This window comes from Aethalodelphis obliquidens, unplaced genomic scaffold (genome assembly GCF_003676395.1).
Source record: "Aethalodelphis obliquidens isolate GAN/ISIS:26980383/991018 unplaced genomic scaffold, ASM367639v1 scaffold83, whole genome shotgun sequence".
Lineage (NCBI taxonomy): Eukaryota > Metazoa > Chordata > Mammalia > Artiodactyla > Delphinidae > Aethalodelphis > Aethalodelphis obliquidens.
In genome coordinates, this window is record NW_020838027.1 from 3,736,383 (window position 1) to 3,808,471 (window position 72,089).

A 72,089-nucleotide genomic window follows, 5' to 3' on the forward strand; every position below is an offset into this window, starting at 1 on the left:
CATGATGCCAGTCCACAACATTGTGAGGATTCACTGGAATAATGTATATTATTCTGCAGCTATTAATTGTTAGGAAATTCACATTTAGGTGTGACTTGTGAGATCTGTGTTTGCCAAGAAAGGTGAAAGCGTGTCGTGACAACCCAAGCAAACCCGGACTAGTACAATTTCTGAGCTGGAAGAGACTTGGGAGCTCACCTGAGCTGGGGACTGGGCTGAAAGGAGGAAGAGGTGAGGAACTAGGGAATTCCGAAGACACTTTTCATCTGCACTGATTCATTCCCTCCAAAACCTTTCCTGAGTCTCTCCTATGTACAAGGGGCCACGTCAGATAGTCTCCTTGCCCCAAACATTGTTAGAGGCTGGGGCAGCGGGGGAGATGAGGCGCGAGCCCACCTCGTGATCAGCCATGAGAGCAGCTCTAAGGACAAGCGCGTGTCTGCCTGGAGGGTCGTTCATGAAGGGGCGACCTCGCTACGTCACCTTCCCTAGGAGGTTGCCCAGTCCAGCTGCCTGTCTCTCCTGTCCTTAAACATCCTCAAGGCAAGGAATTCCACTGCTGCCCTTGTCACCAATTCTGCGTTTTAAAACCATGACAGGAATAAGGACCTACCGTATAGCACAGGGAACTCTACTGAACACTCTGTAATGACCTATATGGGAACAGAATCTAAAAAAGAGTGGACAGATGTACAGCAGAAACGAATACAACATTGTAAATCAACTATACACCAATAAAAGTTAATTTAAAAATAAAATAAAATAAAACCAAACCACGATAGACAATTCTTTTTGATGTCTCCGGAAACATCTTGTTCTGTAGTTTCAATCTGGCCCCTCTGGTCTGTCCTCAGAGAGGATGGAGGGCATCTGGGCACCATCTTCTGCATCACAACCCTTTAGGGGGTTGGAGACAGTTAAGAAGTTCCTCCAGAGCTCCAGACACAATTGCCATCGTGGACTGACAGAGGTAACAGGACACAGACACGTTCCTTCATTTTCACGCAAACAAGTTTCTGCCAAATTTAGTGACATGGAAGACAGTGCAATTGCCTTTGGCCAAGGACAAGCTGTTGGATGTAGGCAGGGGCAAGGTGGCTAGTGATTTTCTCCCAAAGACAATAAATAGACTAGGATGCACCCTGGGACCACGTCATCGCTATTAAAACCCACAGAAGTTCATTCTACAACTGCAGTTTTAGGGGGCAAGGGAAGTCTGCTCCCCACCCAGATGGCCACCTCCTTAGGGAGAGGCAAGTGGCAAAATGAGGAATAAAGAGAGAAATCAATGTTATGTTTTAATTTGATCCTAAATAATTTGAGGTGGTACTAGCAGTTTTTTTTTTAAATCCATTTACTACCTCCTAAATCCTTCCTTCAGAAAGACCATTTCACAGACACACTATATTCCATCTTATGTATGTACTGAAATATATTTTTCATTCTCCTGTTTTGACCAGGCATGTTGTTTCTAATTACAGGCAGACCTCAGAGAAACTGTGGGCCTGGTTCCAGACCATAGCAATAAAGCGAACATCTCGATAAAGTGAGTCACGTGAACTTTTTGTCTTCTCAGTGCATGTAATAGTTGTATTTATCCAACACAGTAGTCTATTAACTGTGCGATAGCATTATGTCGGGAAAAACCCATATATATACTTTAATTAAAAAATACTATACTGCTAAAAAAGGCTAACCATTATGTAAGCCTTCAGTGAGTTGTAGCCTTTTTGCAACAGTAACATCAAAGATCACCATAACAGATATAGTAACAATGAAAAAGTCTAAAATATTGTGAGAATTACCAAAATGCGACACAGAGACACGAAGTGAGCCAAATGCGGTTGGAAAAACGCGCTGACAAGACTTGCTCGACACAGGGTGGTCACAGACCTTCAATTTGTAAAAACACATCTGCGAAGTGCGGTAAAATGAGGTGTGCTTGTATTTGGTCTTAAAAGATAATGTTACGATGATCATCTTTTTATATGAAAAATAATGTCACAGAGAAGAAAGTAAAGGCCTTTATTTAGGCTCGAACACGATCACCACTATGGATTCTATTCGGCTGGCTTCCCAGCAATTTCTAGAAGAAAAGAAAGCCTTGGGACCTTTTGGTTGCTCACAAGGGCAGTATTTCCCAACCGTTCAACCAGCATGGTGCTCAGGTCAGGGAGACATTAGATCCACCGTGCTCCGTGCTGGGCACATTAAATCGGAAACAGTATCTGCTCCAGATGCCACCCTTCCCGAGCCACATGGACAAGCATCTAGAAGAGTTCAGAGAGCAGCTAAGACCCGGAGCAGAAAGACCCCGAGCTCACCTCCTCTCACGAGCACACCAACAATGCGACTATCTACAGAACCACCAGAACCACCATCCACGAAAAAGACCCGAAGGGTTCAGGAAAATCCAATCACTGTCAGATGAGTATCGGCTGAAAGACGTGAGAGACTTAACCCTGAAGAAGAAGACCGAAGCTATGAGATCACAGATTTCAAATATAAGGAAGAGCGTTTGGGGGAAGAAGAATTAGAATTGCTCTGATGCCTAAAAGCTATAGGAGGCAGATTTCAAAAGATGTGGCCCTAGAACAGTTAAAAGGGAGAGAGCGAGCGCGCTGGCGGCCCCTCGTGGATTTAGAGTTTGCCTTCTCCCCGCGGAGGACCACGAGAACAGAAGAGCTGGGTGAAATCAGAAAAGGCCTGAGAGCGAGGCAGCTGGTCCTCCTGTGCCCTTGCATGCTGGCATTCTTCACGATGCCTCCCCACCGCCTGTCACTTCCTATGCTCGCCTTGGGGGAGCTCATTTGCTTCCGTGGCTCAGACAAGCTACTAATCCAAACGTGGCCTCCAAACCTCTATCCCTGGTCCTGATCTTCCCCTTGAGCTCCATTAGCACCCAGAGAAGAGTCTTTTAAACTGCAATGGATCGAGGTCAGACTTCATTATCTTCCTGTCTGCATCAGTCAGGACTCTCTTTTGCAAGTGTCAGAAACCCAATAGTAACTACCTACGGCAAAGAGGACAATTTATTGGCTCGTGTTAATCAAACTGGAGGACAGGCAGGGATGAAACTAGTTTCAGGGATGCCTGGCACCAGAGGCTGGAAGGCCACCGGAACTTTCTTCCTTCCGTCTCTCACGTCTACTTCTCTCCATATGTTAGTTTTTTTTTTTTTTTCTCCTACTGAAGATGAGCTTTTCCCAAATATTAGAGACATAACCATTAGCATCTCTAGGTTTGGAACTTGACAGATTCAGCATCAGGAAAAAAAAAAAAAAAAAAAAAAAAAAAAAAGGCCCTTACCCTTAGTGACAAGTCAAAATTCAGAATTATCATGGAAGGTGTCAGATTAGGTCACATGCCCATAGGTTGGTCAAACACTCTGGACAGTGGAGAAAATAAGACAATATGACTGAACTAGCTTGTATCTGGTATCCACCCTGAGAACAATCATTATAGCCAAGGAGATGCCTTTTGTATTAAAATATTTTTATTATTTTTAAATTAAAAAGGTAGCTCTTGTTAAGGCTCACTTATTCAACTTGGGTCAGGAGAGAACAGGTGCGCCCAGGTGTGTCTGCTGTTCCCAGGAGACGGGAACAGCACCAGGTAGATAAAACGTGAATGTCCACCACGCTCTCCAGCGATGCTCTGTGTTCCGTATTCTTAATCTCCACTAACGACATCTCTACTTATCCAGTCTTGCCGACTGTGCCTGAACTTCCTAAAACCTTTGGTCAGTTCCCCAGACAAAATCCAAACTTCTTTGTTTAGAACACAAAGCCCCTCCCAACGTGGCCCAAGCCATCCCTCTGGCCGTACCTCCGCTGACTCAGCTGCTCCACTCTCTGCTTCCCAAACAAGCACATGTGGCTGCCACGCCTGCTCACTATTCCTCGGACACACAGCCCCCCTCCAGCCCCGCATGTTCACACACGCTCATTTCTGCCTGGATTGGACTATCTTTTTTCACTCTGTCACCTGTATTTTCCTTCAAGATCGAGGTAGAAAGTGGTCTTACCCTTAGGTTAAACCTACCCTGCTCTCCAGGTGCGTCTGACCCCTTTGTATTTCCCAGGACATGTGAATTCATCTCTCTGATCAACACTTATCACAAGGAATTATCATTTATTTGTTGACCTGTGTGTCTCTTTGTGAGGCCAAGAGCTCCTGGAAGGCAAGGACCATCCATTGTCATCTCTGAAGTCAGTTCCAGCACTGGGCCTGGTACGTGAAAGGCTATCCCCAGGCACACAGTGGATGGTCATCAATGTTTTGTGGTTTCTTTAAGAAATGTTTTTATTGACGTACAGTTGACTTACAATGTTGTGTTAATTACTACTGCACAGCCAAGTGATTCAGTGATATATACATATGCATTCTTTCTTTATATATTCTTTTCCATTATGGTTTATCATAGGATATTGAATATAGTTCTTTGTGCTCTACGGTAGGACGCTGTTGTGATGTTTAACGACTAAAGCAACAATGAACAGTTTCTACTTTCGAGAATTCATTTGGTAGTTTTAATAGCTGAAACTTCACATTACCAAAACTCCTTAGTTCCTTTTTTTTTCTCTAGGAAATGAGAGTGAATTAAAGGCTAATGAGTGGGTGAATTTGGTTTCATTATTTCCATCCAAAATACTTTATTCAAGTTCGCCAAATGCTATTGTAACAACCATTGCCCCATATAGCCATACACTTTTGAAGCTTCTTCACTGTCCTATTGTAACAACCATTGCCCCATATTGCCATACACTTTTGAAGCTTCTTCACTGTCCTATTAGTCCGAACGGTAAACAGACTTTCATCTTCCCTGGGCTCCAAAGTGCACCCTGCGCTACTGACAAGTGAATGGACAATGTACCTGTGGAGCTGGCTACATGCTAAACAAGGCAAATGCCTGTTTTTCAGTCCTGAGTCTTTTCCCTAGATTAGCAGGTTTCAGCCGCAAAGATTCCAGACAGTTGTGCTGTGTAAATTGTCATTACAATTAAGAGCATTTAGTTTTGAGTGATCTAACTTTGCATACGCATTAGAATTTATTCAGAATGACCCCCCATGTCATTCCCCTGCAATTTGCTTTCTCACATAGAAGACGAAGGCATGAAGTCAGCCAGCCAGCTCCTGCGAAGCCATTGCACTCCCTCTGCTCTAGGTGGGGACTTAGCACCCAGAGTTGTGCCAGTTACCTTATGCTTCACAGCCCCAGACATTTGGGGTAATTCCTCGAAATCTAGATTCCCTATGAGGATGCTCCCTGCCTGTGGATGTCATCTAACCTGCATGGCAGCAGGGAACACCCCCAGTTGGTATCATTCCTCTTATTACAATGGACCAGACTCTCAAAGGTCACCTGGCAAGAGCGTCCACTTTCTCTCAAACACCTCTGGCTAGGAACTTCCCTGGTGGTCCAGTGGGTAAGATTTTGCACTCCCAGTGCAGGGGGCCTGGGTTTGATCCCTGGTCAGGGAACTAGATTCTGCATGCCGCAACGAAGATCCCACGTGCCGCGACTAAGACCCGGTTCAGCAAAAATAAATAAAAATAAAATAAAAGAGCTACAAGGACATATTGTACAGCACTGGTAATATAGCCAATATTTAAAAAAAAAAAACAAAAACAAACCTCTGGCTCCACTGAAATACCCTCAATCTCTGCTACTTCATCCTTTAGTATACTTTGCTTATTATTTAGTGTTCTGTCTACCCTCCTTTTTATGGTCCAAGTCTGATGCTAAACTGGGAGAACTGGGAACATAAATTGCTTTGCAGGAGTGACCTTGTTTTTATTTTTGGCGGCTCTGAGAGACTGAGAGCTGTGGATCACAGAAGACAAGAGCTAGAATGGGCCTTAGACCACCCCCTCATGTTACAGAGGTGGAGCTGAGGCCCAGGGGGAGGAAGTGACTTGCCAAGGTTGGGGAAGAGCCAAGATGAGATGCAAGTTAACGCAGGTCACTGTGAAGCCCACGAATATACATGCGCATATTAAGACGATGAGCTAGATTCTGCCAGAGGAGACGAGAAGCAAAATTACAACTGGCCCTGAGGACCTGACAGTCGCTGACGGCAGGTTCTTAACGCAGGCCACGGTAATCTAGGAGGAGCCAAAGCATTAGGTGCTATTGTCACTGTTGATGATGAAAATGTACGAAGACCAACCTGCTCCGCCCCCAGCCCACCAGGCTGTCTGGAAGCCGGGGGATGGAATCTCAGTCACAGATGGATTCTTATTCGTGCCGCTTGGCCTGTCCGTGCCTGGTTTTCCTCTCCTGCATCTTGTGCTCTTAACGCTCCTTGAGAGACGAAGGCCTGTGCTGAGACCTGACACTAGCTCTCCACTGTCACTTTTCCCAGGCCTCTGGGCCTTCACCCTGGCCTGACAGATGCCCTCCTCTGGGAAGAGCTCAGCCAGGGATAAAACTGTATCTAAGTGTGGAGCAGCCAGTGTTCATCAGACACTGTACCAAGCGCTTTCATAGCCCAGTCTCGGCTGATTCTCACAGCAGCCTTAAAAGACAAGGGACAGCAGCTCAGAGAAGCTGGGCGACTTCTCCCAGCCCACGTGGCTAGAAAGTGGCTAAGCTGCGTCTGTAACACGCAGTGGTCTGACTCTGAAACTTATGTTTTTCATTACATCACATTGCTTTGCAAACAGAAAATGCTAAACCCAGGACACACATAGTTTTTAAATGTTGACCTTGTAATACATATAGTTTTTAAATGGAGGATATAAGAGCCCAGAGCAGGCAGCTATAGCCACATTACAACGAAGTTACAGTAAAAGACGGATCGCTGGCCCCATGATCACAAAGCCTGTGGCTGGGACCTCTGCCAGCTCTGAGACTGACACATGACCCGGGAATCAGCTTTTCCTGTCCTCGCAGCAGTGACAAATGACTACCTGACCCCACCTCAGTTTCACAGGAACGGTATGAAATTTTACCTTTAAAAAATCTGCAGTGTACCAAGTTCAATCCCTCGGACTTTGAGAAAGTATTTCAGAAATGTGTGTTGATATGTCATAGATTCCAATTTTAAGCTAAGTTTATGGCCCAACTTTTGGACACACATTTGGTAAAGAGCACAGATATGCAGTGTTCCGAGGTGGTGACTTTACAATTGTAAGAAGGTGAGTCTCTTATCTGTGCCAAGGAGGATGGTGAAACTCTGGGGCTCCATAACTTAATGACGACACAGGGCATCCCCGGAGGCAGCCTCATGGGGAGATAAGGAGGTAGAGAGCAAGCAAGAGAGAAGTTACAGGATTCGAGATTGTGAGTTTACTTTATTTGATGCCTGAAGAGGGAAGGTTTGAAGGGTATCTTTGTATTTACGGACTCAGAAAGTATCCCCAAATTATCTGCTGGATGACATAAAATTTCACATGAGAAAAGGAAAGAAAATAGGATTCAAGGATTCAATGATAGTACGTAAAGAGGTTATCTGAGAAGCGCTTTCCGACAGGCCAGATTCTAAAACATTTGAAGAGGTTACTGTTGGAAAGGGGCCTGCTTTTCCCAGCAGTTATTACAAAAGGGATGAATACAGACCCAGATGGACTTGACCAGGGACGGCGCCACCTCGTGGCAGAGGAGACCAGGTACCTTCTGGAGGGGCCTTCCACCCTGTTCTCTGAGGCTTAGTTCCTGACTTTGCAGCTTGGGCTCTGGGGTGAGATGCTGCCCTCTAGTGCCCTGCTGCTCCACCCTCAACAGCATCTCACTGCCCAGATGCCAGTCTAATTAGGAACCCCCAGCATCGTGGTGTCGGTCCTCCACCCAGACAGAATCACCCTACGTAGCAAAGCCATTCAGAAAACATTAAGTTGTTTGTTGAATTAAAATATCCTTCTGAGAAAACTATGAGAGGAGTCAGTCCAGCGTTGGGATGTGAGGATGTCGAGTTCCCTTACACGTCCTGAGTGTGGACCGCACAGGGGTGCAGCTGGGAACACGCAGGACACCCGGTCTGGGTATCTTTATTGGGCAGACACAGTCCGAGGGGTGCAAGGTACGGGGAGGGGTGGCAGGTCTAAACTTCACGCTGAGTTTCTAGCCCCGCCTCGTGGGTGCAGGGCTTGGACGTTTGGGAGTTCCAGACAGGATGGAGAATCTCTTGGTGGGCAAGTTGAAGAAGGCATTTCAACTAGCAAAATGGAGTGACACAGACAGTCTTTAAATCTCCCTTATGCCTGACTCTGAGTTCCTTGAAGGAAGGCAGGGTTTTCACCACTGTATCCTACCTGACACCGTGCCTGGTACCTAGGCCAGATAGATACTCAGCTAGTGCTTTGTTGAATGAATGAATATATTCACTTACAATTTCCCTGGGAGAAGAAAACTAGTCCAAATAAATAGTTCATTAATAGGTTGAGAGAGAAAAAGAGAACAGCCCCTGACACTTAGAACCTCGCCTGGCAACTGCACTGCCATGTTATTCTCCCATTGCTCATAAACTCACGGAATGCCAACCTTGGGCAAGGTTACAAGGAGACTATGACCAAATGAGACACAGCAAGGCCACCTCATAATTTTGTCTAAGCACAGACAAAAATAAGGTCAGTGTGCCACCCACAGAACACCAAACACCCATCCCTCAGCCACACGAGGGCTGCTGCTGCTTTACAAATTGCAGCCTATCCACAGGCTTGTCTCTCCCTCCTGCAGATAAGACCTAATCGTAGACCTGCCTGTCTGCTTCCTGGCAGCCTCCCATCTAGGGCAAAGCCCCATTTCCTTAGATGTTCCCCCAATCCTCAATAAGCTCTTTCTAAGCCCCTCTTCCTGGGACACTCCACCGCTCCTGGTCTGGACTCTCACTCACTACAACCCTGCTTGTTTAGCTCCAGGGCTGCTTCTGCGAGTGTCTGGCCGAAGGGCATTGACCAGGTAAATGTTAAGGAGAAACAAAAAGAACCCCAGTGCAGCGTGGATCCTGTAAGGATCCCAGGGCTGTGAGAGTTGTGTTCGTTACAGAACACTTCCTGAAAGAGGAAGGGTCTTATATATTAACACCCGATAATATTTCCCTAGGCGTTATCCTAAGCACTTCACAGACGTCATTTCATCATGCAAGGTAGCACTATTATTATCCCTATTGACACATGAGGAGGTGAAGTAACCTCCCCAGGGTCAGACAGCTGGCAAGTGGTGGCGCTAGGGTTCAACTAGGTCCTCTGACTCCAGAGCCCAAGCCTCAGATAAACAGGACTCTGAAGGTAGGAGGTATGTAGCGTGTGTTCTGGGAGGGCGGGAGGGGGCAGACAGGCAGGCATGAGCAAAGGCCCGGGGGCAGGAAGTAACAACTCTGCCTAACGCGCATCTGGACATTTAGTAAGTTGAGTAAAAATCTTCGCAAGCCCCGCTGCTGTCCCCAGGTAACCCCAGCGCTGGCCGGGCTCCCTGAAGGCCGGCTCCCAGGGCCAGGGCCAGTGCAGGCATTAGGGCAACACTTTCTGGTTCTTTAAGTGGCTTTGATCCTGTCACCTTCACTTTAATGATAAAAAGTGCTCCACGGGCCTCCACCCACACCTCGTCCCTCATCTCCCGGAGCCTGGTAGGGTAGCTGGGTGTGGCCAGAATCCAGAATCCACCTAACTAACGCCCACCCCTCTTTTGGGTCTCCACATCCAGATGTCACTCCTTAGGGAAGCCTCCTCTGACGCCCGGGACAGGTTACATCTCTTTGTCACAGGCTCCCGAGTGGCCTCAGCTTCCCTTTTGGTGGCTCTTGTGACAGTTCAGGATGTGTCCTCCTGCTGGACGGTAAGTCCCGCGAGGGCAGGGCTGTGTTGGCTCGGTCACTGCCGGGCACACCCCGGGAACTCAGAGTCGTGAACTCAAGGGGGAACAGACTGAGTGGCGGGAGATTTGGGGAGAACCAGGTCAATCCCTTTCCCTTCCCATCCCAACGCTTGCCTCCTGGGCCTCAGTCAGGTCAGGTGTTGCCTAGAGAAATCCACCCATGGGCTTTTCTTCTAACAAGAGTCCGGTCAGTCCTTCACAGACTTCACCTTCTGAGAAGTGACCTTCCCCCTCTGGTGAGTTATCCAAGGTGACACGGAGCCAAAGAGCAAAGCCAGAAAGAAAACTCAGATCGGCACTCTCAAGATGGGGCTTGATATGTATACGTACAGCTGATTCCCTTTGTTACACAGCAGAAACCAACACACCATTGTAAAGCCATTGTACTCCAGTAAAGATGTTAAAAAATAAAAGGCGGGGCTTGATTTTTTTTTTGGCTGCATGGCTTGCAGGAGTTTAGTTCCCAGACCAGGGATCAAACCCGTGCCCCTTGCAGTAGAAGCGTGGAGTCTTAACCACTGGACCGCCAGGGAAGTTCCTTGATCTTTTTCTTAAAGGAATAAAGAGGAGGAACTGGGCCGGAATACTGATTCTCTCAGAATGCCATCGAGTGTGGACTTAGAATGCCTGCAGCTTCCACGTGTGCCCCGAGGAGATACTAAAGTGTAAGGAGCCTCTCAGGACAAGGTATTTCTTAAACAGGAACAGGAAAACACAAGAAGCACCATCTGGATTTATGGCTAAGATTGCAGAGATGATCTGGATTCAATTCTGGACTGTGACTCCCCTGAGCTGGCTTAAATAGTGAGATGAGAGCCGGAATCAGCCTGCTGTGCAGCGTCTCCATAGAAGGTACAGCAAAGCTAAAAGGCTGCAGGGAACACAAATGTCTTTGGCAAGGCCCTATGCTCCGTTCTCACAAGAAACCAGTGCTAATTTCTTAGATCCACAGCCACACAGGGAGAAAGTTCAAATAAAAGCCAAGTTCATAGCCTGCAGGGCTGAGGAACAAAAGCCAGGAAATTAGAGTTGAGAAAACGCATTACATAATCTTACAGCAGGAGGCTGAGCTGAGTCACAGCAAGGAAGGAGCCGGCAGGTGTCAGGAATAAGCAAGACACCTTCTAACCTGGGATGGATGGAGCCCAGGGCAGCAGAGGAGCGGGGGCGGGGGAAGAGAGGGACCAAACCAGCTCCCCAGCTAGCTCCCAGCCTGGAGTCTGGGAAAACATGAGAAGAAAACTACTCCTGCGGAATAGTGAGGGTTAATGATGAGCTATGAACACCTTTCCGAGACGTTTGGGCTCACCTCTCCCTTATACATCACTCTCACTGACCAGGCAGCCCCCGAGAACCAGGTACCTCATATTTCTTTAAAACGTTCCTTTCTTCCGTCAGCGGTGCCCAAGCATCATGATCCAATTATTCACAGGGAGTGAGGCAGGGCGGCTTGTTTCACCAAACCTCTTCCTGCATTTAGTGCAAAGGGGTAAAATGAAGCAAAATCACTTTGCTAAAGCTTCTGATCAAAAATTATGTTTGACAAGGTTTTTGTTTTTCTTTTCCTTGCTATCTTTTCATTACCTTTCCTTTTTCTCTTTACAAGTACAGAATGTATACTTTCATCTAGAAGTGGACTGTTTTACGCAAAATAAAATGTTTGTTGAACAATAAATAAAACCTCCTTCCCTGGGGCCAGAGGGCAGTCTGGGACAGAAGCACGAGCAGGACCGCTCACTATTAAGACTGTTTTTAGCACTGCTCCTGGTGACCCGGGAGGTGACCTCAAATACCTGGATGGCTTAGGCACAATTCTGTAAAGGTGTCACTTTTCTACATCATCAAAGCTCAGGTGAATTTTCATCATAATGAATCTCAATAATAGTCCGGCATTTAGACAGACTGGGACACGGTTTTAGCGAACGGAAATCTTGACTGTTTCCATGGGTAGATAAGCCTTAGTCATTCTGCTTTGCATTTCTCGCAGCTCTACAATTAAGGTATCTTTGATACCTTCCTTTTTGGCCAACAGAAGCTTAAATGATTAAGTGAAGTGTCTAACGTACTTCAAAAGGACATACCGGGAGTGGCTGGAGGTTGGTGGACTCAGGTAGCTTGCTCTTCGGGTGACGGCCGACACCCTCCAGAATGCTCCTCTGTGCCAGAAGCCACTGAGAGCAAAGGCGCCAGGCCTTGGTCTATTTCAGAATTTTCAGTTGCACGGAGTAAATGCTGTTCCCCACGGGTTATATGCTTAGCTAGTGCTCGTGATGATTCAAATTGAGAGCAAGGGTCTTCCCCCACCTGCAAGTTGGTTACATAAGAGTTACAGGAAACCACCACCTCTGGAGTCCACTAAGTTTGAGTTGAAAACTTAAATAACGCAAGATGGAGATGAGACACAGGAATCATGGCACACACAGACCTCCAGGACCTGCTACGGAAAGCTTTAATCACTCCACGTAGAAACAATACATTCATACATCCAACATGGCTCCCAAGTCTTGACCACCCTCACTGGAACAGTCTATTGTATTTTGTATTTGGCATTAATACAAAACCTTCCTGTTCGTTACCGCCAAGATTTAGGAGACTGTTTCTTATAAACACAGTTTTTTTTCACCCTGAGGCTGATATTACCAAAGTGGAAAAGAAGAGTTACTATCAGCTGGAGTGTATTTAATGCAGAATTTTAAAAATCATTTATTCATGACTCTGGAATGTTTCTCTCCCCACTCCCACCCCCAACACTATGTGAGGACAAGAGAAAAGATGGCAAACGGCGGTGTCTGGTCTGATTACACTGATGATACGATTCTCAACTCGATCTACTGATGAAAACAAAGAGAACACTAACATTGACGAACTCAACACTATCACGTTTAAAAAGGTCATCACGATCAGCCCTTTCTTATAAAAGGGGAGTTGGAGTAGGGTCTCAGACATGAATAACAGCACAGTTGTTACTCACAGTGTCTATCGCAGGGCACTCTGCCTACTAGAGACGAGCCAGCTAGCGAAGTGCAGAGTTCACACCGGTTGCCTTGCAAGTTTCAACCTTGGGCTCTTAGTCTCCTGTAGATCAGATCGGCACGTGTCCAAAGGAGTAACAACCCCCAAAGCTACAACAGTTATCCCATTCAAGTGATACAAGAGGCAATCATGTTAAGTTGGAAAAAAAGAAAAGGTAGCCGTGTTGAAGTGCAGACCATTTTGACATCATTTTGTATGCAAATAACAAGTAAGCAGAAGAAAGAGCTTTTCAGAATCTGACTCCCTGATGTCTCTAAGGTCCTCTTTTGGGAGCGAGTCCGGAGCAGCGGTGTGCCACCTCCCACAAGGCAGCCTGGTGACTTTCCCGCCTTTATTTCCCTGATGACCTCGGCGTGTTTCTAAGATGTGTCCTTTCCAAACACTAACAGCGCTTCATCGAAACCGGCTGTTAGTCTGCACATCAGAATTGGGAAGCGTTTGTTGTCACTTGACTGCAAAGCATTGGACATGCAACTTCCTGAGCACTAGGTACTCCCTGTGCACGACTTACTTTCGGCTGCACAATCACGTGTACTCTGGGCTACGACGAGGATCTGGGGGTATGTGGCAGCTGAAGAATTACACACCTAATCATGCTCCCTACTCCTCATTTGTATTATTCCTAGATGCCTTCCCAGTTCAAGTGAGGGAACGAGCGTCCCAGGCATAGACATTTACTGGATTTTTCTTGAGAAGTTAAATTACGTTCACTACCTTTCAGCCCAAACGGAGTGAAGATGATGGAGAGGGAATTTAGTATTAAACTGAGTTAGAAAAAGGTTTCTCAGAAAAGATACCAGTGTTCTTTTTTTTTTCAGGTAGAATCATAGAAAATCAAGGTTGGAAAAACACTTAACAGTCGTATGGCCAATTCCCCCACCTGACACCCAAACTCCTGTGTGACATCTCTGCCTTGTTGCTGTCCAGCCTCTGCTAGAATAGCTTGAGGGGCTGTTCCAACATCACTCAGCCCTCCTTAAAACAGAAGAGCCAAACAGATGCAGCAGGTAAGCAAACTTCCACTGGGCGCGATTATGCATTATACCTAACTTTTCAAGAGAGTTAGCAGATTGTCAACTGCTGCTCAAAAGAGTAACCCAGCTTTGTTCCAAGCATCCCAGGCTTTCTGCAGACGATTCAAAATGGGGAGATACGATTTAGAAGTGTGGATTTTATAAATCCTTGCTGAATAGCTGTGGGGGGGGCGGCAGATAAAAAAAATCTCTTAGAAGTAATCATTGTAGGGACCCCAAAACAAAGGGAAAGTATGTGTTTTAAATAATAAATAAAAGTTTCATTCTGAAGATGCAATAAAAGCCTTGTGCAGTAAGTCTTGGTACAAGAATTCAGGAGCGCTGGGGGATGACGCGCGGGCTGATTACAGTCAGTTCAGCAGAAGAGGAGGAGAAGGGCTAGGCCGAGTGTGCAGCCTGCCGCCCGAAGGCACCGGGAGCAGGGCGCCCTGTCCTGATCCTCCCCTTCTGGCTTGTCTGGCAGCACTGCCAACGATTCTCTTGTTTCTATTTCCCTCAAGGTACTCAGGCTGCTTCAAGGTTTTGAATTCCACCCCTCTTCGGAAGACTAACAAGGCAACACGTAGATCGGTGCACCATCATCTCAGAATTCGTTTACAAAGGCTCAGTTCCTCTGAAGGGACACCTTTATGCCTATATTTTTATTTTTTGAACATACATATGAATCAGTCTATTTGAGCTGAAAACATTTACCCTGAAGACACGGATGTAAACGTTAAAGATGGAGGGACTCAGCTGATTGCGTTCTGAGCGCTGTCTTTCACCCCAGGTGTTAAAACAGCAATGGTATCGATCTGTAACAAAGATGAGTAATGGACAAAAACAAACAACAAACCAACCCTAAAGTCAGTATGTCTTTTTATAGGGCGGCCCCTTTCTTTCATATCTGTTTCAAAACGATCAAATAATTAACATTGAGCAGCTAGGTGACCGGCAAGCAGATCTCCCTGCGAAAAATAAAACTTCTTCGACCATGGAAGCTTGGAAATGAAATCAATGAAAGTCTATCAAGTACTCGGGGTAGATCTGGTTGGCGTCGAACACCACGAAGACCCTGGGATTCCAGGTGTCATCCACACAGCTGTCATACAAATTCACGTAGCTCCCGTCTTTGGAAGGAGGGCGCACGTATTTGGAGTCTCCGTTTATGTAATCTCCAATCAGCACTCGGGCAAGAAACATAGATTTGTACGTTCTAAACAGATGCTGCTGTTGCAGGGTTACGCCGTGAATCTGGAATGTGTTTCCGTGCTTTACGTCATCTTTGCAGAAGCGGCTGGCATAAGCAGCATCTCGAGCAAAATAGGTTCCTTAAACAAAAAGGAGCCCGAAGAGCCAAGATTACTCCAAGGAGTGTATGAAACACAAGCAAAAAAAACACTGTGATTGTTAGGGCGGGGAGACACACAGAATTGTGTAACAGGAATAGACATGGAATTTCCTCGCCGGTAGGTTTTAAAGAAAAGAACAGAAATCCGTCTGTTATGGACAGCTGTGATGCAGGCTGCCACTGGCATAGATCTGTCAGTACAGACCAGAGTCCCCACCACCACCACCAGCCCCGTCCCCACCAAAACGTAGCAACCAGACTTGTGTTTTCAAAAAGAGCCTCATAAAGAAATCCAGTACGTAGATGGATACAAATGGTTTCTGTGATCACAAGTGACAGGACCTGCCTTGTCACTGCTCGGACCTCCCTCCCACTTCTGTTTCCTTCCACCCTTTCCCCATCCACCACCCACCCATCCAAGCAGCCACTGGAGAGCACAGTGAAGCCAAGGGTCTGCAGAGATGATTTCAAACCCCAAGACATCACATTTCTGTGCTACCGGGTAACTGTTCAATAATACTTCTGGAGCTGAGAGAACCCCATATCCAGGAAAAGATTTCTGGAGAGTGTGATCCTATTCACACCTGAACGTTCCAGAAGGACAAGCTCACTTGTCCGCTGCCTAAAGAGGAAACCTCCACGAAGAATCCGACTCTTCCAAAGGGGTAGGCCTAGGAGGCTGACATCATGAAGGGAATACTTACCCTAAAACATTTCGGAAATGAACTGCAAAGTCTCCTATTACCCAAATCCGACGGGACTTAATGTAACACCTTTCTGATCCTCTTACAGTTAAATAAATGGGATGGCCTTTAAAGTCGTTATTTTAAAAATTAATTTACTCTTAAAAATGTAGCACCTCATGGGCTTCCCTGGTGGCGCAGTGGTTGAGAGTCCGCCTGCCGATGCAGGGGACACGGGTTCGTGCCCCGGTCCGGGAAGATCCCACATGCCGCGGAGTGGCTGGGCCCGTGAGCCATGGCCGCTGAGCCTGCGCGTCCGGAGCCTGTGCTCCGCAATGGGAGAGGCCGCAGCAGTGAGAGGCCCGCGTACCACAAAAAAAAAAAAAAAAAGAAAAAAATGTAGCACCTCCTGATCCTGAGTGGTAGCCAGTTCTCTTGCTGGAGGAAAGGTACAAAATAAGGACCAAGCAGAGAAATGCCCAGCCCTTCCCTTCTCCCCTCCCCTCTCCTTAGTTTGCTTGAGTAGTGAGCACAAACTGGAGAACTTAGACTTTCACAACATTAGAAAAAAGGCGAGGATTTCCCCCATGCTCATTAATATTCCTACCTATCATTTTTTTAAAAACAAAACAAAAAAAATAGACCTACGTACAATGTACACATTAATTGATTTATTTTATAGTGCTCTGTGTACTTGACATAAAACAGTTCACTGTATGGGTTTATCCATGGAAAGGACTTATGCATGGAAAGTAAACGTCATCATGCAAAAATCAGCTAATCTGGACATGATGCCCCATCTGAATGACTGGGACTTGGAGGGTTATCTAATCTGGTAGAGGTGTAAAAAGTCTTCCTTCCATCTTGCACACGCAGGAAGTGGTTTTTCGGTGTCTCAGAAACTCTGAGGGTGTGCCAGGAACCCAGTACAGTAACTTTTAACTTAGTGACTCTCAAGCCCCTGAGATACAAACAGTCAATCCTCTCTCAGGAGAGGAGATTCTCTTCTAGCGCTCCAACTGGATTCTGATAGTTACCTTTTCCAAAGAGAGCACCGTGTATACCATTGATTCTCCAATCAAAGTTATGAATGCAAATTGCTTCCACAAATTCACTGCTGGTGCCATGAAACAGCATCTGTTCATTAATCTGGGGCACGCCTCTTTTTTTCTTGAGCTGAGCCTTTTTCCTAAAAACACAATACACAGACACAAAACACACAGATATCTACCATAAGTGGCATTATTAATTTTTCAAGGAGCAAACCTCAACAGAAAGGGTAAAACAGAACACAGTTCTTTAACATACATCATAAGTGGACAAATAGCTCTGGAAAAAAAAAATAATCTCAAATGATCTTGGACACATAAATCATCTCATCAAAAATTATTAGTTAATATTGACACTGAATGTTGAAAATTATACCAAAAACTATAGATATCCCAGACAATGCCCCATCATAGTAAAGTGACTGATCGCCTAAACCAGCCAAGCTTTACAGATGCCTAAAAATGACACTACAAACAGTAAATAATACATAGTTCACAGAGTCTTTAAACAGTGAATTCCTTGAGCACGGACCATGCCTTAATCTTTTTATCCCCACGGTAGGACATGTTGGTTAAACTGAACGGAACTTTGCATCTTAGGGCTGGAAGGGACATGAAGCCATCCAGTTCAAACCTCTTGCCAATGGACAATCCTCTTCCAACACATAAAATGCTATTCAATGTAGGACTTATTGTAATAGTAAAAAAACAAACAAACTGAAAACAGCCTAAAATTCTTTCACAGCAAAATGAATAATTATATATTTATACATGAAAGTTAAAATAATGAACTAGATCTATAAGTATTAACATAGATACCTCTTGAAAAATAATGTTTAATGTAAAAAGAATGATGCAAAAAGAGACTTCTATCTCAAAATAATAATGCATATTGTAGAGGTATACAAACATAGGTATAACAAATATAAAAACATGGATAAGAAGGTATCACAGCAACTTGAGGGCGAAAGAAGGAGGAGAGGATGGGGATGGGGGAAACACTCCACCTTGATCTCTAATGCTGTGTATCTTAAAAAAAAAAAAAAAAAAACCCAGACACAAAGATGAAGAAAATGTCACAAATATTAAAATGTCAAATCTGATTGGTAGGTACATGGGTGTCTGTAAACTGTTGGCTGCATTTTCATTTAAACATATTTCATTTAAAAGATGTCTTAAAGATGAAAAAGAACCCTCCCCCGTTAGCTCTGCAATGAGAGCTGCCCCGCCCCCGGCGCTCCCCGCCCTGCACAGCGGCCAATCTACTGGCCATCAGCTGTAATCGTGAGAAAGTCACCCCCGACGGTGAACCAGAACCTGCCTCCCTGGTCCTTCTACTGTCGTCTCAGTTATTCCCTTCTGAACACAGAACAACCAAACACTTAACACAAAACAACTCCAAGTATCCAGGAATAACTCTGGACACTGATAGGTTTCCTTCCCCAGGCGAACAGACGCCACTGTCTCAACTATTCCTCCCATGGCATAGCTTCTAGGCCTTTCTCCACCCTGGACAGCCTTTAGTGGGCAGGAATCTGCTGGACACCTTCTAGTCCGAAAACGCTGGGAAGAAACAGAAACAGGGCCTAGATGTCGTGGGACGGCGCCCAGCTGAGCTCGCTCTGCACCAGGCATCATGCTACTGATGGAAGCTTGCAGTCAGTTAAAACTGCTGGCGCTTTCCCAAAGCAGGCTTCTCTCCACTCGCCACATTTGTGCAACTGATTTCTAAATCTCACGCAATAGGTTTATTTCAATTAAGCTTTATCTTGATATAGTAATTTTAAAAGTACAGAATTTATAAAGAGCAGGCAGCTTAGGGACTGTTCGGGGTTGGGGGGAAGGACGCTTGCCCTTAAATGATGAGAGAATGGAAATGCACACGGTCCTTCTCAGAGCCCTCTGGCAGCATGTATCAAAATTCAAATGCATACGCTTTCATCTACTGGAGACAGTCTTCTCAGACCATTAAGCATGACGTTGGGAGGATGTGCATTAAACAAACATTTATTTCAGAAAAAGCCAGCATGTTTTCACAAAGAACAAATTATGCCAACTTTCTTTTTAGACCTTTATGTACTGTCTGCCTTGTTTTTTTTACAATGCACATTTGTTGCTTTTCTAACTAAGAATAAAATCTTTTTAAGAGAAGATAATCACATTTGTTTAGACTCACTGTTTCAATCTTCCAAGGTCTTTCTGACTCCTGATTAATTCACCCTACAAGTAAGCTTCCCCTTCTAGTTTTGAACCTTCCACAAGCGTGATAAGCAAGTCTCCTACATTTTCATCCACATTCCTGACAGAGATGTGGAAGGGCTCAAGAGGAAAGCATGCATGCCATTCAAGTTACTCTTTGATAAGACTTTTAACCAGATGTTACTTTTTCCCTTTGTATGGTCACCCGGCACCCAGCTCTCCATCTTGCCTCCATCGTAAGGACCTTTCTCAACCACTCGTAGAAATCAAGTTACACTGTCTAAGGGCCTTATCCACCTACCACTATGGCAGTCCTCTTGGTTAGTGGAGCATCAGTGAATTCATTCGGGTTTTTTCTAAGTAAACATGTCTTTAACATACGTCCTTCAAATATTAAGCTTCACGGTCTGTAATGACTAGAATCCACGCTATAATCAGGATATTCACTCAGCACTACTTTTCAGGTGCAGATTAGAATGAACTTTGGTTTGAAAATTCACTCGAGTCTCTCTTAGATAAGATAAATGAAGTGGTGGTTAGTGAAAGAGCCGGAAGTGTGGGCACTGAAACTCTGCTCAGTCACTGGATGGGTACAGCGTCTATGGGATGGGGTGATCACAGCTCTGCACCCCCCATGGTGTGCACGGTTTACTTTAGTGCCCATCGCCAAGGCACCCAGGACATGCGGAGACTCACACTATGACCTTGATCTAGAAAGGCTAACGTTGGGTTCCAGGGCCTCTTGGGCTCCAGTTAAACCTTCAGGGAAAGTCACAGATTGAAACCGAACTAGGTTCTCCACCACCCTGCCCACCTTTGCCCAACCCCACACTCATCTCTGAACTTACTGAAAATGCTGTTGCACCCACTTCTCAAAGATGTCTTAAAAGTACCCTCCCCCCCAGGGACTAGGGTGCCAACCGGGCCAGGCTGGGTGTGCCCCACATTCCAAATGCAGCAGGAAGAGCTTCGCGCTCTGGACTGAAATAGGTTCGTCCAGTTTAGACAGCGGTTCTCCCTCCTGGCTGAACACCAGAATCACTTGTAGACCTTTTTAAAGATAAAACTGTCAGAACGCAGAGGCTCTGATTCAGTGGCTCTGGGATGGGTGACAGATGCCCATACAGGTTAAAGAGCTTCCCCAGGTGATTTTGACAGGCAGCCAGGATGGAGAACCTCGCACCTAAATCAGCATTCTTAACAAAGCAGCAGCCTTCCCTGCTCTTATTTCCTGCTGCCTTATCCTTCCCAACCCTGGACCAATCCAACCGTCTCCCATCACTGCTTTAGAATTGGGAGGCTGGAATCAATCAAACAACATCGCCATGGTTCCCACCCCATATCCGCACATTCCCACGTCAGCTCAGCCCTCGACACTGATGGAGACCCCATGGTTCCCAGGTTAGCTCTTTCTCCCCTCCGTGTTCCACAGTGGCTGTTTCCTCTCTCTGCTTTTCCTCTCTCTCCCTCACATCCCCCTCCCTAGCACCTCATTCTCTGCAGGAGACCTCACTTCTTCCTTCCCCAAGGAAACAAAGTATCAGGGAGAACTCCCTGACCTACCTCATCTCTGATCCCCTCCCCATCCTCATCTGTATATCTAACTGGACCACTCTGTCTCTCTCCTTCTGACCCGCGTTCTCTGAATCCCACCCCATTACCCCTCCCTCTCTCTGCTGTCTGGGCCTCTCACTGCTGCGGCCTCTCCCATTGCGGAGCACAGGCTCCGGATGCGCAGGCTCAGCGGCCGTGGCTCACGGGCCCAGCTGCTCCGCGGCATGTGGGATCTTCCCGGACCGGGGCATGAACCCACGTCCCCTGCATCGGCAGGTGGACTCTCAACCACTGCGCCACCAGGGAAGCCCTCTGCTGTCTTTTAAACTCTCCCTCTGCATAGGTCCTTTCCTATAATAATGTAAATATCCTCAGGTCTCTCCCATCTTTAAATTCGAAAAACAAAACCAAGCACGCGTCCCACGCCCACATCACCATCTTCTCACGTCTCTCACTCTTCACTGCCGAGCGCCTTGAAACAGTTGTCAACGTTTGCTGTACACACAGTATAGCATCTACCAACGGTGCTCTCGCCTAGGGTACCAAGGACATTTTATTGCAAAATCCAAAGGACATTTTCAACATTCATCTTTCTTGGCATCTCTGCCGTATGTGACCCTGAGGATGACACATACTTGTGTCACCCACGTTCTTCCTTTGGCTCCTGTGACTCCACATTCTATGGGTTTTCTTCCACTTTATGTGGTTACTTCTCAGTCTCCTCCCTGAGCTTTCTCGTCCTCTGTTCATCCCTTTCAGAGTTTGGTCCTTACCCCCTTCTTTTCCTAATCGACATAAAATACCTGGTCATCTTATCAATTCCTTTGGCTTCTATGACCCCACACTTTCCAGTAACTCCAAAACCTTTATCTCTGTCTACACTGCTCTCTTGAGCTCCCAACCCATGTATCAACTGCTAACCCTGCCCCGTCCTCCCCAGACCAAAACCCGTTCCTACCCATTTCCCTCAGTCAATGAGAACAAATAAGTCTGAATCCCTGGAGCTATCTTTCCCATCTCCCCCACCTCCCCTAATGTGCGTGTCCCCATCACGCACATTAAATCGAGTACCAGGCAACATCATTCTACATCTTTAATATCTCAGAACAGTCCTCTTCACTGCAGTGGTACCGAGAGCACCTTGGCTCAGGCCATCCAGTGTGTCACATTTGTAACAACTGAAACAATTTCCTAAGTTGGTTGGTCACCCTTCTGTGATCCTTTTAAACCAGTCTCTCAGCCTCAGCGCTGCTGACTGTTTTGGGCTGCGGAGCTCTTTGTTGTGTGGCCTGTCTTGTGCCTCGCAGGATGTGTAGCATCCCTGCCCTCCACCCCGCAGATGCAGTGGTAGCCCCCGCCTCCTACCCCACGACAATCAAAAACAGCTCCAGGCACTGCCAAACGCCCCTGGTAGGCAAAATCACCCCTGAGAACCACTGCTTTAAACGCCTTCTCCACTGTGCAGCCTGATAAATCATTTTTCTAAAATGCACACCAGCTCCATCACTCTCTTGCTTGAAGTCCTGCAATGGCTTTCCACCATCCCAGGGAAAAGACCCAAACCCCTTAGTTTGTTTACAAGGCCCCGCGTGGCCTGGCCTGTGCCAACCCTCTGACCCAGACGCCAGGTCAGTCCAACTCATAAGGCTGATGGAGAAAATCACACGACCACCCAGTGGGTCTCCCACAAACCCCTGCATGCTCTACCTCCTGAGTCCTTTTCTAGCATCTTCTCTCGCCATCCATCCTATCTTCTGTCCTATTTGAAATCCTCTCAATGTTCTACATTCCCCCTCGTCATCGATCTCTGGCCCGTGCTGCTCCCGATGCCTGGGGTGCCCTCCCCTCTCCTCCCGCATCCAGCCTAGATGACACTGGCTTAGGAAGTGCTCCGTGACACCCCACACACAACCTACTTCTGTCCAAGCTCTGGTCCTGTGCACTCTTACATCCCGAGTGCCTAGAACGGTGCCTGGCACAAAACTGGTTCTGGAACATGTTTCTGGAAGAAGGGAGGAAGGAAGGAAGGCCTGGACAACATGCAAACTGACATCTATCTGCTGGACTCATGTGGGCTTCCCACCTGTACAGTGAGTCACAGGTTACGTGACAATGGGGTGGATGAGTTTATTTTCGTCCTTCAGGCAGAGATCAGAATGACAGGCTGTCCTTAAAATGTGACTCAGTATTTTCTGCTGTCATGGCAGGTGGCAGGTTCATTTCCCATCACAGATTTCTATAGGCCGACCTCACATAACATCATGAATGGCATCTACAGAGTAAAAACATCTCCACTGAGATTCTTAGTATATGATGTGTTGGCGATTCGCTGGAAATTTCTACCACTAGGAATTAATTGAGGTCTCAAATTACGAGGAAGACTGACAGGAATTCCACCTCAGAGGCCCGATTAAGAAGAAGGAATTAAGTCTTCATCAGAACATTTTAGGAAAACTTACTTTACTCACTGAGAGAATAAGATCAAAGAAGACGGAGGCTTCCATCCTCCATTATCCCCTGAATAAAACCTAAACTCAGGGCTTCCCTGGTGGCACAGTGGTTGAGAATCTGCCTGCCAATGCAGGGGACACGGGTTCGAGCCCTGGTCTGGGAAGATCCCACATGCCACGGAGCAACTAAGCCCGTGCACCACAGCTACTGAGCCTGCGCGTCTGGAGCCTGTGCTCTGCAACAAGAGAAGGCCGCGACAGTGAGAGAGGCCCGTGCACCGCGATGAAGAGTGGCCCCCGCTCGCCACAACTAGAGAAAGCCCTCGCACAGAAACGAAGACCCAACACAGCCCAAAATAAATTTAAAAAAACAAAGAAACAAAAAAACCTAAACTCAGTTAAACTCAGTATTGTCAGAAATAAAAGTGGGCTGGGCCCAAAGACTCAAAATTACAAAGAATACAAGCTGAAAACCCTTATTTTATAATATAAACTATTATGAGAATAAAACCTGGAGTTTACTCAGGCTGTAGGAACTGACCTACCAGAAGCATCAAAGAATTCCGCATATTATCACCAAACAAAAGTCAGCCTCATTTTCAAGTATATGAGAATGAAATGAGTTAAGGCCTGGGATTTGCTTTAAAATACTTCAGCAACAACAATAACATAGCAAAAGAGGAGATAGATTATGATGGTAAATCGAGATAAATGTTAAATCAGGATGATGGATACACAGGGTTCATGACATTAGACTCTATACTTGAAATTTCCCTGACTAAAGGTTAAATGCTTGTATTAAAAAATATTAGAAATCAAACCTTGAACACAGATTTAATAAAAGTATTTCAGAAAATCACTTATTTTAAGTAATGCTTATTACTGTTATTACATTATATTATAACGTTATTCAAAAAACTACAGCACGATGTGTTCATGTGGACAATACCTGTTAAGTTTCTTGTAATGGGCTTTATTTTTAGGTTAAGTGCACACCAAGCAATCCAATGGGTCATTTCCAACCTAAATTGAGTAATGAATGGAGATTTCAAATCTAGAACATAAACTCTGGGCTAAGCAGGGAATTTGAAGGTACGTTTTACAATGTCCTTCAAAACTAAAAACAAGCAAATGACTTACAGGCTGGGAAGTCTGAGCCAACAAAGTCATAGTAACAGAACTAAACAGCTCCCCAGACCCCCTGGTAATGCTGATTCAGCCACGATGCCCAGCTCGAAACTCTGAAAGCAGTGCAGAAGAGGCTGTCGGACAGTGTTGCACGGGATGCTGGTGCTGGCTTACAGAGCAGCTCTCCCTGAGGATGAGGAAGAGAGCTGAAAAACCAGGTCAGAACACGCACAGTGCGTCTACACAGCTCACGTGGTGGTGCCACTGACAATGAATATGATTAAACATTTGCGCTTCACTGTCCCTGAGACTGTAAAAGTCTCAGAGGCCAAGGAGGGGGTTCAGAGTAGAAACTGTCTCACCTGCAAAAGAACTCCCACAAGTCTAGGTTTTGAATTCTCTGAATTCTTTTAATTCTGTTGCGATCCACTGTTTTCCCAAAGAGACTAGCAACTTCATTGTATTCGTGTGTTTGATTGTGCAAAGGAATGAGCTGGAAAGAGAAGTTTGCACAGTTTTACTGGGGTCCTTTCCAATCTCTCCCACCTGCAGCTGGTCAGCGCTGCTCTCACCTGGTAGGGCAGGTCGGTATTCACATTCTCCCAGTGGAGTGGCATGGGGATGGCCTCATTTTCACAGATATAACTTTAAACAGAAAAGACAAAACAAAATATTAGAAGCTGATTAGAATCACTGTCAATGACTTAGACGTTTTCTCCCGAGCTGAATTGCCACGCTGCGCTATTGTGACAAATGCAATTAAGTGTAGTCCTTGGTTTCTTTATTTTAAAATATTTATTGAATATTTGCTTGTGTGCAGCTTTTTAGGGGCTGAATTAAGAAATCTGATGGGAAACGTCTAATCCTACATAACATTAAAATTTCAAAAACAGTCGTTTAATTCGGTCTTGTTTTTCTTATTTTTTCAGAATTTCTTTTAAATGGAGGAAGATTTTAGGTGAAGAAAAGGAATTTCCAAGAAGAAAATCAAAAATTCTTGATTAAAAAAACAAACCTCTTTAACAGATGTATACTGCCTATTAAATACCATCCAAAACCCTCGGCCGCGCGCTCAACATCCTTCAAGATCTAACGCAAACCTAAAGCTTTCCCTCTTTATTGTCCCCTATCCCCCGGCACGGTCCGCATGAACTCACTCGGTCCGCATGAACCATGTGTAAGCCACTGGACGTGAACACAGAAAAAGACAATGATCTTGGCGAGCTGGATGGCAAAAGGCTGTGACTGATAATATTGATAGGAATCCTTTCTGGTGACTGCAGGCTACGGAAGACATTCATAAATTTCAAGTCTATCTTTAGCGTATGTTTTAACTCATTTTAACTTTGGGAAGATCCCACAATCGTATGATTTAAAGATGAATAGGTATAAAAAAGTGAACGGTGGATGGTTTCCCTCCCACTCCAGTCCTTGGTCTTCTCACCTCTTGCTCTTCTCACTTCTCACCTCTCGCCTCCATTCCAAGTAATCACTGCTTTTAGTCTCTTGGGTATTCTTCCAGAACTTCTCTAGGTTAACACAAGCCTTTTTTTTTTTTGGCACACACGAATGGTAGCATAATCATGTGTCTTTTGCAGCTGCTCTTTTTTTCCACTGACTATGTTCTTAGAGATCCTTGCGTATCAGTAGGTGAGAGAGCATCCTAGCACAGAGCCTGGCACACGGCAGACACTGTTGCGTGGATGCTCTCTTACCCACTGATATGCAAGGATACCACCCCTACTGATTACAAGTCCCCTACTGATGACATTTAGCCTTTTTCAACTCTTTGCTACTGTTAAGGATGCTGCAAAGAACAAGTCTGTCCCTTTGTCACTGTACATGGCCACGAGTCAATTTTCAGGATAACATCTTTGAAATGGCATTTCTGAGTCAAAGCATATATTTATTCCTGATTTTGACAGAAGCTGTCAAGGTGCCCTCCTCGAAGGCTATACTCATTGGCATTTCCTCCAGAAATGGAGAGAACACCTATTTGCCAACAACCTCTCCAAAGGAGTGTGCTGTCAAACATGAGAATTTTTGTCAATCTGATGGTAAGAAATAATCTGGTATAATTTGTATTTCTCTTAGTACGAGTGAGGTTGCATGAACCGTTCAAATTCTTCAAAGAATTCTTCTGTTCTCATCCTACTAAGGGGTTGCTGGTCTTCTACTTAGAGATTCCAAAAAGTACTTCAAATACTATACAGGTGAACCCTTTGACTGGGATACCGAGTAACAATACGTTTCCCAGGTCTTCTTTGTTTTCTTTGTATTTTTACTTTGCCTGATGTATCTTTTAGCCATGGAAAATATTTTTGTTTGTTTGTTTAATGTTTGTAGCCTTAGTTAATTATAAATTCCTTGTCAATAGGAAATGTACTATTCACCTTGCATGTCAAAAAATGCCCAGTGTATTCCTGTAATAAATAAACATTTGTATATCAATACCTCCTCATCTTCATCACTCTGTATCCTACCTAACTGTTCTTCACTTTTATTATCTTGCTTTTTGTCCTCTGTTGTCGCTAATTCTCTCCCTCTCCTATCTTTGTTCTATGGCTTGTATAGTCTGTGAGAGAACAAAGTGCTTGACCCCATTAAGTGCTTCTCCCCACCAAAGGGTACCAGATATAATAACACACAGTTACAGTAACAATTTTCCATTATTATGTCTCATTTTTCTCCCAGATTCCATACCCTTTGAAGATAAGTAATTCCTTTATTAAAGCCCTTACACTTAAGAATGAGGATGTGATGTAGCTGGTAAGGAAGTAAGATTCTCTCCCTTCCCCAGAAGTACTAGAGCATTCATTATATAAGTACTTGAGTAACTTTTAAATCATGACCCTAAAATGTAAGCCAAAAGTCTCAAGAAGCTAACTGACAGAAACTTTAAAAATTTCTATCTTTAATCCTTTCAAAATATCTCCTTGAAAGGAACAAATGGGCGTCTCCTACAATTCACATGCTAGCATTGTTTCTGTTTCATTTTAAATTCTTTGAACAATGGGAATTTCAATACTTGATTGAGGAATCGTTCCAGAAAACAGGAGACATGCCCTTCAACTCCATTCATATGAGTAACAAATATTTATTCTCTTCTGGCATTTATACTCTCTTTTCAGGCTACAGACGGCAGGAGACAGAAAAAGGAAAACTCGCCACCCAGATCCAGGGGGCAGGAGGCTGTGCCCTTGTCCCATGCACCCCCATCTTCCCAGGTCCCCTTTAATCACTACAGATTTGAAATTACTTCTAGGAGTTGCCCAATGGGGTTCAGTGCAGGTGAAGACACAGTGGGTAATTACCTAGGATTTATGGCCCAAATAACTGGATGGTCCTGTGAGAGTCTTTCCAAGCTAATTAAAACTTACCTCAGTAGGTTATGTTAAGGATTTATAGCAGAGAGCATAAAGCATTTTGTAACTACCATGCAAAGTGCTCTAAAGAATTGAAAAATACAAATATATAAGGGGAAATGAAAAGGACAACAGGAAAGGAAATGCCAGCAGAAAATAACAACACTGCTCTTGCATCAATGAATGTGAAATTCAGTAGAGAAAAGATCGATATTAAGATTATTAAAAATAACCTACCGAAACATTTTCAGTTTATTTGTTCCTCTGTTAAATATTAAGGAAGACAAGAGAGAGAAAAAGCCCACTCTTGCTTTCCACCCCATTCTCTCCACAATACCTGAAAGCACTGATAGAAAAAGGGGCTCTTTTTATTAAGCGCTGTTTTCCGGTGGTGAGATTCATCTGCTTCATTTCTGTGCAAAAAGACAAAGATGTTAGATAAGTCACAGAAACACACTGTGCTACAAATTGTCATGAAAATTTCTAGCCACACTACATGATGGTCAGGGAATCAGGGAGCTTTGGGAGTAGCTACTAAGCACAGTATGTTAGGGATACTTGACCAACATCTGTTTATCATGGCATAAAAAGCAGCTTCATTGCTTGACCTAAGCTCACACAGGAGGAAGCTAACCTCATACATGGCTCGGTATGTAAGGTCTATCCCTTTCTGTACCATACTTGGGTTAAACTGACTTGAAAATCGGAGAGTTCTCAACTTAGGAAAATTAAGAGTACTAGAAAGAGAAAGAAATTACAGTACTGAATCTTCTGGTTGGCTTCTTAAGTGAAAAGTGTTACTTTGATTTCTCCAAAAATTTTGGAAATAATAAAAAAGATACATTACCATGATAAAACATGTACAATTCACAGAGTTTCAAAAATTTGTACATTTCTTGCCTTCTCTTTAAATTGTACACCTAAACCAAAAAAACAGAAAACCTAGCTAGACTCAACACAGACTTATATGAAAGATTCTAGTGATGAAAGACTAATGAACTAACTAAAGTATCATTTTCTTCTTACCTCTGTTCCTCAGCTGTGGCAACATTTACTAGGTCCCCCTCTTCATTCCCACAAAGTTAGGTGCTAAGTCTTAATGTGAGATTCTCGTCAGTCTACCTTGTCTAACTGGCATCATTCCACTCCAAGATAAAGGGGTTCACCCATCCAGGCCAATGCTGTGTGAAGTGCGTTTGTCCTTTCCGTATTCTCCTAGGCTCTGCACACACTGGCGTCTGACCACCGCGCAGGGAAAAAGAAAGGTCATCCCAGCACATGCGGTGAAGCCTGTGCTGCGTTCTTCTCATACTACCTCGTTTTGAGTTTGCTTTTCACCATTGTTACAGAGAAGCCGAGCTGGCTTGTGGCAGAACCATGGGGGCTAACTTTACAAGTGGTACACGGGGAATGCTAATACCTGTGCCTCTGAAACTGTGTCATCACACAGAGGAGCGGGAGCTGGCGCTATCATATGTGACTCCAATTCTTTGATAAAGACTTAAATAAACTGCACCGTCTGAGAGAAAACTTCCAAAAATTACAGCTTACTAGAAAATATTCTTTCAGAAAATGCAGCTTGCTGGGCTACCTACCAAAAGCTCTGAACTCCGTGCTCTACATGAAGCTTGATGTCTGCACATTGCGATGTCTCAGTATGGCTTCAACACTGACAGGTGTACTCAAGACTGAAGTGTCTGCTGACACCTTCCGTCTAAGACAAATGTCGGGCCCCCTTAAAGGCAGCCTATTTGCCTAACGTCGTAAAATATGTTATGCTTAGTCAGGAGTAAGAATCTAATGGCTTTAACTCTTGATTTAAAAAAAAAACTCACTCTGGGGGCACAACAGTCATTAGAGATCTGATTCCATCAGTGTCTTAGTGGACAAATCTCCTGCAGCATGACTGGGCCTTGGATCCTCCAAAGGAATCTCCTAGGGTTTCAACACCCCCCCTCACCACGGTATAGCACTGACTCTGTCATAAGGACTCTACTCACAGAAAATAGGAAAGAACATCTAGAGGCCTGAGCTGTGTGGCAGCCCAAAGGCGCTTTTGTTAAGAAAGTCTCCCCCTCCAGGTTCTGTTTGCCTCTAAGCAGTAAACAGCTGAGGCTGGCAGCTTGAAACTGCAGGGTGAGTCCAACAGGTTTCTCATGGGGTCCCTAAAAACATGCCCATGTATCACGGATGAAATATGAAGCGGGGCTGATTTCCAGATTAGCTGGTTAATCTGTGAAAGAGCCAACAAAATCAGAAAGTGCCAGGAGGCAATGTCCATTGAAGAGTAGTTTTCTAGGAAAGACACCAAGAGATGGGTCATTCAGCTGAACTGTGGTCTTAAAACTCAATCCAGCTACCTATGACTCTGCGTGTAACCTCTCTGATTGATCCTTAAAATCTGACTGATCCTACCTATTTCAAAAAGCTGAGAGGATGATGAATAAAACAATGGCTTAGAGGTGTTTTGTGTTCCTTAGAAGAGAAGCATTACAGGAAAATACATGACAGTCTCCATATATGTTAGTATCTATAAGCATATAAATAACCTTTATAAAAGGCAATGTTGCTCAAAAAGATTTTAAATGTTGAATTTTTTTACAGGTATTTTTATGTGTTACAAAAAGGATTTACTCTGTTGTTTGCAAGTATGTCAACTAATCCTGATTTTCAGAACTGCAGATTTCACCATATCAACATACTAAGAACACACAACTATTAGGGAAAAAGACATACCTGCAAAGTCTATCTTGTAGCTGAATTTGGAAGTAGTAAAAGAAATGGAGCCACAAGGGTTTGTTTTGAAGCTTTTTTCGATATCTTCACTGCTAACTGAACACTGAATGTTGGTATCCGGCTTTAAGACAAACCAGAAAGTTCATTTACCAGCTGTTCACAGGAATGGCTTGGCCACAAAGGCAGTAATGGGGGACGGAGACAGAGTGGAGGGACAGAGGAAACTTACTAATCACCTGTTCTAGTTCCCAACACACGGGGAGAATCACAGCTAAGACAGCATATGGAAAATAGCTTAAGGATTTCCAGCAAAGAAACTTCGGTAACTGGTTATAAGGACTTTTTCCAAAGTATTACAGTGTTTCCAAATTATTGCCAAAATTACACATCTTAAGTGGCTCAAATCAAATCTTCCTTAAGTAGCCTTGTAAGCAAAAAAAAAAAAAAAAAAAAAAAAAAAAATCCACAAGCTCTTGAATATGGGTTCAGGTCTCAGCTTAACCGTTAACGAGCTGTGTGACTCAAGACCAATTACAGTAACTTTTCTGAGTTGCACTGTCTTTGGCTGTAAGGCAGAGTGCTAGCATCTGCTTTCGGGTTGCTGTGAGGCTGGAGGAGAAGACATCTCTACACCCTCTAACCTAACACCAGGAGCACAGAGGCGTTTAAGACCGGCTTGGTCGCTTCCCCTTCCCTTTGTCCACCAAAGCAGGCCTGGCCTTGCTCCCATGTGCCGAGACCACGTACCCCTCAGTCACGCTTGCACTCTGGACACACAGAAAACACACACCGTTTCTTCTAAGTAAACACTGTGAAAACCTGGGGAAAGGAAAAGGACCAGAAGAATTTCTGATTTTTCTTTTCGTTCCACCCTCTGACTTCCCTGAGGTTTTATTTCTTTCGGGTGCCGCCCGGACTCCCTTTTCACACCAGCACAACGGTGCTCGGTGAGTCTAAACCCCGCCTGCTCCGCCCGAGGGGCGCTACCTGAAACATGTGCCACTTCCCGCACTCTGCCAGGTAAAACCAGCCCCACTGCGTGTCCGACGTGTCCATCTCATCTGTCTCGCTGTTTGCAGTCTTGGATAAGAATTCTTCTGTTCTGTGAAACATCTCCTGAAGTGCCGGGAAGAGGGAGAGGAAGAAATCGTTCTTTTAATAACCAGTGTGCTTTTCACATATCATTTTTCTTCTCACAAAGAGCTGTATTCCAACAGTGATGTTGACAAATAGCATTCTATCTCTCATACTGGCTCTGAAGATAAACATTTTAAAATGTTAAATTATCACATCTGCACATCTTTCTTGGACATGGGCCTTAACATTCCAGTTTTTTAGCAGCAACTGCTACAGAAATGATTTGGGTCTTTTGGGTTAATTGCTTATAGGAAAAATTCCATAGTGGACTGTTTAGAAAGAAAAAGGAAAGATTCAGTTTGGGATTATGAAATAAACCACAAATTTAATTTTTTGTTTAAACTGTCCACGATCTGATTAAAAAAATCTGGTCTTTATTTTAAAAAATGTTGAATATCCTCACACTTAACAAATAAGACAAACAATCAGACACTTAGGTGGATATATCAATGTCCACGCAACCACTTAAGTAAGCGGTATCAACACCTATAAGCACTCCAGATTCTCAGTTTAATGCCAAGAAATTTCTGTCTTATCAAATGTGCACGTATTTGGTCAAAAGGATCCACTATCACAACTAGTTAAGACCAAATACAACTGATTTTTGTTTTAAATATTCATATTTCGGGAATTCCCAGGCGGCCCAGGGGTTAGGACTCAGCGCTTTCACTGCCGGGGCCTGGGTTCAATCCCTTGTTGGGGAACTAAGATCCTGCAAGTTGCTCAGCGTGGCCAAATAAATAAAGTATTCATATTTCATTTAGTGGCACAGAAAGAGTTTATAACATATAGTGTTGAGTACAAAGAATGTTACGATAAATAGAAATAGTATGATCCGATTTTAATAAAAAATACATCTATATTTACCCACATGAAATACAGATGTGGGTATACGCATATGTACATACACACAGAAAAAGTCTGGATGGATACATCAACACTTATCATAGTTTTTCCTGAATATTAGGATCATAATAACAGTAACCCTTATAGGGCTCTTACTGTGTGCCAGGTGCTGTCCTCAGTACTGCACAAACAATAAGTCATCTGGGCCTCACAACAACCCTTTAAGATATGTACTATTAATACCTCAAATTTATAAATGAGGAGGTCACACAACGTGGAAGCCAGGATTCAAAGCCAGGCAGTCTGGATCCAGGGTCTGTCCATGTAAGCACCATAGAATACTACCTTATACTTCCTTATCAGTGACTTTATAATCTTGCCTATATTATGTACACATTATCTTTGAAAAGTTTTAAACATTCTTGGGTGGAGACTGTGATGAAGAAAAGGCCATCAGAAAAGGGACGAAGAAGTCAGTCAAAGATTCAACTTTATCTGGAATGCGGCTTTCTGTCCTCATTCTTTAAGGGTTTTTAAATTATTAATTTAAATTTGCACAGCTGATACATGAAAATCTCTCCTTGCAAAACACCAGAACCTTTAAGATAAAGCTAGACTCTTTCTGACTATCACCTCCATTCCTGGCGCCTCTCACCTTCCTTCGCCAGGGTTAATCAGTACTGTTTGCTTACTGTGCGACTGTCAGGCTTTGCTCTCTCTCTGCGTGCGTATGCGTGCGTGCGTGCGTGTGTGTGTGTGTGTGCGCGCGCGTTTCATCATATACACACATATAAACTTATACGGTTTCTGCTGATTTGTTAAAAATGTGATTTCCTATATCTCTGTTTTTTTTTTTAAACAAAGAATATGTACTATACTTGGGTAATTTGGAAAATATTTGCTTTACATTTCATTGTTTAAAGTGTACAGAAGTGGTGTAACGTGGGATAAGCTTCCATGGCCTTGTTAAGGCCACAGCTTCCTCCTCACAGAACCTAGATGAAAGGCTCCTTCCTCCCGGGGCTGCTGGGAGAGGTGATGCTCGGTACCACAGTGAAGTACCAGGCACAGTACCTGAGCTCAGGGAATGGGACTTGTTATTTTCTCATCCATGTTTGGAAACTCTCTCCAAGGGATGCTCTGCGATTATGTTCGGGACTTTTCCTTCATGTTTTAAAGTGGATTGGCCACTAAGAAATGAAAACCAGAACACCCTAGGAGCAAGAGATGCAGATTTGGGGCCCACTATTTACCTTATCTATTTTAACCCAATAAAAAGGGCAGTGATTTAAAATTTAAGATCAGTTGTGTAGGTTAACTGTTCACAACACCTGCTCTTCCTTCTATTACTTATTGTTCACATAATTTGCTCATTTTACTGAGAGACAAAGAAAGCGAGAGTGACTTAAATTTATTTTTCTTCTGAAAATAACCAGAAAAATTTGGAAGGATGAGATTCAAGGAAATAGTTAAGATAAATATGTGGCTTATGAGTTCCATCTAGGAGAAAAGGGAATGGGAAATAGGAGCCCCCTTTACACAGCATACATGCAACATGTGTGCTTTGCTACGTCACACTGTTCCCAAGACCACACCCTGAGCCAGGTTACAAGTGGACGTGTTTCACAAAAGTCCTTTCAGAGCATCCTGTCATAAGCAGCTCTCGCAGGGGGAGGTGGGTAGGACAGACTCATCTCATATTCATCCCTATGCGGAGAGGGCAGCACCACAGACAGCCACCACTGCCCTGAAGTGCTTCAAATTTTATAAAGTTCCTTGTCAGTTTACACTAATTTTTTCCTCTACAACCCAAAGCACAGGAGAAGTCATTCTCTAATTAACTTTAGGGGAAAAAAACGAAGCAGAGAAGATACAATTATGTGTCTAGGATCATGGAGCTGGCAGTTCAAAGAAGATTCTAGAAACACCCGAGGCCTCCGGACTGTCAGCTCTTCCCTAAGTTGTCAGTCCCCTGCCTCGTTTTCCTACATGGACAGTTGTTCCTTCTTTCCTCTAGGGCCAAAGCTGAATGTGACTGCTTTGCTTCACAGATGCTATGGCTTTCTTTCCAAAGACTCAGACTCAGTTCATAAGACTGACTCATGGTTTTCTACAAGTTCATCCTCCAAAGGAATGGCTATTCTGTATAATTAGGCTCAAAGAATTAAGTTAAGCTTCAACGCGTAACTTTAAAATACTGTAACCAGCGTAGTAATGGATCTAGGATAGAATACACTTACAGGCAACAAAAGGAGTGTGCGCCAGGTGTCCACCAGGGAAAAGGCAGTGAATGAATGTTAGTGGAATGAATTAGATCAGCCACGACACCATAATCTGCCATGCTTTTCCGGTTTTTAATTGGCAGACGATGATAATTCCTGCACTTCAGGCTAAGAAGGACAAAAAAGCTAGTATAAATTGGAAAAGCATTTTGTAAATTTTCCAGTGCAATGGGTATGCTGGTGGAACCTGTCTACAATGCTAGCTATTCCAACCGGAATATTTATGGAGCCTGGGAGCAATCAATCTGGATCATCAAATTGAAAGGCCGGGTGGAAGATGGGCTCAAAATCAAAATCCTGCTCTATGGGAGAAAAATAATGCCACCTTCCAGATTGGTTAAAACCTTTCTGATGAGTTTATTAAAATACACAGAATATAATTTATTTTGTTAGGATAAACGTAACACCTTGAGGAAATCATAGTTGTAATGCAAACTTCCTTGTCTCTTATAGGAAAAAGGTCCAAAACTGGATACTGAAAGCTTACAAACAGGGTGGAACTTTTGGAATGACAGAGTAAGGAGTGCAGTGGGCCCCTCCCCAGCAAAACTGCATTTTAACTGGTGGGCATTATTTAAAAGAACAACATTAACGTCTCTGGAAACTGTCTTAAGATCATCTAGCAAATAGAGAAATATTTATTCAAGAAAATCTACTAGATCTCCAGAACAGGCATTTGGGGCAAGATCTGGTCCACCACTCCCCACCCCACCGGCTCAGTGTTGCAGACGAGAAGACAGGGGCTCCCTTTCCTCCAGCTCCCTTTCCCTCCTGACCCTGGAAGGGTCAGGCTGCCCACAAGTGCAGAAGGTCTACTCTGGGCAGGCAACACAGAGGACCCATCTCCTTTCCTCTACCCGGTCCCCACTCATTTGGTGGAAGCTCCAGTCCAAGCCCAGCCAGCTGTGAATACTGGGCCCTGATTGCTCCCACCCAGGTACAGGGTGGTTTCTAGGGTAATGGTTTCATGGCAGGAGGGCTAAGTCAAGTAGACCAGGGGCTGCCACCACCCCTCCCGCCCAGGGTGTCACTCTGGGAAGAGTGGGCTCCTAACTCCAGCTCCAGTGACACAGGGGTTCTACTGCAGGAGGAAAAGCACATCCTAAGGACAAAGAGATCCATGACTCTGCCTGAGGGGACTGATTCTACATGTAACCGAGTATAGAGAACCTCACGTCTATGAGCATTATCGAAAAAAATGGAAATCTTTGATGAAAAACAATTAAGGAGAGGCCCGGAGCTCTGATACAAGCAGAATGGCACAGTAGGCAGAAATTTAATATAGAGAACCAGGGACAGCCAAGAAAGCCCTCCTGGGATTATAGTCAACGGTGGGAGTCGGGAAGGCTGTGCACAAGCTCTAGGCTGTGTCTACCCAGGAGCGGTCAGAACAGGTCACGGGGCAGACATGACAGCATTCCCAAGGCTGCACACAGGTCCCTCAACACAGGGGGCAGCCTCACTGGCACAAGGGGGTTAAACATAACCTCTGACCAAACACTGAGTGAACTATCCTTTCTCCACTGAGTCTTACTTCTATAGAAAATCAGTTGTCTGTTTGTTTGTGGGCCTATTTCTGGACCCTCTATTCTGTTCTAATAAACATTTTCTCTATCTTGATACCAATACTACACTGTAGTGTTAGCACTCCAAATTTATTCTTTTTTCAGAACTGCTTTGGTTAGATCTTTTCAATTTTGATTGGGATTGCATAGTGACCTATCTGGAAGAACTGGCATCTCAACAATATGGAGTATTCCAACCCATGAATGAGGTACATCTCTTGACTTATTTAGGTCTTATTTAAATGTTTCAATGTTTTATAGTTTTCAGTGTACAGTCCTGCATATCACTTATGCAAGATTCACGACTAAGTATTTCATATTTTTGATACTATTGCAAATGGAATTGCATTTTAAATTTCAATTTCTGATTGAATGTTGCTAGTTCATAGTGATACACTGATTTTTGGATATGGTTCCTGTATCCAGCAACCTTACTAAACTCACTTATTAGTTCTAGGAGATTTTTGGACATTCCATCAGATTTTCTATAGGCATTAGATAGCTAGATAGCTAGCTTTACTTCTTTCTTCTAGCATATAGATGCCTGTTATTTTTTTTTCATGCCTTACTGCACTGGTTGTAATCACCAGTACAATGCTGAATAAAGAACAGGCATTATTTCCTTGTTCCTGATCTTAGTGGGGAAGCATTTGGCCTTTGACTACTAAGTTTGATATTAGATACAGGTATTTTGCAGATGCCCCTTGTGTCAGAGGTCCCCAAGACCACTCTCTAGTTCATAAGAGAAGAACTCAGAAATTGTTCTACTCATGGTTACAGTTTATTACAGTAAAAGTATACAAAGTGAAATAAACACAGGGGAAAAAGTAGGTGGGATGAAGTCCAGAGGAAACCATGTACAAGCTTCCAAGTGGCCCCTCCCAGTGGAGTCACACAGGACACACTTAATTCTCCCAGTAACCATGTGTGACAACTGCAAAGTGTTGCCTATCAGGGGTGTTCACCTGAGCCTAGGTGTCCAGGGTTTTTATTGGGAGTTGGTCATGTAAGCCTATAGCGCCTGTGTGAATGTCCTCAGCTGCTGAAGTTCCAGATCTCCAGAGGGAAGGAACTCACCATAAATCACACTGCTAGTATAAACTTTCTGGACAGACTGGTGGAGCATGGCTGAAGTTCTCAGGCATGCAGATACACTCATGAGACAAACCATTCCAGGAGTTCAGTTCTCTGGAGCTAGGCAAAGGACAGTCATGGAAACAGGCCTTTCTTGAGAATGTGCAAGGTTTGAGCAACCCAGGCCTGCTGAGTTAACCTTTTCTGCACACCCCGTATCAGGCTGAACAAGTTCTCTTCTTGTCCAAGGTTGCTGAGGGTCTGTTATCAGGAATAGATACTGGATTTTGTCAAATGTTTTTTCTGCATGTATTGAAATAATCACAGTTTTTCATTTTAGTTTGCTTATATAATGAGTTACACTGATGCTGTTCAAATATTAAACAAACCTTGTATTTGGGGGATTAACATCATTTGATAATGATGCATTAACCTTCTTATATACTGTTAGGTTTGATTTGCAAAAATTTTGCGAAGTTTTGCATCTATATTCATTAGGGATATTGGTCTGTAGTTGTCTTATAATGTCTTTGACTGGTTTTGGAATTAGGGTAATGCCAGTTTCATAGAGTGAGTTGTGAAGTATTACCTTCGTTTCTATATTCTGAAAGTTTGTGCAGAATGGTATTATTTCTTCCTTAAATGTTTGTTAGAATTCACCAGTGAAACCACTGGGCCTAGAGTTTTCTTTGTGGGTAGGCTTTTTCTTTAAATTTAAATTCTTTGGTAGATATTGGGCCATTCATGTGATTTATTTCTTCTTGAGGGAGCTCTGGTAGTTTGTGTCTTAGAAAATATGTCCATTTCATCTCAGCTGTCACACTGATTGCCATTAGGTTGTTCATAACATTCCATCATCATCCTTTAAGGTTTGTGGACTATGCAGTGACATCCTCTCTCGTTCTCCGTATCGGTAACTTGTATCCCCTCTTTCCTTTCGGTTTCATTTTCTCTGTTGTCTTCACTTTAGTGCTTTGCACTCTAAGCTTTATTTCTTTGCTCCTGCTTGAGCTTAACTTGCTCTTCTCTCATTTCTTGAGGAGGAAGCTGTGGTCATTGATTTGCGACATTTTTTTGATATAAGCATCAGTACAGCTATACATTTCCTTCTAAGAACTGTTGTAGCAGCACACCACAAATTTGATATGCTTTCATATGTTCTATTTTCCCTTTTTATTTCTTTCATCAATGGGTTATTTTAGAGCGTGCTATTTATTTACCAATACTCAAGGATTTTACAGATCTTTCTTTTATTGAATTCTAATTTAATTCCATTTTAATCAGATAGTGTACTTTATAAGAGCTGAATTCTTTTAAATGTATTGGGACTCCTTTTATAGCCCAGAATACGGTCTATCTTGTTAAATGTTCTCTGTGTAGTTGAAAAAAATGTGTACTCAGCTGTTGCTGGTGTACTGGTCTATAAATATTAATTAGGTCAAGTTGGTTGATGATGTTCAAGTCTTCTACATCCTTGCTTATTTCTACCTACTAATTCTATCAATTATTCAGAGAGGGGTATTAAAATCTCCAACTATAATGGGATTTGCCTATTTCTCCTTACAGCTCTATTAGTTTTGTTTCATGTATCTTGACACTCTATTATTAGGTGTATAAATGTTTAGGATTGTTACTGATTAACGGACCTCTTTATCATTAGGAAATGACATTCTTTATCACTAATATTATCTCTAAAAACCTACTTTAATATTAACATACCACGCAAGCTTTCTCTCTAGTGTTAGCACTGTATATCTCTTTCTATTTATTCTACTTTTTTAAAAAATAATTTATTTATTTTATTTTTTATTTATTTATTTTTGGCTGTGTTGGGTCTTCATTGTCCCACGCAGGGTTCCTCTAGTTGTGGGGAGCAGAGGCTACTCTTCATTGCGGTGCACGGGCTTCTCATTGCAGTGGCTTCTCTTGTTGTGGAGCACAGGCTCGAGGTACACGGGCTTCAGTAGTTGAGGCACGCGGGCTCAGTAGTTGTGGCTCGTGGGCTGTAGAGTGCAGGCTCAGTAGTTGTGGCGCACGGGCTTAGTTCCTCCATGGCATGTGGCATCTTCCCGGACCAGTGCTCGAACCCGTGTCCCCTGCATTGGCAGGCGGATTCTTAACCACTGCGCCACCAGGGAAGTCCCCCTACTTGTGTCTTTGCTTTCAATGTCTGTTTCTTGTAGACAACTTACAGTTGGGTCCTGCTTTCTAATCCAATCTGACAATCTGCCTTCTAATTGGGGTGTTTAGAGCATTTATTTTGGTATGATTATTGATATGGTTAGGTTTAAGTTTATCATCTTGCTTTGTCCCATCTGTTCTTTGCTCCCCTTATCATATACCTTATTTTCAGGATTCCACTTTATCTCCTTTGGTGGCTTATAACTCTTTGTGTGTCTACACACACTGTTTATTTCTTCACTTTCCATGCATGCCAAAACCCACTCTAATTTAGCTTTTCTAGCTTCTGGGCTAATACCTCCCACCACCGTCTCTCGCTCTCTCTCTCTCTCTCTCTCTCTCACACACACACACACACACACACACACACACACACACACACACAGAAGGAAGCACGTGCTAGGATCTCCAATGAGCTTCAAGTTACCAAATCCCATGCACTTTTATCAGACCTTGTCTTATTTGATCTCTCAGTAACATTTCACAGTTTACCCACTGTCCTGTATTACTTTTTTCTTGGTTTCCATGAAATCACTCTCTCCAGGTCATCTTAGATTTCTGGCCACAAACTCTCAATCCTCTGCAACTTTACTTCGGTTCAGCCTATAACTTGTAGGTTACTGGGGCTCAGTCTTAGCCCTTTTTTGTCTTTCTCAGCATCTTTAAAACATGGTCCTCAAGAATTAGGAAGTAGTTCAAAAGCATTTTTCACACAAAAAAAGTAATGAAAGAAATCTGATCACATACAGTTTGCAAAGCTGAAATACAAGATGAATTACAATTTTCACAAAAATCCTTTTATTTTCATAGCATCTCAATATGTTCAGTCTGTGTTACTGAGTTCATATCAGCTAGTGTTCAGCAAATACAATGGTGTAAAACCAAATAAATTTTCACATAATCTTCTAACAGAGCCCCAAGTCAATTTGCTTTGTTGAAAAGGATAGAGAAAGGACGAAGACTAAAGGGTCATCACCCAGCTAAAACCGGTAAAAATCTGAATATTGCTGAGAAGCTGTCAATCCAAATTTAATGCCCAATTTAATTGTTGTAACAAAAAAAAAATAAACTACTGACAAAATTTCTTTATTAAATGACTCTGTTGGAAGTCACATCTTATCAACGGCACATGACATAGAAAAGCAATTATTACCACTTGAGTGTTTCAACATGTTTAGTTTTAAAACTGAACAAACTACCTGAGCAAAAATACAAATCCGTTCTTGCAGTACAGGTAGTATGTAATGGGGTAGAAATACTCGACAACTTTTTGTTCTGTTTGTGGGTGGAAGCTCACGGTACAAGGGAAGTCAGTTTTCATTCAGGCGATGGTATTTCTGTGAGGTGTGACATGGGCTGAAAAAGGTGCAATCCATTCAAAACTGACAGAGCATGAGCTATACGAATAGCAAGGAAAGGTGCGGCTGAGTTCCTCAAAGATGTTTTAAACATCTGGGCCAGTCAGAAGGCACCAATGTGCCTCCTGATTGTAACCGAGTGTGGAAGGAAACAGTGAAAACTGAATACCAGCAAACCTTGGCAACTCAGAGCATGTGCTCTCAGATGCTGCGGAAAGCAACGGCAGTGTGTGCAAGATTACTCTTCCCACCTAAGTTTACTAGCTGTCAAGGACAGCAGTGCTGACAAGAGTTTCTGAAAGGAGGGATGAGATAAAAACGTTTCTTCACGATGCTAATAATACCAATGGCCATTCTTGATTTCCAAAGGCCTACTGAAGTAGATGCTGAAATACAGTCAGCAACATAAATAACTGGAACCTACTATTTCAAGGCCAAAATACCCCAAATTTTAATGCTGCAAGTAAGATACCAGATTTCTCAAAGTCAGCAAACTGTGCTGCAAATGGCTCGATTGCTAGGCTGTGATTTCTTCCCAGAATCTGATGGTTTTCTTTACTCATCAGAGAGTGAGACTGACTTTACTATTGTGGCTGTATAAAGAACACAGCCAACGTTACAAGAAAACACGAACAGATATTTTCCGGAGACTGAAGTAGTCCCAGAATCCATTCACTCCCTGCTTCCAAACATTCCCGCTGGGTGAAACATCCACCCCTACAGTTATTTAATATTATAAGTGCATCAAGTTGGCAACTGCCACAGCTCTAGGAACAGTCTTCAGGGACTAGGTATAGTCCCAGAATTCCCACAATTCCTCAGTCTGTGTTTTATCTTGGTATTCCAAAACATCTAACAGGGTCAGCAAACACTAGTTGCAAATCTTGACAATCTATAATTACAGCATGGGATTTCCTATTTTAATAGAAATATAGAGTAAAAAATTCAAGTGTCTGGGTCTAACCCACATCTCAAGCTACCTATCAAGTTAGATACTTTGTAAGAGGCTGCAAAAATGTCATCTTTTTAACAATAAAAACATTATTCATTTTTAAAATATACAATATAAAATTAAAATAAACAATAAAATATTGTTTAAAATCGGTGATCTGCATGGGTGCTGAAAATTTGAGAAACACTGTCCTAGGGATCTCACTTGCTCCCAAGATTTTAAGCACCTTCTGTCTATACAGGCTGAGGCCATAAACAGCCATTTCTAGCCCGGCCTTCTCCTCTGAGCTCCACTCACTTATCCAACTGCCCCTTTTGACTTTTTACTTGAATGCCTCACAGGCACGTTAAACCTATCACAGGCCCCAAACCAAACTCCTGGTCCCCTCCACATCTTCCCCTTTCCCAGTCTCCCCATCTCAGTGGAAGTGGTCCTTCTTCCCGGCTGCCTGGGCCAGGAACCCAGCCTCCATCACTCGAAATGCAGCCTGGGTTGATCCACTCCTGTCTCTCTCCCGCTTAGTCCAAGTCCCCTTCACCCTCACCCCAGACTACACTATAGGTTCCTAAGTGTCTTCGAACAGACCTTCTGATGCTCTCTGTGTAAGTTTTGTTATTTTGTTTGTTTGTTTGTTTGTTTTTACATCTTGATTGGAGTATAATTGCTTTACAATGGTGTGTTTCTGCTTTATAACAAAGTGAATCAGTTATACATATACATATGTTCCCATATCTCCTCCCTCCTGCATCTCCCTCCCTCTCTGTGTTTTTAATCACTGCTGGAACAAATTACCACCAACTTAGTGGCTTAAAGGAACACAATTTCTTATCTTACAGTTCTGCTGAAGTCTGATGTGGGACTCACCGGACTAAAATCAACTAGTGATTCCTGTCTGGAGGCTGTCGGTGGGGGGACTGGGCGGGGGCAGGAATCTATTTCCTTGGCTTTTCCTGCTTCTAGAAGCTTATCACATTCCTTGCTTCGTGGTCCCCTTCATCTCCAAAGCCAGCAACCTTGTATATCTTTGTTTTTATAAATTCATTTTTATTGGATTAGAGTTGCTTTACAATGTTGTGTTAGTTTCTACTGTACAGCAAAGTGAATCAGCTGTACGTATACACATATCCCCTCTTTTTCGGATTTCCTTCCCATTTAGGTCACCACAGAGCACCGAGTAGAGTTCCCTGTGCTCTACAGTAGGTTCTCGTTAGTTATCTATTTTATACATGGCATCAATAGTGTGTATGTGTCAACCCAACCTCCCAATCCCCCCCCGGCCCCGCCGCCCTTGGTATTTTTGATTATCCTCACATCCCCACATTGACTCACTTCTGTCTGCATCTTCTATGGATACTGTTAAGGACCCAGCCTGGATAATCCAAGATAATCTCCCTGTCAGTAGTCGGCTGATCAGCAATCTTAACTCCCCTTTGCTCTGGGACCGAACACTTTCCCAGTTCCCGGTGACGCGGACACGGTTATCGGTGGCAGGCCATCATCTGCCTCGTATACTCTCTAATAAATAACTCGTGTTCCACACAGCAGCCAGAATGATCTTTTTCAAAACGCAAGTATGTTCATGTCACTTCCTGCGTAAAACACTTCGATGGCCCCCACTCCTCCAAGGATAAATTTCAAATCCTAAACATGTGCCACAAAGCCACACATGGCTTGTTCCTACCTACCCGCTGGCCCTAACTCCTGGTTCACCGCATTCCAGCCACGGCGGCTTCTCTCACAAGCTCCTTTCTGCCCCGGGGCCTTTGCTCAGGCTGTCTCGGCTGTCTGAACAGCCCTCCTCCCCTCCTACCCAGCCTTTCCGTGGCTAACTCTTGCTCAGTCCTTCAGATCTCTGTAGAAGTAACTTTCACTGGGTGGCCTGACCTGATCTCCAAGTCCAGCACTAGCTCCTCCTATTACACGTCACCGTACTTTTTCTTTCAGAGCTTCTACTACAGCTGGAGCTCAATGGTACTGTGTAATTATCGGCTTAACGTCGCCACCCTGCACAGACTGCAAATCAGTGTGGGCTGGGCCTGTTCTGCTCACTAGAGCTGACTGGTTTATAGCAGGTGCTAAATAAATACATGAGTATTGTATTGCCCTCAGACATTATTTCCAAAGCAGGTCTAACTCTTAGAGGGGGAGCTGCATGAGCCAAAGACCTCGGCAGCCTGCTTGAGCATCAGACCAGGTGGGTCACAATGGGCAAACTGCCTCACCCCATCCCTCAGGCCTCGACCACAAACATGTGCCTCCAGCCTGCTTCCCAAACTCTTTTTCTCCCCTGATACCAAAAACTATTAGACTCATTCCTTAGCCTGTGCAGCATCTGCCGTGCCAACCCTGGGAAGAGGCCACAGTACTTCTCTCCTGCTCATGGGCTACGTCACTAGCAAAGGTCCAGGCGCACAGGAGCTGGTGTCACAGAAACGTCAAGGTTTCCTGCAGTTCGAGAACGCTTCCTTTAGCTCTGAGTCCCTGTGACTCTCCCACAGGGTCTTTTCTACTCACTTTAAATCCTAGATCCTAAGTTGGACTGGGAAGAGTACCTGTTCTGGAGCCAGAAAGTTCTGGGTTTAGAACCTGGCTGTGCTCATTCAGAAAGTGCACCCAACTTTGAGCCTTAGTCTCATCACTAAAAAAGGGAACAATCATTTATAAATCCCCACCTCAGAGGTACTGGGTGACCCCATACTCTATTTAGACTGCCCCCAGCCACCAAACACTGGCACGTCACACTCCTCTGTCAGCTCAGCTCAACCCACTGCTAGAACAATTACAAAGAATGACACGAAGATGAAACTGTCAGTTATGAACCTGTGAGCGTACGTTGACCCTAAGAACACACCTTCATAGACACTACATTCTCTAGAACATTCACTGCCAGGAACACATCCTACCTCTGTCCCCCTCCAGCCCGAAGGTACGTCTATAGCATATGCTGCCTCCTCAGCCAGGATGTCCCACAGATGCCAGCTGCTGTCCTCGCAGCGCCCCACCCTCCTCTCGCGATGTCCTCACCGAGACGACCACAGGACATGCGCTTTGTCCACGTCACTCCTCCATCCAAGCTGTAGCGGCCATACTCTCTCTCACTTCCGTGGCCTTTGGCCATGCTGCTTCCTCTGCCCTTCCCACAAGACCACTCCTGGGACTTGGACACCTAGCTCAAGTGTAACTTACTTCAACAAACCTTCCCAGGCCCCCAGATGCCCTCTGGTAACACTGTCCCCACTCAAACTGTATCTCCAGGCCCTGGAGGGCAGGCTCTGACTTGGTCCAGGTTTGCCCTGCCCCTTCCTAGTGCCTGGAATGGTGTTTTCCAGACAATAGATGTTTATTCAGTGTTTGTTGACTGACTGCGTGAAATAATGACTCAGTGACTGAGGGAGCTGGATTTAGACATACTGACTTTGAACTCGCGGAGGGACAACCAGTAGAGCTGTCCATCACCCAGTTCAGAAAGGGGGTCAGGACTAAAGACGTCCATTTGGCAGGTAGAGTCACTAAAGAGATATCTGAAGCCTTGGGGCTCACCAAAAAAGGATGTGCCGAGAGAAGAAAAAGGCTAAGGTGGCACATTTCAGGGGCAGAAGAAGGCAGTGCAGCTCACCCGAGATTATGATTCAAGGATGAATCATAGAAAGGAGAAGAAATCCAAAGGAATACAGTCCCAGGAAATCAAAAAAAGAGAGTTTTGAGAAACATCTCCAGTGGCATTACTGTTGCAAAATGACAGAAGAGAGTGAGGTGTGCAGGTGGCCGCTGTGCGTGGCGATTCGGAAACTCTCGGTGACCCCCTAGCAAGTCAGGTGCTGGGGAAGAGGCGGGGCTGGGGGGGCTGAGGTCTGAGTACGAAGGACAAGAAGTATAAGACTATTCTCTCAAGAGGCTGGACAGAGGAAGGAGAGAATCACAGTGCCAAGCGAGCGTGGAAGCAGCTGTGAATATAAAATAACAGAGAAAAGGGAGGCTCAGCGGGTAAAGCGCTGGACCGATTTACAAACGTTATCACTGCCCCAACCTAGCGGCAGGGTGGTGGCAGAGCGGACATGGGTGCTAAACGACTCTGTGGCTCACCCACCTGCGAGATCTTGGGGAAGTCACTTCCTTCTCCCTTAGCTAACTCATTAGATTGTTCTAATCATATGAATTAATAAGCGAAAAGGAATTTTGAAGAGTTTATCACTCTTTACAAAGTAAGGTCCTATCACTGCAACAGATGATTTGTTATCGTAACAGATGTTTGTCATTTTTCATTTTCTGTCGTCAGAGAGAAGTTGAAACTCCCTCCTATGTAATGCTGATACTGACTCCGTTTCCTGCAAAGAGGGGGAAGACAGCGGCAAAGATACAGAAAAAAGCAGGGCAAAGTCAGGGTACACAGAGTCAAGGCAGTGACGGCATCCCCTCCAACTCCTTCCTACAGATCTGTCATTTTCCTACACTGGGGGACATCAGTCCAGGGCCATGCCCTCCCCCCAGGTGGGTGGAGAACTGCCAGGATCTCACACCAAAACTGAGTGCCTGAGCCCTGTCAACCTGCTTCTGCCTCGGCAGGGACCTCAAGGGGCCTGGTCAGTGACAGGCTTGAACAGAATCATCACTGACCTCGTGACTGTCTTGAAAAATAAAATAAAACGGTGTACTGAGATAAAGTTTATTTATAGCTCCTTGGTTATCTTGTTTTGGGTTCCCCCGCCCAAGAAAATGTTCCAAGTTCAATGGTGATTTTCCATACTCAAACCATGTCCTGGAGACTTTCCACGTAGAAGGGGCGACTGCTTCTGAGCATTATCATGGCCAGAGGCAGTGTAGTATTTCCTCAAAACACTTGCGAGCGGAATACAGTATCACACTGAAGGCGTATTTGCAAGAGGAGATAAATTTGCAGATCACAGGTGGCATATCAAAGTCATGGAAGCTACTAAAAAAATACAGGGAGAAACTAGCAGAAGTCTTCAGTTAAAGCAGCTCTCTATGGCCTTCCTCCACAAAGCAGAATTTATTGTATCATTCAATGGGAAGAAATGGTAAACAGTAATTTAAATTGGTAAACAGTAATGGTAAACAGTAATTTAAATCGTTTAACAGTAACAGTAATGGTAAACAGTAATGGTAAACAGTAATTTAAATCGTTTAAATACAGACGACTTTTTAATACAAAAGTCGTCTGTATTTACCTTTAGGATGCACTGTGGGTTTTGTTTTCATCTTTCCAATTGTGTTTGGCTTAGAGAAACATTAAAATTAATTTTCATCCCACAAGCACAGCTGGACAGACTATTCAGATGCCTCTTCTAGTGAAAGAAACTAACAAATTACAAGAGGAAATCCATATGCAGAAATGTTCACTGTACTTTTACAAAATGAAACTGTCCTTATTGACAACATTCATATGCTCAGAGGAAGAAAAACAGGACCGGTAAGAAAACACAGGAGCATTAAGATCTATCAGAGCAGCGTGATAAGGGTCAAAAGAAGAATGTGGGCTTGTAGGTGGAAGGTTCACCACTATTAACAAAAGTCAGTCTGCTCTACTGAAATCAAGCAAAATCATTAGGGAGATTTCGGAGAAAACCAAGCCTTCCTTCCAAAGAAGTGAGATAATGCTGTAACAAAGCAAATATATGAGATACTCATTAATGCCTTTATAATCCTCACAAACACATGAGTGACCCAGTAGCCAGTTCTGATGTATATGTGATGGAGGAGGGAGAATGAACAACGGGAGCAAAGGACTCTTTCTAGTACTGATGCAACCACTTTGTTAATTCAGTGGATATTTACTGAGTGCCTACTATATGTCAGGCTCTGTTCCCTAGTCTGAGGATACCGCAGTAAACAAAACAGACAAAAGTCTCTGCCCATATGGAGCTTCTAACATGGTGAAGGATTTAAGACATGTGACTTTGGGCAAGACATGTACTTGGATGACTAAAGGGTATCTTATGGAGAAGCCAGGAAGGAGAAGGACTGCCAATAAAAACTGAATACAACACAAACACACATATAATAATAGAAAATGAAACTTATTGATGACAGATAGTGACACTGAATATATAAGGAGAGAGCACATTCTCACAATTTGAAATTATCTTTGCTAAAATCGAACCCCAGCAATTACTTTCCTCTGATGTGGCCTTAAAGGACTGTATGTTTGAACCAAAAAAAAAAAAAAAAAGGGGGGGGGGGGGTCTTAAATAATGATCATCGCTATTCGATGGCCTGGGATGTAACCATGATACGCAACCAAAAAAATCCAGACCAACAGACTAGTTTCTACCGGGTAAAAACGTAAAAACAGAAGCAAATTTACAGACAAACTCTCTATCTGGAAATATATGCCAGGAATGGGAAAAAAAAGAAGTAATGATTACAGCAAAGGAGTTACTGCAAATATGGAAACAGGGTTATTAAACTAAATTTAGGAAGTTATCTCAGCACGTGGGGTAGTTGCACATATTTAGGTCAACAATTTGCTGATACGTGATTCTGCCATTTTTCCAGTCAACTCAAAGGCGTAAATAGTGTCTATTTGCCGTGTAACTAGGCGATTTCAATTCTAACAGATTAATGGAATACTCCTGGCAAGCGGATTCCACTCTTTGAAGGCGGCATATTAAATAAATAAATGTACAAAAGCAAGGTAAACAAAAACGCATGCAGACACAATGCAAATACCGGAGGGAGACACAAGACTTGCAGTGGAAACGCTCCAGGTCATCAGTTTCTGTCCACTGGAAAAAAAAAAATCTAAGAACCTCACCATCTAGAGGCTTAGAACACACGCTCGACCACCCCAGTTTTCCATGGCTGTCCACCAGGAAGGGAAAAGGAGCCCCGGCGGTTCCCCTTAGGCCCAGTTCAGGACCCAGAGGGCGAGTCCCCTCGCTTTGGACGGGGATGGGGGTGGGGCTGGCAGGTACACCTGAGCCTAAGTCAGTCACAGGTCCGAAGCCCAGGAACTCCAGCCAGAGAGCAAAACGCCAAGTTTACAAAGACGGTGGAGGGACGGGGCCGGAGAAACCACAGCGAGTCCAATCAGTGGGACGGGACAGCCGCACGGCGCTGGGGACCCACCGAGCCGTCTCCACTGCTCGCAAGGCGACTGCCCGAGCCCCCGGGCCCGGGGCCTTCGCGTCCCCGGAACTCACGAGCCGGTCTGCGCGGCCTGGGGGGGAGGGCGTAGTTCCCGGGAAACCCTCCCGCCCTCTCCCATCAACCCCGCCCATCGGTCCGCCCCGTCCCGCCCGGCTACTCACCGGATTCGCTTCCCACATAACGGTGGCGAAATCGAGCGGAGAGAGCCTGGCGGAAGGGGCTGGCCACAGGGTCGGGGTGCTGGGTTTTTCCCGAGGGCCCAGGGAGCGAAAGAACGGAGAGACAACCTCCACGCAAGCCTCCCCGTCATAAACCGGCGTCTTCGGACCCCCTCGAACCTCCCGACTTCCGGCCGAAGCCGGCCAACCAGCGCCAGCCCCGCCCCGCCCCGCCCCCGGAAGCTCGCCCCCGCCAGTGCCTCTCCCTTCCGGCCTCGGCGCGGAGTGGGCGGGGCCTGCGAGGGTCTGGGTTGTAATGCGGTTGTTAAAGGGCTACCAGCCCAGCCACCCTCCAGGGCTGCGTCCCTCCAGCAAAGTCCCCTCCAAGTGATCCTCAAGCCTCGATATTTATTGATGACCTCCGATATTTATTGATCACCGTATAGGGAGTGTAGTGGCCAAGAGGCAGACAGGCCTGGGAATTAATAGCCTGTGGGACAAGCTTCCGACTCGGTTTCCTCGTGCTCAGAGGTGATAATAATAGTATCTAAGCGTGTAGTGTGCTCATTGAAGGCACCTAGCATGGTGTTTGGTATACAGGAAGTGCTCAATGAGTGACGGTTATTTGCCAGATACTGACACTGTGCTAGGCTCTGCAATGAGCAAGTGACCCATATGCAGTCCTCATGGAGCTTAGAGTCTAGAGAAAAAAGTAAGAAGTAATTTAGATAAAATTAAAAGGTGCAGGATGGTCTACAGGTAGTATGGCAAGTACAGGGTTCTTTGAGAGGGTGCCTACCTAGGACAGGGTGTCTGCCGCCCCCCAATCCAACCCCCCCACCAAGAGGTTTAAGCCAAAACTTCAAGGATGCCCTCCTATTGAAGTTACCTGAGCTACAAGAGGGGAAGAATCTTCCAGGCAAAGAAGCACCATCTACCCATAGGAAATGAAAAGGGAACAGTTTAAGCTCCTTCTGAATTTTTCTATGCCTCCACACATTAAAATTTTTTTACTTGATCAAAGAATACCTACAGACTTTTTCACCTACTATGATATAGCTATCCTTCATTCCAATATGTAGAGTAATTCTATTTCAAAGTAGTGGGGAAAGAAAGGATTATTCGAGAAGTGATACTGGGGCAACTGGTTTAGCATTTGGCAAAAATTAAAGAGGGGAAAAAAAAAAGATAAAGTGAAGATCCCTATCCCAATCCATTTACCAGAATAAATTAGAGAGTGCAAATTGTTTTTCTTTAAGGATTTATTTATTTATTTTTGGCTGTGTTGGGTCTTAGTTGCTCACACACTATTCTTTTTTTTTTTTTTTTTTTTTGCAGTACGCGGGGCCTCTCACTGTTGTGGCCTCTTCCGTTGTGGAGCACAGGCTCCGGATGCGCAGGCTCAGCAGCCGTGGCTCATGGGCCCAGCCGCTCCGCGGCATGTGGGATCTTCCCGGACCGGGGCACGAACCCGTGTCGCCTGCATCGGCAGGCGGACTCTCAACCACTGTGCCACCAGGGAAGCCCAACACACACTATTCTTGAGTCTAGTTTGGCATTATGTATCAAAATTTGAAATTTCCATAATCTTTTATTAAACAATTCCATTTCTAGGAACTAATTTCAAGGAGGTAAATAGACAAATGTATACAATAATCTGTACAAGAATGTTTATTGCTGTATTTTTTGGAATAGTAAAAAATTGAAAACTACTTAACTATCACAGTGGATTATTTCAAGTGTATATGTGTGTAACATGCGTACAAGCTATGAAATGCTATGTGTATCTTACATCCTACCACGCTGAAAATGTCTTATTAGTTTTAATAGCTTGTCAGCCAATCTCTCTGCAATTTCTGTGTTAACAATCACATCACCTACAAATAATGCAGTTTTCACTCTTAGTATTGCATTGGCCAAAATTTCAGAAAATTTTTGAAGAATGCAGGACAAGGTAATGAGCATTCAGTTTTTAGTTAGGTATGGTAAACGTTTGCCCCTGGTTGGTGCTAGATATATATATATTTTTTTTGGCTGTGTTGGGTCTTTGTTGCTGCGCGGGTTTTCTCTTGTTGCGGTGAGCCGGGGCTACTCTTCATTGCGCGGGCTTCTCATTGCTGTGGCTTCTCTTCTTGAAGAGCACAGGCTCTAGGCATGCGGGCTTCAGTAGTTGTGGCTCGTGGGCTCTAGAGCGCAGGCTCAGTAGTTGTGGCGCACAGGCTTAGTTGCTCCGCAGCATGTGGGATCTTCCCAGACCAGGGCTTGAACCCGTGTTCCCTGCATTGACAGGCGGATTCTTAACCACTGCACCACCAGGGAAGCCCCTAGATATTCTTTAAATACACTATCATCTTTAAAGAAATTCCTTTCTATTCCTAGTTCACTATAAGCTTTTAATTGGGAAAGGATGTTAAATTTATCAACTGTCTCTTGAGCTCTATCACTATATTCCTTTTTTATTCTGACTCATTAATATAATGAACTATACTAGTAGGTTTTCTAATGTTCAACCCATCCTTAACTTCTTGAAATAAACTCTGCTTAGTCACATATTCATTATTCTTTGAAAAAACTGCTGCATTCAATTTGTTAATCTTTTATTTAGGAATAAAATTTATTTATAAGTCATGAAATGGATCCATTGTTATCGGTGGGTTTTGGTGATTGTCTTTAAGTTTTGCAAAGTGAACAGTGCAATTTAAATAATTTAGGAACTAGCTCTTCTTCGAAGGTGGAGTGGATTTTTACAAAGCAAGTTTAATTGGAAAGATTAGGATGAAGTCCTTAACTTTTTGGGGCGGTTGGAGCTATACTTCATTTCCTTGAAGCCTTGGGGTTGCCTGGGCTGGTGGTCAGAGAGGGAGATGGAGAGAACACAGCTGACGTGGATATATATCTCAGGTGGATATGTTTTTAAAATGTACTGCCATATCCCTAATATGAAGAGAACACATTTCATAAACTGAAAAGAGCTGTGAAAAGTCTGGTAATTATCTTTATTCTTATTATTCTGGATTTATGACCACTGTTAGAGAGCAAGTGTGGGAAGGGACCTTAGATCCTTTAGTCCAGGGGTCACAAACAGAGCTAATGAGCTTTAGCCCACAAAGTATTTTAAAAGTTTTGATAAGTGCCCACCATTTTAAAACTGGGAAATTTCACATTAAATAATGTGTTTCTCCAGCTTCCCTTACACACCATCCTCCTGTGCCAACGACTGGTCATACTGACCCCTTTGGACTGGGAACGGGTTCTTAGCTTTACCTGAGTTACCTGACCTGTATCTCTTTTCCTTGTTTAAATTACCTTCCTGGGCCCCTTAGGTATTTGGGTTCATAACTGATGATAATTTTGCTGAAGAAGTGGAATGGATCTGGGACTTTCTAGAATGTTCTCATAGGAAACAACGTTATACACTTTCCCATAACTTTTTCCAGGGAGGGTTCAGACATGGGGCTCAGCCTCTCATGGTCTTCCAAGAGATGACTCTCTGTGACACGGTCTGGGGCTGGGACGGCTTCCCTCTGCATCATCGTTCCAGGCTAAGTGCCACAGCTGTAGAAACTATGCATCCTGACCACGGTCACTAGTTTTCTCAGGAAAGCCAGACAAATAGAAGACATTTTCCTTTATCTTTCATGTGTCCTGTGTGTGTTCTGGGTGATGATAACTTAAACTATGCTAAACCCAGCCCAGGGACCCTGAGGGATGGCAGCCTCCCTCACACCTGGTTGAGTTGATTAGATCTTGGAATGCTAGGAGAGCAGGGAGGAATTGCCCAAGGGGAAAGGAGAGGGGGGGAAATGGAGCAGAAGAGACCTATCTTATGTCTGGAAAGCAAGAAAATAATCAGATGGAGAAAACACGCAGATGAAAGAAGAGAATGGCAAGGTCAATTTGTGTGTGTGGGGGGGAATTCTACCTCCTCTAAGACAACAGAAAGAGAAAAAAGAACCAAGTAACTGGTGAGATGCATTATATAGTATTATCTATTTTAAAAATGTTATTTTCATAATTGTTTTTATTTTTAACGGCCACATGGACAGCCAGAAATGGAAGGGGCTAGCTAGGAATGTATATGGGGGACAGGCTGTTTTCGACAGAAAGGGGGAAGCAGGAGACGAGAAGAGGCACAGGGAGAGATGAGGGGCCGCGAGGGGGTCCAGGAGTGAGGGAGAAAAAGCTGCATTTGTGCCCATCGGTCCTGAATATAAAGACCCAGCCTCAGTCTGAAAAAGAGCCAACAGTGAGGCAGCGCCAGAATCAGCCCTGCTGCTGGAGTCTGACAGTTAACAACTCCAGCAGGAATTAAGAGGTGAGATAAGCAGATGAAACATTTGCTGAAGCCGAGATAAGCGTCCCTAGGAAGGAATTTTTTTTTTTCAAAAAATCAGAATGAATCCTGTAAATCTTCCTAATTAGGAAACAGGACAAGGAATTAAATTCAACTGAAAAAAAAAAAATGAAGTGCTAACTAATTCACTCATACTGAACGGAAAGGCTCTCTTGCAAATACCACTGATGATTAGTTTTTGCTGCTGGGTGTGGGGGGGCGGCGGGGGGTGGGGTGGGGAAGATGTAGACATCAACATGCAGCTCACAGCACAGTCCAAAGCGGCAGCTGAGATGTGTGGCCATCCTAATTAGAGGATGGAGAACTCTGAAAAGGCTCTCGGGCTGTGACATTCCTGGCTGGTGCTTTCCTTCCAGGAATGCCACTCTAGGGTTTTGGTCATCGTATTGTCAAAAAGAACTTAATAGGAATGATCTGGAAAGAGAGAACAGAAACGACTTAGCGTTTGAGAAGCTTCAAGGTGAGAAGCGGGAAGCAGGAAAGCACGTCAACAGGATATCATTTTTAAAATTAGGAGAGAGGGAGGCAAGTACAAGCCCTGAGTGGTGGAAAGGGCGGCTGGAGGGTGTCCCGCCTGCGCTTGGGTCACTAGGAGAGAGGGAGGCAAGTACAAGCCCTGAGTGGTGGAAAGGGCAGCTGGAGGGTGTCCCACCTGCGCTTGGGTCACTGCAGACATTCCTAAGAATCACATCCAGGGAGGTCAGGAAACCACAGCAGATTATCTAATATGAGTTGCTCTTCGGTTCTTCATTCAGCAAATATTTAGCAAGCTCCCTCAATGTTCCAGGCACTGTCCCCAGCTTCCTAGGCTGTATCAGTGAACAAAATAGAGGAAAATCCCTACCCTTGTGGAATTTACGTGCTGGGGAAGGTGAGGTGGGGCAGGCTTGGGGCTTGGGTGTGGGGGGATGGACACAGATAACGTGATGTAATAAACAAGCACGTTGTATAGTATGCTGTAAGGTGATAAGAGCTATAGAAAAAACACAGATACGGGTAAGGGATGGTGAGAGTATTCAAGATGGTCCTCATTGAGAAGCTAAGATTTGAGGAAGTAAGGGAACAAGCTGAGTGATATCTGGGCAAAGAGGATTCCATGCAGAGGGAACAGCTGGTCAGAGTTCCTAAGACAGAGAGAGAGAGAGAGGGCATGTGTGTGTGTGTGTTTGTGTGTGTATGTGTTTGAGGAGAAGGTGTGCAGATGGAACAGGGCCTGGTATAACACGAACTTAGGGCCTGACACTGTTATAAGCTCTTTATGTAATTAACAAATAGAATTCTCACAGCAACCCTGTGAAGTAGGTACTCTCTTTAACCCCTTCTACCTGAAAAGAAACTGAGGCACAGAGATATGATTGAACCTGTCCAAACACAAGAATCTGAACCTCGGTTCCTGGCCTCAGAACCTGTGTTCCTGATCACTACTCTGCGTGGTTTCTAGCCATCCCCTTCTACAACGAGCCCCGTCACCCAATCGCAATTGGAATTCAAGTACTCCGCTAGGACAAATGTATGTTCTTTTTAAAAAAGCAGTGTTGTTCCCTGCTTTATCACCTACAACCCTCTCCCTGGCCCTTTGCTCCCTTCTCTACCAACCCTAGAACTGCCTCTCCTGCAAGTTCATCACTGCGGTCCATTGCTTCTGCCCAGAAAATTAAATAATTGTCTATGGATAGAGCTTCCGTTCAGCTTGGGAAGGGGAGTTGGGGAGCAGTGAAGGGGTGCTTCTGTGGATTAAGAACGCCCTACAGATCTTGAGGAGGCAGGGTGGAGAGTAAATTGCATTTAAAAACTAGATCTCGCCTTTCCTTCTACTCCATCAGGCGCTGTGTGGGGATGTGTGTTTGTAGCTGTTCACTCAAGACAAAGCACCTTTATACCAAAACCCACTGAATTATGCAATTTAAATGGAGGAATTGTATGGTATGTGAGTTATAGCTCAATAAGGCTGTTAAAACAATCAATTTTTTAAAAAGATAGGATCTTGGCTTTCCCCTCCCTGGTTTCCCCTCCTCCTGACCTCTATCCTCAGGGACCCAGAGCCACACTCAGAAAGATGTTCACGGTTCCTCAGCTCCAAGCACAAAAGGTACAACTCTGTTTTGACTCTGAGGGTTACAGCTTTATGCCAAGGAAGACAAACGACTCTTTCCCATTATAACTTCAGTATCAATTTTCCTTACGAGAAAAAATAATTCTAACATTTTAATGTTAAAACAAACACGTACGTATTATGGAGTAGAAGGCAATATTCACATACATGAGGGTTTGGAGCAGTTTCTTGCTCGTGGTTAGCTGCTCCCAGCTGGGGGTGGGGAGGCGTCCTGCCTCTCTGCCACTATGGGATGTGCCGTGTTAATGTCTAGGACAGTCAGGAGATTCAGGGGCTGATCCAAGTTCTGGTTCTGATGAGCTGAATGGTGTTAAGCAAGTCACATCCCTTTTGGGGCCTGTGTTTCTCATCTGATGAGGTAAGTGGACCAGGTAATCTCCAAGGTGGCTGCCAGCTCTCACAGCCCATGATTTGATGCCATAAGGAGACGCTGGGGTCAGATATGTCAGGCAAGAGATAGAGGAAGCAAAAGATACACTCTGTGCCTTTGAGGAACTTTTCATTTACTGGAGGATACTAAAAAGAGAGCCACATGTAAGACTTGACAAAGATATAAGATAAACCATGTAAAGAATGCAAGGGACAGGAAGTAGCTGAGAATCAGGAGCGACCAGATCTCTGGTCCAGTTCACCTTGCTTTGACTCACCTGTACGCCTAAAGCAACAAGGAGGCTCTTACCCTGCCGAGTCCTGGATCTCACGGGCTGGGTGCCCCTAATACAAAGGCACACCTTATCGATCTTGTGGATGGTCTCAAATCACCAAATAAGAAACTCTCAGAGGAGAAAAGGGATCTTAGCATCATCCAATCCAAACACCTCCATCTCCATGTAGCATTTGGGAGGATGCTTGTCTTGCGCTTATAATAATTTGATAGAATATCCTCAACATTATCCTCGATCCTGAATAATCCTGAAACAAGAACAGGAATGCACATAATATCCTTCTCTTCAAAGCCCAGTGGGTTAAATAAGAAATGGTTTAAGACGAGTCTTGTCATTGGCATAGACTTGAACAATATCTGCCCGGCAACCACTTCTCAAAAATCAGTGCCCTAAAAAAAAATTAAGTTCTTACACCGCTTTGTAGGATATTTGTGCATTTTCCCATCTAGCGCCACCTACTCTCCGGGGCTGTTTCTGCAACATCTCTGCAAGTCTCCGGTCACAAGCCTTTGCATCAAGTCTTAACCTGCCCTGAGTTCTAAAAAAATTGAAATGAAAAGAAATAGACGGGAAAAATCACTATGATCTCTCCCATTCAATTTGTTCATTTTCACTCTTCCTGGGAGCTCTGGCCTCCTGGATTAATACTCACTCTGGAGACTAGACTAGAAATTGATATCTCTGGGTGGGATCTTGGGGAAGGCCTGCCTGGATGATACACGGGTATTAAACATTTGTCCCCAAGAGGTTTCTTCCAATCCAAATATTCTGGGGTCCAGAAAAGAAGGGTGGTCCCTCCTAGATTATTCAAAACTGGGTTGTCACTCCCAGGCTGGAAAAAATGTGCTCATTGCATCACTAGATGGCGCTGGCAGACAGGCAAGAATGGCTCTGATGTTAAAATGTGAGCACAAACTTCCTAATAAACCAGAGAATTCCTTTGTTTCTGGATGACCAAGATCAGCTTTTGTCAGGCACATGTCAGAATAGCTTTCTGGAATAGCGATGATCTAACTGTACTGTTTTACCCTAAATCAGCGAAATGGTCCGGACTGAATGAAAGCAGTATAATATACATCGGGGTAAAAGTATTAGTAAAGAACTATAAATCTCTTAACTAAGTAGTGTCCGAAAACAGAGTTGGTGATAAGGTTTAGATTCTTTTTCTGATACGGCTGGGTCTTTGCCAGTGAGATGATGCTGACCTGAACTCGGGTAGCCCCAAATGCAATTAGGAATTACAGCAGGAACTCTCCTACTTCCCAAGAGACCATATGGTTTTAACAAATCTGGATCTGTGTGAGGATTATTTGAGGGGTCAGTTGATGAATAATTCACTATTTGAACTCTAACGACTAACCAAGTTCCGATAAGCGAACATCTAAGCGGGGTCGGGATTTGGGGTTTGGAGGGAAGAACGTGTGGCCTCTGTCTCCCTCTCAGCTCCCACGGTAACCACTTCCACATTAACGAGGGCTCTCCAGTCCGTTTAAACTCTCATGGTAACTGCAAACTGACCACTGTCTTGTATTTCCGGACAGTTCCAACAGTTAGAAAGTTCGTCCTCGGATTGCGCCAAAGCCTGGCCCTTCATAACTTCTACTCCCGGATCCCGTTCTGCTGTTTTTTTTATATGACTTCTCATTGAATATGTGATGATTCCGGCCTTCTCAGCCTAAAATAGTATCAGCTTCTTCAACCATTTTTCATACAACATAGTTTCTGCATCTTTCTTGGTTACTTTTCTCTGATTTATCTTCAAATATGTTTTGATCCCGTAGCCAGCAGGACCCTTAGCTGCCTTGATTAAACACTATCAATAAATGCAGCCCAAATCTGGTTAACTCTCTTCACTGTTTTGTTTTTGTTTTTTTTTCCGATGGAGCCTGTGGGCAACTAAAACCCCCAGGTCATTCCCATGGGTGTGGTAGGTCAGATCGGCCCAATCCTTGGATATGCAATTGATTTTTAGAATTAAAATGCAGGTGTTAAGCTCTGTGATACCGTGTGGATTTCAGCTCATAGCTGTGGTCTGTCCAAATTACACACGATCTTTTCATTCCGACTCTGGTGCCAGACAAAAACCTGGATTCAAAATTTTGTTCCCTGCCCTCCTGAGCTGTGTCACCTTAAGCAACCGATTCATCTCAAATCATCGATTTCCTCATCTCTAAAATGGAGATAACGTTCCTACCTGCCTCCCAGGGTGGTACGATTTAAGCGTGATAATTCTGTGGGAAAAGTATAGTTAACGTAATTCACAGAACACAGCAAGGGTCCTTCATATTAGCTATTCCTCCTTGGCCATGTCATGTGAAAATCTGATAAGTGTCCCCTGTAAGACAAAAATACTCTCAGGGAAGAGCGAAGAGAGACCTCCATGGCTCACCACCATAGCGTCCTTTCAGGCTGATATACACACTAATCAGCAGTCTAGGTACAATTCTTACACCAGCCATGGCTGTTCCCACTGGCTGGGAGCCAGTTCACGTCTTAGCCACAAGGAGATTATGATGGATCTTGTCAAGCGCCGCGCTAAGAGCAAGTATGGTTTTGACGTCACTGCTTTCTACTAGTCCAACATCCCCATCAAAAAAGGAATAAATGAAGACGTGTTTTGTTTTCTGAGATTTCGGGTTGGCTCTGAGCGATCTCTGCTTTTCTAAAGACTTACAAAGAGTCTACTTAATAATCTGTTCAGTTGATGGGTTAAAGTGGTCAAATTGTGGGTTATTTCCCCCTTCGTTTCTATCATTATAATAATGGTCGTGGAGTAAATAGCTTTTTAAAATTCTGTTCTAGAATATTCTGCCAGGGATAATTGTCAAGCTGACTGGCTTTTCGTTTTTATAATGTGCCCCTTTCCCCCTTTTTTGAGAATCGGGACAACTTTGTTCTTCTCTTGTCTGTTAACAGTTCCGCTATTCTCCATGCTTTTTCAAACATTATTGACAAGGGTTCTGGGAGTTCTTTGAGCAACCTGGGATGTGATTTGTCTAAGTCTGGAGATTTGAATTTATTAAGGGGGCAGGGGCGGGGAAAAAACACCACACTAGTTTCTAGCTCTGGCTTTATCCGCTGAGCGCACGCGGGCAGGTTTTGATTTTATTTCAGCTGTAATTTCCCCATCTGGGAAATAGGCATTTGGACCAGATGAAGTTGAAGGCCCCTTCAAGGTCTGATGGTCTCTGTTCTACGTCTGGAGCCAGCTAACATTTTCTAACTAACTGTTCTCATTTATCTTGGCTTTCAGTGTCCTCTCAGCAAAATTGTTCTACCTTTTTCTCTGAATTGAAGTATAGTCGATTTACAATGTCGTGTTAGTTTCAGGTGTACAGCACAGTGATTCAGAGAGATATATATATGTATATACATATATATATTTTCAGATTCTTTCCCCTTATATGTTATTACAAAATATTGAGTAGAGTTCCCTGTGCTGTAAGTAGGTCCTCCTTTTTTTGTTTTGAGGATACATTTTGGCTTAGAATCCAAACACTTCAGTGTGCCACTCAGAGCCAACATACCTGGCCTGACATTCCATCCCACCCATGTTCCCCAGGTACCAGCCTTCTCTCCATTCAGGTGGACATGCCCACTTTTCAGTGTGTGTGGGCTCTTTCCCGTCCTAAGGTCACTTCCCCAAGGTGGACTATTATTCCCAGCCACCTCACTCAGTCAGATTCTACTCCTCCTTTAAGACCCAGTTCCTATTACCAATTCCCTTGGGAAGTGTTTCCGCATCACCCCCGGGGTGCTCAATATACCCTCCTGGATGTTGAATGAATTCCAGGCCATTATCATCGCCAACAAACACAAGAAAGAATGCTCAACGTCACTAATCATTAGAGAAATGCAAATCAAAACTACAATGAGGTATCACCTGACACCAGTCAGAATGGCTATCATCAAAAAATCTACAAACAATAAATGCTGCAGAGGGTGTGGAGAAAAGGGAACCCTCCTGCACTGTTGGTGGGAATGTAAACTGATACAGCCACTATGGAGAACAGTATGGAGGTTCCTTAAAAAACTAAAAGTAGAACTACCATACGACCCAGCAATCCCACTACTGGGCATATACCCTGAGAAAACTATAATTCAAAAACAGTCATGTTCACTGCAGCTCTATTTACAATAGCCAGGACATGGAAGCAACCTAAGTGTCCATCAACAGATGAATGGATAAAGAAGATGTGGCACATATATACAATGGAATATTACTCAGTCAGAAAAAGAAACAAAATTGAGTTGTTTGTAGTGAGGTGGATGGACCTAGAGTTTGTCATACAGAGTGAAGTAAGTCAGAAAGAAAAACAAATACCGTACGCTAACACATATATATGGAATCCAAAAGAAAAAAAAAAGGTTCTGAAGAACCTAGGGACAGGACAGGAATAAAGACACAGACGTAGAGAATGGACTTGAGGACACGGGAAGTGGGAAGAGTAAGCTGGGACGAAGTGAGAGAGTGGCGTGGACATATATACACTACCAAATGTAAAATAGAGAGCTAGTGGGAAGCAGCCGCATAGCACAGGGACATCAGCTTGGTGCTTTGTGACCACCTAGAGGGGTGGGATAGGGAGGGTGGGAGGGAGATGCAAGAGGGAGGAGATATGGGGATATCTGATTCACTTTGTTATAAAGCAGCAACTAACACACCATTGTAAAGCAATTATACTCCAATAAAGATGTTAAAAAAATGTTTTTAAACCAAAAAAAATCTCTATGTTGTAAAAAAAAAAAGAACATCGAGGTAATTCCCTAACACCAGGAAGTGCCTTTTTCATCTTAGGAGTCAAGGAAAGGTGAGCTCCAGTAGTTGAACTCTTGACCTCTTGATATATTTCAAGACAAAAAAGGGACTCTAACACAGTTGATAATGAAGCCCAAACTGGCTCATTTTCTTCCGGAAGCCAGTGCAGATTAGGGATTGGAGAAAAGTTGCTGAATGTACAAAATTACTAATTGGTTCAGGATGGAGCCTGACTCATCGGTGCCTATGCTAGTCCAACCTTTCCTATACCTAAAGCTTTGGGTCGGAGGCCAGGTTTATACTTACCTGATAAATAGTAGAGTTACATTTCTTAGTAAGGGAGAACTACTTCTGTGTGTCCTACATCAGTACCAGGTGAACACCCGCAAAGACATTAGCACATGGAAAGGCAGGACGGGCTCTCCCCCGCACCCCATTTATGAGATACTTGTCCGTAGTAAGTTGTAAACTGTAGTGAGTAATCTTAACAGAACACTTCGGAATCACACCACTGTCATAAAAGTACTAGAGTTGTGAGGAAAGACTTGTGATGAGACCGTAACAAAGGAAAAGTCAAGTCTTTCCAAAAATAAGCTACTCACATGCTTCCTGAGCATGTCAGAAACACATGCACTGGGCATTCCCCAGGGACCAGACCCTGCTGCAGACATGGCGCTAGGGATGCAGAGATACAGAAAAGATACAGAGACTTTGCTTACAAGAAGTTCACAGTCTTGGAGGAGAGGCTGCCAAAAAACTGTGATATGAGAAGAGCTGTGACAGTGATCAGTGAGGCTACAGCCCAGAACTTAGGAGGAAGTGAACATCTCTCTTCCTGTGGGGAGTGCCCTGGGCCACACTAGCAAACACCTTCTCCCCGCTCCTAAGACCTCCCCACACAGGGCAGAAGAGGCTCTCTCAGTTCCCTGGGGTCACTACCTCTGCCTTAGGGGGAGTCTTCCATCTCCAGGAGGAGTCAGGGACCGAGAGGCCGCATCGCTTACTTGCTATAATGGAGCTGCAGACTAACAAGTCACTCCCAGCTTGTAAAGCAGTGTTTGTACAGCGCTTTCATTGCCCTGGTTGGGGGTGATAAACGCAAATTTCCCAGGCAAAGAGAAGTGAAACCGGTGCTTAGTAAGCTCGTAATACACGGGAGTGTTTATAACTGTTAAACATAACGATAACACTGGAACTCCTTCCAGGAAAGCAAAAGCAAAAGTGTGTGAAGGAACAGCCCAGCCACATGTGTTGCTGGACGGATCGTCAGACGTGGGAACGTAAACTCCTGCACCCTGGCTCCCTTTCATGTAACGATCATCCAGAAATGACACCACCTAAGCCACAGCTCCTGCTGCTGCCAAACCTTGTCACTAGGAGCTAAGGAAGTACTTTCCCTGGGAAATTCTACGCCTGGGAAGCCAGCCTTATCCCTCCCGTGCCTGAACCCCTGACCCTCGTCCCCCCAGCATTCCAGGTTGCAAATTCCAGGCGGGTTATTGCCTGGACCCCTGCTGTGCCGGTCTTTCCCCTTCCCTTCCAGCTTGGTCTCTGATACTTCCCACTCCCCTGCTGGATTTTTCAAGGGAGGAGGGTAAGATCAGCCCCTCCTTCCTCCTGAGCAAGTGAAGGGCAAGGTCAGGCTTCCAGGGGCGCCGGGGACAGGACGGGGCTGCTTTGTGAGCCCCTGAGCATCTGCACAGCCGGCCTCCCACCAGCAGGAGGCTCCATTCCTGCCTCTGTCCACCCCCAGAGGCTCTCCTGAGACAGGAATGGAGGTAGTCCAGGTCCTCCTGGAACCAGGGCATCACTAGTGCAGGATGAGAAGGGATGGGTTGCAGGATTTCCTCCCACGGGGAAGCCCCTCATCACCGCGGTGGTGAACAAATGCTCATTAAACCCCATCGGGGGATCCCAATGATGTAGAAACGTGCGTTCAGGGGAGCAGATGGGGCACGGGGCCCTGGCCCTGCCCTCTACCAGTTCTTGGGCCGGTGAATGTCTCTGAGCCTCCTTTTCCGCATTTATAAAATAGGGACAGTAATTACGTCCCTCATCAATTTGTTCTGAAGATTAAATCTGATCACGTACATCAGACACGGGGCCCAGGACTGGCATGTTTCACGTACTATCAGCAATATCTGTTTTATTACATGAAAATGGCTGTTCCCTTAAGTGGAGACGCGATCTTTTTTAAACTTTATTTTCTGCACTTTAACGTATTGATGAATAAATTAATCAATGCATAAAAAAATAAGTACATGTGTCTTTAAAATATAAGAAAAACAGAAGTTCTTTCCCAGAGTAAACATTTTCACTGGTGCGTTAGCTCTAAAAGGTTTAATAAGACCTTCCGTAAGAGCGTAAGAGGAGTACATAGCAGGAGGGGGGCGTGAAGTGGTCCTGCTCTACTGTGGCTGAAGGTTTTGGCTCTGCGTGTCCAAGAAGGCCTTCGTAAGGTGGTTCTAGGAGGATGTTTTGGGACCCAAAGCACAATGTGTTATTATTTCCCAAATGAGGCAGGGTCCAGCCCTGAAGTCACCATCCGCAAGAGGAAACCGTCGGACTTCTCATGTTGAATAGAGCTCTGTTAGAACGCCCCCCAGAGACACACGTTTGCATCCAGACATAGGGACAAGTGGGGAAATAAGTCAAAAAGAGAATGAGGAAAGCAACACAAGACCGATACCCACACCTTCTGCTTCACGCTATCTCGTGCCAGCCGTGGAGGCTCCCACCCAGACAGATCTAGGAGATGTTAGGACACCGTGCTTCTCCTTTTCCCATGTCCTTGTTGTGCACCATCTTGCCAGGAGGCTCGGAGACAAGTGAAGGGTCTGGACATGTCCTGCAGCTGCCGCATCTGCTGGGAGGAAGCCCAGACAAACAGCCCGGGCCGCGCGTGGGCATGGTGACCACCGTCTCCACCATCCCGCCCTCTCCAAGGGTCCCTTTCCTGATGTCATCCTCCAACTCCCTTAAAAGGTCTTGCTTGGTCATTGGAGGCACCGTATGGCTTTTCCTCTGTTTATTCACTCGGTAGGGACACCACTTCAACATGTGGAACCTGCCACCCACGTGCTGGCTCCATTCCGTCCTATAATCACATCTTAAGCCCCCGCGACTGGCATCTGCCCACCTTCCTCTACTGCAGCTGTTCCCTCGAAAGCCAGGGACCTTCCTCTTCTCAGTCTGGAGACTTTCTAAGCCACCATCCCCCTCTGCGTGGCCTCCTGAGGCTGGTGGCCCAGCTGGCGGCTCCTTCCTTCCTTCAAGCGATGCTCTCCACTCCTTTGCAGGTTCCGTTGTCTCCACTTCTTCAGGCAAGAAAGTAGGTCTGAACCGACAGACAAAGCAAGGCTCTTTGCTTCCTCTTCCACCCCAGTGCGTGCGCGCACACACACACACACACAAACACACACACACGCACACACACACAAACACACACACACGGCTCCCTGAGTGGGGGTTCCTGCAAGGCGCCCTCTTGGCCCGGGCTCCTCTCTCTGCTCCCCTCTTTCTTAGAGGGTTCACCCCGTCCCCGGTTTTCAGGCTCTGATGGAAGCTTCCACGGTCTTCATTTCCTTGTGACTCGCAGCTCTCCTGTGTCTCATGGTTTAAAGGTCTGCCCTCTAGATTCAGTTACTGGAACTAAAGACGTCTCCCCTTACCGACCTCTCCGTGGGCCTTTGGTCCCGGCTCCTGAGCTGTCCCCTCCCTTCAGGCCCCGTGTTCAGCCTGGTGACCAGCCTGGCTATAGAAGCTCCGGTCACCCCGTGTACCAGCCTATCTGTCTCTGCCTTTATACCGTGCCCAGGGATGGGCTGGCCTGCTCCCCCACGCGTGTGCGGGGTCCCAGCCCTCGAATTCACTCACTGGTCCAGCAGTTCTCCCCTCCCCCACCCCAGGTTCCACTGGATCTGCCTCACGAGCGTTCAGGAAAAGCTCCCTAACTCCCTTGCCCTGCTTGAGTTTCTCCACAGCCTTATCATCAACTGACATTATATATATTTCCTTTTTAGTCTTGTTTGTTTGGTTGTTTATGGTCTGTCTTTCCCTATAAAAAAGTAAGCTCCGTGATGGCAGGAATTTCTGTCTGTGTCTCATTCACTTCCGAATCCTCACGGCCTAAAATGTGTCTGACATGTAGTGGACACATGATGCACATGTGTCAAATGACTGACTGAATGAATGAATCTCTCCCTTCAAAATGACCTTCATATTTCCCCCTGCATTTGTCATTCAAACTTACTAGCCCCAGTTTCGGACTTGCCTCTTCAGGTCTGTATCACTGTAATGTCCTACACTCTGGTGTCCTTATAAGAACAGGACCAAGAGCAGGAAACGGGTTCCTGATCCCCAGCCTTGTTCCCCACTGTCTGGCCTATTTATATCCCCACTGTCTGGCCTGTTTAGCCTACGTACATTTTTACTGTTCTGTCCGTAGCACCCAGCTGTGGATGGAGAGATCTCTTAGTCAGAGATTCTGGGACAGCACAGAGTTTGATCATGCCTGAGACCTCCGTTTAAACAGTCACAGGAACAAACTCTTTTGCCCATTGTCGGAGGTTACAAAGTCTTAAATGATACTCTTACTAGACGCTGTGGTTTAAGAAACAGTACAGAGAGTTGAGTACATAACTGGTAACAGAGGAGCCTGGGACAAACAAGCACATTCTTTTGGGGACATCTTGAGTTTCTGGGAGCCCCCTTTCCGGGGCAATAATGAGGCTGAATTGAGTGTAAGAGACATATCTGTGATTTTCGTATCCTTTGCTCCCTTCTTTTGCATACGGCAGCAGTCTTTCTCTCTGAAACCAGGAAAACCAGTAGAGCATCAGCATGGCCTAGGGCATTGCAAATGCAGATACCAGCAGGATCAAGTAGAGGATGTAAATGAGGATAGGATCGGAGATCGTGGCAACCTGGAGGGGGCACGGTCTCTCTAAAGGGATCGCCATGATTCAGCTTGGCCAGTGGTCACCATGGGGAGAAACGTGGGTCCAGAGATTTTCAAAAGAAGCTGGAAATCTGGAATTTGATGTAAAATCTCCTACATTGTGAATGTTGGCAATATATTCAAAAATTTTAAAATACAGGGTGGTCCAAAAACACACATCTCTGGACTGGATTGTCCTGTGAGCTGCTTACCTACAACCTGTTACGTAGAAAAAAGCATGAACGGCAGAATCACACTGATTCTGAGTTCAACCCTTGGCTCTACCTTCTGGACCACAAACAAAGTTATTTCAAGTTCCTTAAGCCTGAGCTTCATTTTTTTCCATCATTAAAATTGGGACGGTGCTTCCAGGATTGATATGAAGATTAAATGAAACCACGTGGTTGGTACTCAATACTAATTTCCCTTGTTTCTCCATCACTCCTCTCCCCTCTTTCCCACTGCACAATACACAGGAAAGAATAGCTCCTCCACATTCGTATTTGAAGCAAGTTAAGCAACATTTTTCATCATTTGTCATATGTTTTTCTAAGAAAATGCACCACGAGGAGCCTAAATGCCCCTTCCAGCGTCTTATCAGACCTCGTTTGCATCCGTGATGAGAAGCACGCCTAAAGGGGAGCTGTTTGGTTGCCGTTGTTATTGTGTTTTATTTTATTATGTTGGTGTTTTGTTGTTTAAAGGTAAGAGGACAGAGGATGTATTAAAGAAACATTCTTCCTGCAATCTAAAAATCCATCGACAGGTGAATGGATAAAGAAGATGTATGTACAGTGGAATACTACTGTATATATATAAAAAAGAATGAAATAATGCCGTTTACAGCAACATGGATGGGCCTAGAGATTTTCACACTAAGTGATGTAAGTCAGAGAAAGACAAATATCATATGATATACACTTATACGTGGAATCTAAAATAATGATACAAGTGAACTTATTTATAAAACAGAAATAGACTCACAGACATAGAAAACAAATTTATGATTACCAAAGGGGAAAGGGAATCCAGAAGGATAAATTAGGAGTTTGGGATTAGCAGATACACACTGCCGTATATAAAATAAATAAACAACAAGGTCCTATTGCATAGCACAGGGAACTGTATTCAATATCTTATAATAAACTATAATGGAAAAGCATCTGAAAAAGAATACATATATGTGTATATATACATATATATATTATAACTGAATCACTTTGCTGTACACCTGAAACTAACACAGCATTGTAAATCAACTATCCTTCAACTTAAAAAAAAATTCTTCCCGAAATTAAATGCTGACAGTACAATCTCCCACGCAATGGAGCAAAGGGAAGACCCAGAGCCAGCGAAGGAAGCCCTCCAGCAGCCTCAGGTTCTCCAAGAGCCTTTATAACAGCGCAAGGGAGGAGCACAGAACAAGAGGAGAACAGCAAAGAGTGTCATGGGTTTGCAGCCATCGTGTTAGCAAGGCTGGGGCTCAGAATCTAGCTGAGACTTGCAAAAAAATGCTCCGGAACAGCTAACAGAGCTCTGTGTGAGCGTGCTTTGACCTGGGAGAATAGGGAAGGGCCAGGGGCAGACGGTGTTACGCTAGAAGATGACAGATACAAAGCAGAGTTGCTCCACTCCTAAGTAGCTGTCATCTCCTCTATCTCCAAGAAGGATCTGCAACATGGTTAAAAGGAAACTACAGCCCTAGGTGTGAAGCTCTGCAGGAAGTAAATACCTGGCCTCTTTAAATAAGCTCAGGTCTCCAGGTCCTGACAAATCTCATCGCCGGGGATGACAGAACTTGTAGGTTTCATCACGGAACCGTTGTCGGTAATCTTTCAGGGATCTCAGGAGTGATGCCAAAGGATTAGTGATGGGAAACGGTCCGAGTTATCAAAAGGGGGAATATGTAGCTTCCGGAAGGTTTGCACCATTGAGTTTAACTTTGATCCCCAGCAAACCTTAACCTGGGTTATTAAAGAGTTAGATTGAAATCGCTGCAAAAAGGAAGCAGAAATCTCAAAAAGCCAGCACAAGTTTGTGTACAACAAACCACATCATACTAACATCATTTCATATTCTTTTTCTTGAAAGGTTATCAAAAATCACCAGGTTGTCCCAGAGGTACTGAATCTTTCAGCAGGGATTTGGGCAAAGTTTCTCATGGTAAGATGAATAGATAAGGAAGAGATGATGTCCAGCTGGGTAAAGGCACAACTAGGCAACCCACTGTATCCAGAAAGCACTGAATGATTGAGCCAAGTCATCCAAAGAAAGGTGTACAGAACAAGATGCCTCTGGTCCTTCTGTGGGGACCGGTTCTGCTAAATATCTTTCAATGACGTGAACGGTAGGCCAACATACAAATGAGGGCTGACACAAAATGGAAACGTATAAGTAATACACAGCATGGCAGAAACAGGATATGGTTTGCTAAGCAAGGAGCCAAAACAAACACATGGAATTTAATGGAGGAAAATGAAAGATTTTCATTTTGATTAAAAAAAAAAAAGACTCATTCAAACTATTGACGAGAGTTCATGTGAAAAAAAAAAAGTCTTGAGGATTTTAGTTAACAGAAAGCTCAATTTTCTGACAAATTTCTGACATGGCTCCCCAAAACTAATGCTTGTCATGGCCACACCAAGGTGGTGAGCACCCCGTTGGCTGCCCGCATCAGAGCATCCGGGTTTGTTCCAGGCACCATGTTTCTCCTTCACATTCAGCTTTGTGGGCCTCTGTAATTTTTTTTTTTTAATTACAAAAGAAAAGTATAGTCATGGTAGAAAACCTACAAATGTAGAAAGGTGAAAAAAAGAAACCAAAAAGGATCTAACTGTCACCATTTAGTGATAACTACTGGTATCGTTTTGGTATGTGTCCTTCAAGTCTTTTTTTGTGTGAGACGGAGGAATATGGAGGGAAAATTTTTTTTTGAAATTAACATCATATCCTGAATTCCTCCCCCCAACTCATTATATATTCTTTGAAAACACAGTTTTAATAGTCACACCATCCATTATCATATGCATATGCCTTCATTTGTTTAAAGTGACTCATTTGTGGACATTTAAGCTGTTTCCATTTGGAGGCGGTGGCAGGGAGGTACCACCAGCTTTGAAAAGGATATTGACCAAGGAGTGGGCACCCCAGGGAGGCCAGCCTGTTTAGGGAAAGGTCTTAGAGGGACAGTTAAAAAGCTGAGAATGTTTATCCCAGGGAAAGGCCCTGATGGCCTTCTTCAAACCCTGGATTTGCTGTCAAGGGTGGAAGGGAGTGAATTCGTTTTGTGTTGTTCCCGAAGGTTGAACTAAGACAAGTGGAAAAAGGTTGGAGGGAGTCTGATTTCAGCTCCATCTCTAACTGTCACTGCTGCCTGCCCGAGGACCGCGATGCTTTGAGAGGGAGTAACCCTTCCATCACAGAAAGTGTTCAAGCCAAGACAGGATGGCCACCTGGGGCCGGAATTTGTAGATAGGATTCCTCCGCTGAGTGGGAGACTGAAATAATAACCTCCAAGATTCCCTCCAACTGGAAGATTTCGTGCTTCTTTCTTACCCTCCTTTGAGCCCACTCACAGGAAGAATTTATGGCAGGTAGGGAGTAAAGAAGTCGATGTCATTAATTTTACTGCTGGAGGAAGCGTTGTAGCTCAGAGATGCAATATACACCTTTGTCCTCTGTACCGTCTCACATCTAGACAGCATTTTACAGTCAACAAAGCCTTTTTCACGTAGGCCTTATAACGTGATTCTTGTAACAGTTTTGTGAAGTGGGTGTTGTCATAAGTGTTCTCACCTTTAGTTATTATGGCTTTACAAGGTATTTCGATCTCTAGTTGGGCACGTGTCCCCAATTTTGTTCCCTTCCAAAATTGTCTGAGCTATTCTTGGCCCTTTTTTTCCTCCCATATTAATTTTTGTATAAGCTTTTCAAGTGCCTGGGAAAAAAACTCATTTGCATTTTGATTGTAATTGCCCTGAATTCATAGACTTAAATTGAGGAGCAGTAATGCTACCGGGTCTCTCCATCCGTTTATTTGGGGGTGGCCTCTTCCTCAGTAACCTGCTCCACCCCACCCCCTTTCTTACTGGAAGAACACACTTCCCACGAAAGAGACTGAAAATATGAGATGCCTTCTCAGCCTCCCTTGCCGGTAGGCATGACCTCACAACTTAATCCCGGGGAGTGCGACTAGAGGTGACATTCTACAAGAACAGTTTGATAAACACGGATGTGTGAAGAGATACTTCTTTTACTTCCTTCGGAAGGAGGCTGTACGAAGGGGACTTTACACGTAGACTGTAGCTAATACAACCAATCTACAGCCATGAGAGGACAAATCTGAGGGTCGAAGCCCTGCCACAGAAAGATGGAAAGATACTGAGCGTCTGATGATGTCTTTGCGTCGCAGGACTAACCTGCACCTGCCTGTGCTGGACTTCTTGTTACACCAAATAGTAAATATTCTCATAGTTAAGACATTTCTGGTTGGCATGTGTTACTTGCATGTGAAATCATCCTAATTAATATACCATGTCTTTTATCATTTCCTTCAATAATATTCCATCTGCTTCTCCACAAGCACCTTCTTCAGTTTTGTGAATAAGACATTTTAAAAAACTTACATTCCTAATCGTCTAAGACTGGTGATTAAGGAAGGCTACTGATTTGTTTCTTGGTCTTACATCCAGCTTAGTGATCACTCTTATTCATTCCAAAAGTTTATCTATAACATTTCTTAAGACTATCACATCATCTGCTAATAAAGACCGTTTTCCTTTTGCTTTTAAATTCTTTATCTGATTGTATTAGCTAAGACTTCTGGTACAGGACTGAAAAGAAGCAGTTGGAGAGAGCCGTTCTGTTTCCTCCTGACTTGGACACGGGTGCTTACTGAGTTTCACTTCTCAGGACCCCTGCAAGGCAAAACTCCAGGGGCCTAGCTCACATTACGTTGCCACTAGATGCGATTTTGTAATATATTTTAATAAATATTCTTTACTAGGTTAACGTGTTCCTTTTTCCTATCAGTTAGGATTAGGCTTGGCCGAGAGTAACACAAAACGACTAAATGGCAGTGGATTAAACAAGATAGAAATTTATTTTTCATGCTCAAGAAATCCAGTCCATTTGGGACATCTCAGAGATCCAGGTTCTTCGTATTATGCTGTGCCGCCGTCTGAATGTAAAGGGTAAAATTGTATGCTTTTCTCAAGGGATGAAGAAAAAACATTCAATAAAATTTATCATTGACTTAACGAATTTTTTAGAAACTTAATAAACTAGGCCTAGAAAGTATGGCTGAGATTGCTAATTTCACCCTGGTATTCATTCTCCCTTTATTCCATTGTAAAAAAAATCTTAATCCTTTCTTCTTAATTTTCAATTTTATTTGCATAAATGTATCATTTTCTCTTACGATCTGTTTAATCTCCCTTCTAAGGCAATATAGTTCTGTTCCCCTTTTTGTTCTTGGTATTGTTTTTTCGTGCCTTTTTCTTTATTATGCGTACTAGACCTTTTTCTTTTATTCAAAAAATCAAATTTTAATTTTATCGATCTTTTGTATTGTTAGTTTTCTAGCTCACCCTTATTTTTTCCTTCCTTCTCTTTTTAGGGTCTTCCTGTTTTTTACCCCCCTTGCTTCTTGGATTGACTGTAGACTCATTTACTTTTTACCTTTCTTTCTTTTTATAAATTAAATTTAGGTCTTAATTGAACCTTATAAGTCTACGCTAACTGCATCACATGTGTTTATGTAATCCTTTCCTTTTTTCTTAGTTTAAATTATTTTGGACTTTATGATTTCTTCTTGAACCCAAAAGTTATTTAGGAGAGCATTTTTAAGCTACCAGACATGCTTTTTTCTCCATTTACTAAAAATAAAAACAAAAACAAAAAAAGACAAAACAACAAAACAAAACAAAAACCTCTTTCCCTGGCTTGTAGGTATGGAATTTAATTGCATAGTGATCAGAAAACATGTATGATATAAATTCTTGGAAAATTGTTAAAATCTTCTTTGTGACATGGTCAAGTCTGCAAATGTTCCATGTTAACATGAAAATCAATTATAATCTTTATTTATTGTGTGTGGGGGTTCTGTATAAAGCTGTTAAATAAATTTACATACATTTTCTTCAAATATTCTATAGTCTTACAAGGTTTTTTTTACAATTCATCATTTTCTATTGGAAGAATGTTAAAAATCTCCTATTGTT

General features: G+C 44.1%; 1 protein-coding gene across 2 annotated transcripts; it reads right to left on the reverse strand.

Annotated features, from left to right (window-relative positions):
• Window positions 1–12,243: 12,243 nt before the first annotated feature.
• Window positions 12,244–49,218, reverse strand: PARP11 (poly(ADP-ribose) polymerase family member 11). 2 transcript variants are annotated; one of them, XM_027093119.1, is made up of 8 exons: window positions 49,042–49,218; window positions 31,366–31,494; window positions 30,379–30,499; window positions 27,980–28,055; window positions 24,850–24,922; window positions 24,640–24,770; window positions 16,935–17,086; window positions 12,244–15,194 (listed from the first exon to the last, which is right to left on the reverse strand). In XM_027093119.1, the coding sequence occupies exons 1-8, from the start codon at window positions 49,057–49,059 to the stop codon at window positions 14,878–14,880; spliced, it is 1,017 nt and encodes a 338-aa protein (XP_026948920.1). In that variant the 5' UTR covers window positions 49,060–49,218; the 3' UTR covers window positions 12,244–14,877. The 2 variants fall into 2 exon arrangements, with proteins under 2 accessions (XP_026948920.1, XP_026948921.1); XM_027093120.1 differs by lacking the exons at window positions 30,379–30,499; window positions 49,042–49,218 and having other exon boundaries at window positions 31,366–31,480.
• Window positions 49,219–72,089: the final 22,871 nt, after the last annotated feature.

What these genes read in the sequence shown, in the direction of transcription:
- PARP11 (XM_027093119.1), bottom strand. An exon ending in TTTTCTATCAGTGCTTTCAG is followed by an intron (nt 24,923 to 27,979) that starts GTATTGTGGAGA and finishes TTCTGTTTAAAG; the next exon opens with TTATATCTGTGAAAATGAGG. An exon ending in TTGTGGGAGTTCTTTTGCAG is followed by an intron (nt 17,087 to 24,639) that starts GTGAGACAGTTT and finishes TTGTGTTTTTAG; the next exon opens with GAAAAAGGCTCAGCTCAAGA.